This window comes from Cervus elaphus, chromosome 8 (assembly GCF_910594005.1).
Source record: "Cervus elaphus chromosome 8, mCerEla1.1, whole genome shotgun sequence".
NCBI lineage: Eukaryota > Metazoa > Chordata > Mammalia > Artiodactyla > Cervidae > Cervus > Cervus elaphus.
This window is the reverse complement of record NC_057822.1, coordinates 10,534,615-10,591,949: the sequence shown is the minus strand read 5'-3', so window position 1 is coordinate 10,591,949 and position 57,335 is coordinate 10,534,615. Positions and strand designations below refer to the sequence as shown.

Sequence of the window (57,335 nt, the reverse complement as noted above, 5' to 3'; positions counted from 1 at the left end):
TTCTTTCAGCACTTTACACTAGCTGATACACACTTGCTCTGTTTAGTGTGTCTCCACCAGATGAATGAATAAAGACTCTCCTGGGTCCCCTCCCAGTGGTGATGAACCTTTCCTTCTGTCTCCAGCGCCCTTTTCCTGCTCCTTGTTTCTCCAAACCACAGACCTCCCAGAATAGCAAAAAGTTCCACCTCCCCAACACTATAGCCCATATCCACATCCCCTGTCAACCACTACCATGCTCCCACTGAGCTCCCAGCAAAGAGGCCTGCCTTCATCTGTGCCTCCTGTATTCACTTCCTGGTACCAAGTATTGTGGCTACTCCCCCAGGCCCAGCAGCAGAGCTGGTTAAGAGCACACACTCGAGTCAGCCCAGATCTGGGTTCTGACGCTCACCTGAGTGGTCATCCCCACACTGGCTCACCAGCTCTTGATGCTCAGAAAACAAGGTGGAGAAGTCTTAGCTCAGCCAGCCCGCTTCTCTGGTCCCAGGGGCTTTGCCAGCTTTGAGAGGTGGATTATGTGTCCCTGACCCCTTTTTTTTCCAGGCAGCTTTGAACTTGGCAGTAGATTCAATGACACAATAAGGCTGGAAGATACCATGAGGTTTTAATAATAATCTAATAACACTGTTTAACAAAAACACCATGCATGTGTCTCACAGAGACATAGAAACACATACCTCTTCCTCCCGCACAGACCCTGAGGTAGAAAAGAACACCGCCTGAAGTATAAAAAAATACTCAACAGGCTGAGCCGTGGCCCAGACCGCAGGATCACAAGGCACTTGGCTGAAAGGTTGCCCCTTGAGAGCAGGGGCAGAGGCTGGGCCAGCTGCACCCCAGGCAACTGCGCACCCCTGGCTTCTAGCATGAAAGCCTGCTCTGGGGCAGCTGGAGAGGCTAAGAGCTGAAACTGGGATGGCAGCTGATCTGCCAAGAACAGAATGATGCTCCTGGCACATAGAAGGCCTTTGGTAAGCATCTGCTGAATGAACTGAATGACTGGAGGGGGACAATTCCAAAGAATACATCCTGGAGGTTCTGGGGCCTTTCAGCCCCGGGCAGGGCAACCAAGGGTGAAATAGCACCTCCACCAGTTATTTCAGAGGTAGCCGAGGAGGTAAAAGTGCCAACACTGGGATGCTTTGGCGCATGTGGGTGGAGGAAGGGTGCAGTGGAGGCTCTTCTTTCCTCCCAAAGTGTTTCATAGATAACTGGGGCCCTCGACCCAGCAGGGCCCAGCCCTTCTCATCTAGTTCTCCTCCCTGATGGCGGGCCTCTGTCTCAACTCAACTCTGGTCTCCAATACCTGGCACAGATCAGGCATCCAGGGCTCATTGAGTGAATCAAGGCCCATAGCAGCATTAGTAGCTTATCTTCATCCTACCAACCAATTCCATCTGGCCTCGAGTCCCCCTGGCTGGGTCTGACCCTGCCTCAAAGGACACCATTCACCTCTCCCTTCCATGGCAAAACAGCTTCATCCCTCGCCTTGGGGAAAAAGTTCTTAGCCAGCTGGGCCATGCGTCTGTTCTGCGGGAGCTGACGCTCCTCAAGGGAGCGGAGACCCCTGGTCCCGTCCACCTGGTCGGGCTCCCAGCGGCGGCTAGGGTGTAGCCAGCAGTAGTAGGCCAGCCGCAGAGCCAGCCCCAGGAGGAAGCAGACCCCGGCTGCGGGCAGCAGGCTCTGCAGCAGGTGCCCGCTGGGCAGCCAGGCGCTCTGAGTCACCCAGGCCACCACCAGGAGAAGGCTGTCGTGCAGCAGGAACACCAGGTGGATGGTGGCACGGCCTCGGGTGTGGCCCTCCGCCACATTGAACCAGGAGAAATACAGGATGGTGGCCACGGTCGCCCGGTACAGCCACTCAGAGTGGGGACCTGGCATGAAGTCCGTGCCCTGCAGCCAGACCCAGAAGAGGAACACCAGCCACAGACCCAAGAAGTGCAGGGCCACGTAGTGGGGGAAGAGGGCTGAGAAGAGGGCCACGACCAGCACCCGGGGCCACAGCAGCAGCAGGTTCCACAGGAAGTAGATCACGGAGGCGCCCAGTCCCAGGAGAGGCTTGGAGGGGAGGCAGGTGCGCAAGGCCCGGTGGTAATCGAGCAGTGCCCACGAGATACCCACAAAGGACGTACAGATGCTGACCCCTGTGAAGAAGAGTAGACGGGTGAGCCCTGCGGGCAGCCCGCAGGCGCTCCCCCGAGGCGGTGGTACTGCGGAGGCATTGTAGCCACGCTGCGGTGGGGATCAGAGCTCCCAGTTTGTTGAAAAGTACAGCTGGAGCACAGTTAGTTCACACAACCCTACCAGAGCTCCCATCCACATGGAGGCTGTCCTTCACCACAGACCTTTCAAGTGCTACCCCGTTACATTTTTCAAGGATGCGACTGTGTGACTTAACACTCTCACCAGCACCCATCGCCCAGCATTGGGTACCCCCTGGGCCTTGGCCCCACCCTGAGCACATTTTGAAATCCTTCCTTTCCTTGAAGAGTCCATGCCTTTCTTGAATTTGAACCCCAGCAGTCCAGTTCCCCTTTCCTTAACCTCAGAAAGGGAAGCGGGAAATCCCACAGGGTGATGACCAGCCTCTAGCTGAAGCCGCCTCCTGGGGGCCAGGAGGGATGTCCCTGCTATGCGGCTGGAACAGCTCCTACTCCCCTCCGTTCCACCCTCGGATTGGGCCCTGGTTTTGATTTTCCAAGACATCCGCCTCCCACCTCCTGGTTGCCCATCCTAGACTAGAAGCACCAGGCCCTCCAAGGAGGGCTGGAAGTATCTCTAGACAGCTTCCTTCCTGCCCCCTTCCTACCTCATTCGGTCAACAGATGTTTTCTGGGAACCTGCTGTGGGTCAGGAACCCACTCCCAGCCTGGAATGAGCTCTGTGGCCTAACTACCCCACACTCAGGGTCTCTGCAGGCCTGATGTTCCTCCAGCTGCCCCACGTGCTGCATTCTCTGACCTGGCAAGCTGTGCCCTTGGTTATTAGGGAGACCCACCCTGTTTCCTCTGGCCTACTCCTCCTTACCCTGCAACTTCTGGCTTGAATATCCCCTAGAGTCACCCATCCTGACGCCATCCCACCCCACTCCACCATGCAGGTCCTATAACACCTCCTCTCTGTCTGGAGTCTTATTTCCTTATCTCTGAGCTCCTTCAGAGTAGAAAACAGATTCTACCCCCCAGGGATCCCTCAGCAGCCTAGTAGCTGGCATATAGCAGCAGCTGAAGAAATGTTTGCTAAACAAAAGTTGGGAAAATCCATTTCTTCCCTCAGTTTCCCATCCCCACCGGTCCACACACACAGGGCAGATGGTCTCCACTTAGCCCCGGTCCTGGATACCCACTGGCCTCAAATAGACAAAAACACAGCCACCCCTCAGAATCCACAGGGGATTGGTTCCCAAAATCCACAGGTGCTCAAGTCCCTAATATAAAATGGGGTTATAGGGTCGGCTGTCTCAATCTGCGGGTGCAGAACCCACAGAGAGGGCTGACGGTATATGCCCAATGAATGCTGTGTGTCCCAGGGCGAATCACTTCACCTTTCGGCTCCTCTTTGCTCTCATGTAAAATGGAGATAGATGCAGCACCCACCTAGAGGGTGCTGTGGGCTGTAACAGCGATGACATAGCACTTTGCACGGTGCTACCACCAGCAGGGGCTCAATCGTGACAGCTGCCACTACGGTTTTGTTTTCCCCAATTAATACTCAGAACCAGATGAGCAAACGGAAAGGACCCTTGAAGATGGAGTCCAACTCCCCAACTTGTATGACCGTGGAAACTGAGGCCAGAGAGGGAAAGACTCTCCAATCCCGCAGCGAGGGGTGGCAGAGCTGGGACTGGTTCCCCGGGAGGCTGTGCCAGGTATAGCAGCAGGTGTGCCAGGGTGGAGACGGGAAAGCGGAGATCCTGAATCAGATGTGAGCTGGAGTCCTAACTTGGCTGCCAGCTGGCGTGTGACCTTGGGCAACTCACTTCCCTAAAGCCCGCTCAAAGTTGCTCATTGCACAAACCTCTCCTGTGGTTTATGAAGCCACCTGCCTTCCTCCTTTTCAGATCACTCCATTGGCTTTAATGTAACTGCATGCTTCACAGTCTGTGGTCCTGGCAGGCCAGGGGCTTTTTCTGTCTGCTTATTCACTGTGGTGTCCCTATCATAGGGACGGGCACAGAGGTGCTCCATAGAGACTTAAGTGTACAAAGGTGCTCAACAATTTCTCTGTTGATTAACAGATTCCTTATTAGACATTAGGCACCCAGCATACTTTATCTGTTATGTTCAAACTAGTAAAAATTATATTGTAGACTTATTAGGCACTAGGCCCTATATGCATCACTTCACTTAAAAACTTTTCATTCACTTTATGAGGAAGGATCATCGACTATGTCCATTTTACAGATGAGAACAACAGCTCAGAGAGGTGGAGTCCTCTTTGTCCAAACTCAAGGCTGGAGCATGACTTTGGATTGGACCCCAGACCTGCCTCGCTAAAGGACATTCCTCTGTTTTCTAAACAGCATTTATGAAAAAGAGAAAACCTTTCTGACATTCGTGGGCAACTTTCCCAAGTCGTGAAGGTGCGGCGCGGGGGTGGCTGGCCTTGGGCCCGACACTCACACTGGTAGTACTCGGCGCTGCCGCTCTGCAGTATGATGGCCAGCACCAGGGTGAGCTGCGGCGTCGTCTCCAGGAAGGTCTCGAAGAGTCGCAGCATGCTGATGTCCAGGGAGAGGAAGTCGGCGTAGGCCAGGTCGAACTCGGAGGGGACCTCCTGCCGCCACACCAGCAGCCCCTGCTGCAGCCCCTGCACGCATCTAGGCAGCACACGTGATGCCCCAAGGGGCCCGGTTAGCATCCAGTGGCATTCTTCCTTCCCTCCCCACTGAGCAGATGCAGACGGGCTCCAATCCTGGCTTCTCATATACACACAATGGGACCTTGGGCAAGTGACTTAACCTCACTGAACTTGTTTCTTCATCTGTGAAATGGGGATAGATTACTGCTCCTGCTCCTGCAGTAGGCACCATTCCAAGCTCATCACTAACCTTGTCCCACTTCCTCCTTTACAACATCCCCGTTTTACAGATGGGGAAACAGGACCAAAGAGCGAATGAGCAGTGGAAACAGGATTTGGACTCCAAGCTGTCTGAATTTGAAAGATGTACTATGAAAGTGCCTAAAATGATTCCTTCTCAAATTTCAGCAAGCCTAAGAATTTCTTAGGATCCTGTGGGGAAGGGGAGCCATGGAGAGTTTCTGAGCACAGACAAGACAGGTCCTACTGTGCTATAGAAAGAGCACCCAGGAATCCATGGGAGAGGCCTGCCCAGAGTGATGGATGCAGAGATGGGGTGGAGTTAAGAGGGTCCAGAGAGGTCTTCCCTGGTGGTCCAGGGGCTAAGAATCCGCCTGCCAATGCAGGGGATACAGGTTCGATACCTGGTCCCAGGGAAGATGCCACATGCCTTGGGGCAACTAAGCCCATGCCCTGCAATTACTGAAGCCTGTTTGCCTAGAGCCCATGCTCCACAAGAGAAGCCACTGCAATGAGAAGACTATGCACCGCAACAAAGATCAGTCCCTGCTTGCTGCAACTAGAGAAAACCCACACAGCAAAGAAGGCCCAGCACAGCCAAAAATAAATAAAAAATTGTTAAACGAGAGAGACGGTCCAGAGGTTGGACAGACAGACCTGAGTGACCCGTTGGCCTACGGAAAGAGTGGAGGATGCACCAGAATCTTGCCTGCCCAGAACCGATCTCAGTTGGCTCTTGGGAGGTGAACCCACTCACTCATTTCGAATTCATTCATTAGACATTTACCCTCGCTTCCCCTGGATGGTCTTGACAACATGCTAAGAGAACAGACAGGCACACCCAGGTTGGGGGTTGTGCCAGTGCCCTGGCAGAGGCCTAGTCACAGGCTGGCACAGAGACCCTGTTTTCTCAAGCAAAGCTCAATACAGTCTGTCCAACTCATGCTCAGCAAAAATAGAAGATACATGATGCAGTTATCGATTCAGGGCTCATTGCAGGCTGCCAGGACTATAATATCTGTGCCCCTTCGTGTTCATCCAGGGTGTTATTGATGCCTGGCCAGTCCCTCAGGCGAAACCGCAACATTCAAGGCTCCTCCCGCCCACTCCTGGAGACTCAAGGCAAGATCTGGAAAGAATCTGTAACCATGGATTCCAGAGTGGGTCCTGGCTCCGTCCAGCCCATCCCAACCCAGATCACATGGTGTCCTGACTTTGTCGCATGACTCTGACCCCTTCGTTTCACTTTCCCCATCTCCGGATGGTCCTGCCACTTCTGAAAAGAAGCACAGCCCACACAGATTTTGCAGGCTTCCCCCGCACCCCCCCCCCCAGCCCCCGCATCCAGCCCTGTCTGGCTCCAGGAACATGCATGAGTCAGACCCCATCTCTGCCCTCTTGCTGGGTCCTGGGGGTGAGGGGGTGGCGTGGGGAGCAGGTGCTCATGGAGAAGGCAGCTGGGGAAGGTAAGGCGAGGGACACTGGCCGCGAGGGACCAAGCGCTGCCCTGGGGTCAGGGCTGCTCAGACTGCAAGGTGACCCAGCTAGCTGGTCATGAGGTGATCTGACGCTGCTGCTCACCCCACACGGCGCAATTCACAGGTCTCGTTCCACTTGGTCCTTACACTGGGAGCCTCCGGTACACGGAGTAAACTGACACCTGGAGGGGAAACTAGGGGCTCCGCCCACAGCTAAAAAGAACTGCTGGGACCCGCTGCCAATAGAACAGAGTCCGCCCCGACCAGGAGCTGCGCCCTTCACAGCGGGGCTTGCCCGCCACACCCACCTCCGGATGACAACCTCCTTTTAAGAGAGGAGGGAACTGAGGCTCAGAAAAAGCCTGGAAGGAGGCCACAGGTGGTAAAGCCAGGAGTGGATCCCAAAGGGCCTGACTCCAGGTCATGTGCCTCAGTTTCCTCTCTGGGTCCCCGTTTCTTCACTTGTGCCAGGAAGCTCGAGTGATGAGCTCTGAGGGCCGTCAGCCGGACTGATCCTTCATCAGGGGCCAGGAGTTCACCTGGTGGGAGAGGCGCCCTCTAAACTAGGAGGGGCTTAGTTTCCTCTCCTGGGTCGCAGTCCTTTCCTCTCCTCCCCCCGTGTCCCAGAGTCAGCCCAGCAGCAGCAGGAGGTGACGTGACCTCTGTTCCCCCCTCTCTCTCCCCAGGGGCGGGGCGCTCACCTGTACAGGTAGCCCAGCTGGAGGAGATGCAACAGCGCCAGGTACCGGCCAGGGGGCTTCGGCGCGAGAGGGATGGAGACGTCGGAGCGCAGCCAGACCCAGCTGAAGAGCTGCAGCGCGACCGAGGCGAGGCCCAACAGCGCCAGCACCAGCGCGGCCCACAGGTAGCGACCGCTGAGCACATACTGGCTCGCGGCCCACACATCGGCGCCCAGGTCGATCAGGAAGGCGAGGGTGCCCAATATTCCAAGGACTAGGTCCCTTAAGAGCACGGCGCGGGGCGACCAGGGCATGACCCGCGAGCCTCTCCCCCCTCTATTCGTCTGGGCTCAGGCCCGCCCTCCCGGCCCAGAGTCGCACCCGGCCCAGAGGCGCAGTGGCAGGAAGGAGGCGTGAACAGCCCTCGGGGCCGCCCAGGACCGGACCGCTGGGCGGGACTTCCCCGTCCCGCCCCGTCCGGGGAGGAGCGAGGCCCGCAGACCCCGCGGCTCAGTGCTCTCTGGCCAGGCAGCCTGCCTAGGGATCCCCCCCCGCCCCCACCACCAAGCCCCGCTGAACCCAGAGGGCCCCAAGGACCGCTAGGCCCGAAGACGCACCGTCCGAGGTGCAATGTAGCAGCCTTGTTTTACCCTGGAGGCCCAAGGCGGAGAATATGGCCCGCAGATGAGCGCCCGGGTTAGAACTGCGCTGTCTCATGTCCGCACTGTTGCAAAACCAAACGCCAAAGCCCGATCCAGTCCCTGACTGTATACCTCGAGGCCGGGCCATGTGTCAGGGGAGACCGAGGGTCAACCAGGCGCACCTTCCTGGCATCTCATTTTACTCGGATTATCCGAAAAGGAGGAGGGGAGGATGTTCAATAACGGGGAAAGGGAGTTACTTTTATAAACATGATTTATAAATTAATAACACGCATGACGAGCAGAGTGTTTTGGATAAAACATGAAACGTGAAAGAAATGTGCTGCTGGTGGGACCCTCGGGGCTTCATTTCCTGATCGGCTGCCCAGTCCCAGTTCATTCTGCTGTCGCTGGGAGGGGAAAGGGTGGAGGAGTCCAGCTCTCAGGGCTGATGCTGCCTCCATTTTACCAAGCGCGTCGGCCGTTGGTTCCCCCAAGGTCAGGACACGAGCAGCGCGCGCAAGCCCAGCAGCGCCGCGGGCAGGAGCGCAAGGCAGGGCGCGGGCGCGACGCCGGGGGCGCGCAGGCAGGCCGCGTACCCGTCGAAGGCCACCTCGCGCAGCGCGCACACGTGCTCGGCGCGGCACGCTTCGTCGCAGGCCTGCGTGTCGTAACTGACCGAGTTGTAGACGTAGTAACGCTGCAACGCACCCTGGTCGCTGGCGATGCGGCCGAGCGCCGCGTGCATGGAGCGGGCACCTGCGTCCGGCACCCCATAGGCCTCGGTCACCCGGTACTCGAGCTCCCAGCTTGGCGCGCCCAGCGCGTTCGCCTGGCTCAGGTTCAAGAAGTAGGTCACCATGTCCTGCAGAGGGGGCGCGAGGCGGGCGGGCCGTGAGCAGCTGTCCGCTTCCGCCCCCAACCCTCCATCTTGCATTTGATCCCGGATTCTAACAGCCATAATCAGGACCACTCTTGGTCACCTTGGCTGACATCATCTGGTCCAGACTCCTGAGGTAACTGCATTATCATCCCCATTTCACAGATGAGGAAACTGAGTCCTAAAGAGGTTAATTCATTTGGCCAGGGTCTCACAGGTCCCTGAGCAGGATTGGAACCCAGGTTGTTTACTCCATGGCCTGTGTATTTTCTGTTCAAGCAAATTCCCGGGTGTACAGAAGATTCTCAGTAAGTATTTGCAGAAAGAACAGATAAAACGCAATCTAAAAGTAATGAAATGAAATGCCTGGCTGAGAGAGGTTGTAGAATTGTGTTTTGATGGGGGCTTGGGATGCACCCAAGACATCTAGAACTCAGGTGCCTTTTCTGGACTAGAATGTGGAAGGGTTATCTGTCCAATACTTTCCACCTAAGTTTGAGGATCTGCTTCAGGTCAGGAGAGGTAAGGTAAGAGGGGCTGCCATGTATGGATGGCAACTTTCTGCTAGGCATCTACATTATTTCATTTCACACCCACCTGCGGGCCAAGTGCCCATATGGGCAACAGACCATACTCTTAAAAATCCTCAGCCTGCTTCTCCTCTAGAGTGAAGGATCTAGTATCTCAGGCAGTCCCTGGTTTTAAATGGTCTTTCTCAACACCAAGGTTAAATCTTTGCACCCACCTCTTTCTGGAACTCCTATTTGAGCATTCAGCTGCCTCCTCCCTTGGCATTTTCACTTGGATGCCGTATAGACATCCCAAAGTTAACAGAAAAACCAAGTTTCTGATCTTCCCTCCAAAACCTGCTCCTCCCACAGTGATCCCGTTTCAGTAAGTGGCAACCTCATCCTTCTAGGTGCGCCAGCCAAAGCCTTGGAGCCCTTGTTGCCTCCTCACTTTCTCTTCCACCCCTCATCCAGTCCACCAGCAAATCCTGTCCACTCTGCCTTCAAAATACACCCAGGACTTCCTTGGTGGTCCAGCGGCTAAGACTCCGTGCTCCCAATTAAGGGTCCCTGGGTTTGATCCCTGGTCAGGGAACTAGATCCTACATGCTGCAGCTGAGAGTTTCTTCCATGGCCCAACTAGAGATCCTGCATGCCACAACTAAGACCTGACATAGCCAAATAATAAAATTAATACTTTTAAAAATAAATCCATCCAGGATCTAGCTCTCCTCATGACCTGCTGCAGCCACCGTGGCTCATACCACTGTTACCTCTCAGTGGTTGTAGTCACCTCCTCACTGATACCCCTGTTTCCACCCTTGCCCCCTACAGCCTGTTCTTCACCCAGAATAGTGATTTTTTTAAAAATTCCAGAGTCTTACTCACAGCCTAAGTGACATGACCTCCACTGTGACCCCACAGGCCTTCTTGCCCCTCCCTGCCCAACACACCCAGTACGTTCCTTCCTCCTCATTCCGCAGACACTCATGTGGCTCACTCCCTGATTTGACTCAGAGTTCAGATGTCACCCTATCAGTGACACTTCCTCACCCAATCTATCTGACACCACACATATGCACGTGCCCCGGAACTGTCACCCACTGCCTCCCCTCTCTTTTCTCCTTAGCACTGATTTCGCGCCGCACTTAACTTTACTGTGTTTGTTTATTGCCTGCCTCCCTCCGGTAAGGATGTCGGCTCCGAGAGAGCGGTGCCTTTTGTTCCCTTCTGTGTCCCCTGAGCTTAGCACAGGGCCTGGCACGTGGCAGGTGCTAACACATTTTGTTGACGACATTAAGGAATCGTGCTCCTTTGTCATTTCTGTAGTCACCAGCACATCCCAGGAGGTGTGCGATTGCTCGATGGGTAGGGGCCTGCTTGGCTGCAGCCCAGTCAGTGTAGGGAAGACATGGACAGTGGGCCTGCGGTCACACTGTGAGACTGTGACTGCCAGGCCAAAGAGATCCAACTTGTCTGGGGGGCGCTGGGGAGCCACTGAAGGTTTTTGAGCAGGAGAGAGACAAGAAGTGCATAAGAAAGATTAATCCCTTCTGCTCAGCTGTACCAGATGAGCTCCGGCGGGGCTGGCGGGAGGCAGGGAGACCAAGCAGGAGGCCCTGACCATGATTGGGGCAAAGGGAGATTTGGGGGGAGAATTGACCTCACCTGGTGGCAAGATTTGGCGATAGCTCCAGGGTTCTAATGCTGAGCTCTCAAAAGGTGGAAGTAACTTGACCTTCCTGAGGCTTGGGTGGATTAGCTGGGGAAGGTGGTGATTCATTCAGGTCCCTCCCCCTCCTCCTGTGGCCCAAGCAGACCCAAGGCTCCTGACCTGCAGGCTCAGCGTAGCTCGGTCATATTCAAACACCCGGATGCCCGGATTGTTGGCGCCGTTGACCACTCCAGGTAACGTGGTTTTCCACGGGGTGACCCCAGGTGTAAGGAACATGACACTGATGGGGGCACCTTCCAGGAGAGAGACAGCGGGACTGAGAGTTTGGTGACAGAGAGAGGGAAGTGGGCTGGCCATTGCCCTCCAGGGTGGGTACCTGCACTGTCATAGAACATCCGAAAGCTGTCGGTGTGGTGGTGCCCGAAGAACTGCCCGGCGATGACTCGATGATGCCTCCGGACCACCTTCAGGTACTCCTCATTGAAGCCCTCCCGAAACCACGCTTTGTTCCGTGTCTTCTCAAAGAACCCCGGGGGCACGTGGCCGATGATGTACACCTACGAAGAAGGGGTACCCAGCGGGGGTTCAGAGCTGCTTTCCCCAGCTCATCTCCACCTCTCACAGTCTACCCATCTCCCCAAAAGCAAACAACAGGCTCCAAGGTACCTCCTCCCCTTTCCCTCTCCCAGGTGATCCCAGCATCTCTCTGCACACAGCAGTGAAGGTGCTGCAGGCTTCCCACCTCTGTGCCTTTGTCCATACTATGCCTGCCACCCGGACCACCCTTCTCCTGTTCACTTCTGTAAATTCTGTTGTTACTGTTTAGTCGCTCAGTCGTGTCCGGCTCTTTGTGACCCCATAGACTGTGTAGTCCGCCAGGCCTCTCTGTCCGTGGGATTGCCCAGGCAAGAATACTGGAGTAGGTTGTTATTTCCTCCTCTAGGGGACCTTCCCGACCCAGGAATCCAACCTGTGTCTCCTGCATTGGCAGGCGGATTCTTTACCATTGAGCCATCTGGGAAAGTGAAAGTGAAAGTTGCGTACTCATGTCTGACTCTTTGCAATGCCATGGACTATACAGTCCATGGAATTCTTCAGGGCAGAATACTGGAGTGGGTTGCCATTTCCTTCTCCAGGAGCCGACTGGGAAGCCCTCTGTAAATCCTACCCATGCTTCAAAACCCTTCTCATGAAATCTTCCTGATCCTTCAGATGAGTCTCTCCTGTTGGAGAGCTCAGGCACTGTAACCAAAACTTCCTTACATGGTTTATAACCTCTGCTGTGTAGTGGAAACATGTGTTCACATCTTACATTCATTGAGTCACTCAGCTGTAATGACAGTGCCTGGGCCCTTGGCCCCATTGCGAGAGGCAGAATGGTGGGGTGGGGCCGTGGTGGCTGGTAAGGAGGGCAGTGAAGAGTGTGAGCTTTGGAGACAAACCACCGTTGGATACCAGATGTGTATCACCTCTCTGAGCTTCAGTTTTCTCATCAGGAGAGCTACCTAACTGGTGCGGTTTTGAGAGTTCATATATCCATATAAAGCACCTAGCAGCTTATCTGATGTTTAGTGAGGACTCAGAAGCACCAGCCATGAGATCCTGCCGGGATACACTGGCCAGAGTAGGGACTCAGGCAAATGAGACAGAAGGCCAGTCATCGGGGGCTGCCAGCCCAGCAGACTAGAGGGACACACCTCACAGCGGACGAGATGGACACACCTCAAGGGCAAGGCATATCTCTGAGGTCTAGCCCGCACTGTGGCTGCAGCTGGGCTGGACTTGGCTTCTGGAGCCTCGGGTTCCAGTCTCAGTGAGTGAGTTACAGTCTCTCAGGCGTGTCCAACTCTTTGCGACCCCATGGACTGTAGCCCACCAGGCTCCTCTGTCCATGGAATTCTCCAGGCAGGAATACTGGAGTGGGGAGCCATTTCCTACTCCAGGGGATCTCAGCCCCACCATTCACTGTGAGACTTGAGACCGTCACTGCCCCACCGGGAGCCTCACCGCACAATGGGTCCCAGCCTCACAGGCTGTTGTGAGGATGGAAGAAGCCCTCTCAGGTGCCAAGCTGATGAAGGACCCTCTGTGACATGAGCATCTTGAGTGAGTGGGTGTGAGTCTGTGCCGAAGTGGGGGACTCGTTCAGGAAGAGACCCCCGGGAGGGGGGAGAAGGAGCAGGGGGCCCTTACCATTTCCCCAGCCTGGGATGCACTGGTCAGCAGGTCGTCCAGCCACTGGAACTGCTGGCCGGGGTCAGCCATGCCGGCCGTCTGCTCATTGTTGCCGTAGTACAGGTTGGTGTTGAGGACCACGATTCGCCCAGCCCCGCTCAGCCCCGGCAGCTTCTCAGAATAGAAGGCACCTAGGACATCATAGCCATGGGGGGTCTGAAGGGGTCTCTTGCCTCCAAGCAGACACACCTCTGTCCCCTGTCTCTTCACTTGCCCATCTTCTCCTTCCTTGGCATCCCCCCTTCCCATCTCTCCCACAGGATGAGCATCATGGGTAGGACCAAAGGCTCTGGAGCCAGGCTGCCTGGGTTCAAGTCCTGGTTCTATCCCTTACTACCTGTGCCACTTGGGGAAAGTTCCTTAAGGTCTTGATGCCTCAGTTTCCTCCTCCATAGAATGGGAATAACATGGAGGTGTGTTTATCCCTCTGGATTCACTGTCAGCCCTTCTGCACTTAGCTCTCTGCCCCAGGAGCAGTGGATTAAATCGATGGGCTTCTGTGCTACTGAGGGAAAAAATGAGAGGAGGTCGGGTCCCCTTGGGATGCTGTGTCCCCCAAATCAGTGATTCTCAAACTGGTGATTTTGTCCCCAGGGGAACACTTGGCAATGTCTGGAGACATTTTTGGTTTTCACAATGGGAGATGTTATTTGCAACTAGTGGATAAAGGCCAGCAATTCTGCTGAACACCCTACAGTGTACAGGACACCCCCCCCCACACACACACACAAAGAATTACCCTGCCCCAAATGTCAACAGTGGCAAGGTTCAGAAACCTGGCTTGAACTGAAGGTCACTGCCCCTCCAAAGGTTGTTGTGAGGAATCTAGCAGTGGACTGAGGGCGGTGCCAGGCACACAGAAAATGCTCGAGGAATATTCACTTCTGATTCTGATTAGTGCTGTGTGGTTGAGAAGATGGGCGTTGGGATCAGCCCTGGATCCTGCTCCCGAGGTTGCCTCTTCTTGTTGCCCTAATGATCCGGGAGCGACAAGAATGAAGACAGAACACGAAATCTGGGGCAATGGGTCAGGAGACCTGCAGCCTCTATTGGACTGAGGTGCAGAGTCCACTCTGAGTCCAGCTTTTATTCCTAACTGCAGACTACAAGACTTTCTCAGATCTTATCTTTCTCGACACATGCCATATCAGTTGAAAGTGAAAGAAAGTGAAGTCACTCAGTTGTGTCTGATTCTTTGTGACCCCATGAACTGTAACCTACCAGGCTTCTCCATCCGTCCATGGGATTTTCCAGGCAAGAGTACTAGAGTGGGTTGCCATTTCCTTCTCCAATATCAGTTACATACTCCTAAATATCATGGACTACACTGACATAGTCCAGATCTCCTTGTGTTTACCCTGGGCCATTCATTCCCTTCTGGGCTAGTCTTGGGAACAATTAACAAGTACATAGGCAGCGTTCATGCCTGATGGTGACCCAGCATTCCAAGGTCCATGCTTTTATGATCCCAGTCACAGTCCCTTCTGGGTCTGGCCCTGGGGTTTTTAACAAGGCTATAATTCTAAGAAAGACATGAAAAATAATCATCAATATAGTTTCTTAATATATGCTATTTTTCCAGGTGCTATTTCTGTGAAATTTCTCAAGGCTGTGAGAGCACATTGTTAGGAATTCCCACTACATCCTCTCAGCTAGGTGACCTTGGCCAAGACTCTTGGTATATTCAAGCCTCAGTCTCCTAATCTATAAAATGGAGATAAAATCAGTTCCTATTTCATGGGGATGTTGTGAAAATGAAATTAGATCAGACTTTGGTATAAAGGGCTCCTTATAGTAGCAATGATGTTAGTACCTTCTTTGAAGGAAGTGATGGATTCGTTATTGAGCCAGGGTCGCCACAGCTCTGCTACCTGGTTGTAGATATTGTTGCTCCCTGCGGGTAATTGGTTTTTGGGGTGAAAGTCATGATTTCCCAAAGCAGCGTAGACTTTAGTATCTGGGAGGAAAAACAGAAATATAAAAATATATGGGGGACTTTCCTGGTGGTCCAGTGGCTAAGATTCCATGCTCCCAATGCAGAAGGCTGAGGTTCGATCTCTAGTCAGGGACCTAGATTTCACATACCGCAACTAAAAAAATCCTTCATGCTGCAACTTAAGTTCTCACATTCTGCGATGAAGATCAAAGATTCCACATGCTGCAACTAAGACCTAACACAGAAAAATAAAATCTGGGAACGCTGAGCTTTGCCAAAGGAGGAGGTCATAAAATTCCCATGAGGAATTGTGCACAAAGCCAGAAGTCATGACTATAACTGCCTGGGGAGAAAACCTCCTCTGTAATATAGATGCAAGCAGACATAAGAATTCATTGAAGAGAAAACAGATCCCTGTAATCCCAAAGACAGATGAGAAGGGAGAGACCCTCTCCCAGTTTATAATCAGATAAGGTGGGGGTCTCCAGAGAAACAGGACCGGACTTGGCTTTCTTGACCTAAGAGAAGCTATTTTTGCCCTAAGCCATTTTGGGATCTAAGCCTGGCCACAAGACTTGCCCTTGAAGAGATCTCAGTAATAAAGATCTTAAGGGAACAAAAGGACAGACACTGTTATCAGGGAAGAGAAGAAAAAAGTGAAAGTGAAGTCGCGTCTGACTCTTTGCGACCCTGTGGACTGTAGCCTACCAGGCTCCTCCCTCCATGGGATTCTCCAGGCAAGAGTACTGGAGTGGGTTGCCATTTCCTTCTCCAGGGGATCTTCCTGACTCAGGGATCGAACCCAGGTCTCCTGCTTTGCAGGCAGATGCTTTAACCTCTGAGCCACCAAGGAAGGCTTGACACCTACCAAGAGTCAAACCTAGTTTTGGGCTAATAGGTTTTTTGCTGTGTCTATGTGTTGGGCACTTCTAGAAGCTCCTTACAAGCATAAACTCCATGCGGGCACCACCTGGCATCATGTTCATGACCAAGTCCCTATCCCTAGAATGCTGTCTCACCCATAGTAGACACATTTGTTGACTGACTGAATGAATGAGTTACCTTATTTAATCCTCACAACAGCCCTCAGGGCAGGTAACATTATCTTCCTTATTTTGCACAGGGAGAACACTGACTGTCCAGGGGCTGGCCCACCTGGAGCGTGGCAGAGCCTGAATTGGGACCCGAATCAGTTTGCCTTGCACACCCATGTTCACTATCGGCCACAGTGGAGAGGCAGGGGCCAGTGTTCACAGCAACTCTGATGAGGAACCCAGGTGCGCGTGACAAGAAGAACTCATGACATGGAACCAAAATCTCAAATTTCAGCCTCTTCCTCCTCTCCTACTGTTTGCTTCAGCTTATTTATCTTTATAACAGGGAGTGTTCTGCTTGACCCATGTTGCTACCATTCTCAAATAAGATAAGGCCTTGTTTCACCTCTTCCAATTTGTTCTCATTTTAACATCTCTACAAGTGGGCCGTGTCTTACCATTGAGGCCAAGAGAGCGCTGTGTCATACTTTAGGACAGCGTTTTTTTTTCTTAGTGATACATAAAACCATGAAACATCTTACAGTCAATGAATTTAGGAAATTCAATACATGTGCAAGCATGTTATGAACTATAAAATCTTATCATTTACACTTGTATGTTAAATCATAATAATAAAGCATTTTCTTCTCCATTATTTCACTTTTATTCCTGAAGCCGCATGTGGAGCAGAGAAAAGAGCGCTCAGAGTAAGATCTGAATTTGAACCCCTCCCTAGGAACTGACTAGCGTTGACCCATAGATTTGTTATCTATACACCGGGAATAATACCTATAGTTACCATGGGGGAGAGTGCCCTGGTTTGAGCCTGTGTGCCGTGTGTTAGTTGCTCAATCATGTCCAACTCTTTGCAACCCCATGGACTGCAGCCTACCAGAATCCTCTGTCCATGGAATTCTCCAGGCAAGAATACTGCAGTGGGTTGCCGTTCTCTTCTCCAGGGGATCTTCCTGACCCAGGGATCAAACCTGGGTCTCCTGCATTGCACGCAGATTTTGTTTTTACCATCTGAGCCACCGAAGCCCCAGTGATTTCTGCGGGAAGATTAGCCCAAGCATGTCTGAGTTGGTTGGGTTGAGGTACATAGACTGGAAGTGTCCAGTCAGCTTCTCTGCACAAATTGATTTACATTGAGAGAAGGAGGTTGCCTCAAGGACAGATGTGGGAATTGGGGTGGGGGTGGGGGTCCCCTCCTGGAGTGGCAGTGGAAGTGGTAGGTATGAGGTGTCCTCAAACCAGGATTTGCATCCCAGAACTTGCCTGTTTCCTTGGCCACAAGGATCACATTTGTCTTCAGTAAAACTGAGGCAGTAATAATACCTCTCTCTAGGATTATCCTGACAGTGAAGAAGCTAAGGCATATATGCAATATTCTCAGAGGAGTGCCTGACATTCAGCACCTGATACATAGATACAGGGCTTCCCTTGTGGCTCAGCTGGTAAAGAATCCGCCTGCAATGCGGAGATCTGGGTTTGATCCCTGGGTCGGGAAGATCCCCTGGAGAAGGGAAAGGCTACCCACTCCAGTATTCTGGCCTGGAGAATTCTATGGACTGTATAGCCCATGGGGTCGCCAAGAGTCAGACACGACTGAGTGACTTTCACTTTCACTTTGGGCTTCCCTGGTGGCTCAGAGGTTAAAGCGCCTGCCTGCAATACGGGAGACCTGGGTATGATCCCTGGGTCAGGAAGATTCCCTGGAGAAGGAAATGGCAACCCACTCCAGTATTCTTGGCTGGAGAATCCCCATGGACAGAGGCGCCTGGGGGGCTGCAGTCCATGGGGTCGCAAAGAATCAGACGTGACTAAAGCGACTTAGCACACACACACATAGAAACATATAATCGTTCTTGCTACTATTACCTATTTTTGTTATCACTATTCTGTATCTGGGTCCTGAGAGACCCATGATGGAGACCTTCAGAGGAAACAGCTGTACCAAACCCCAGGGCGACGGGGAGGGGAGGGGCTGGGACCTAGGGATCTGCTTTCACAGGTCTCCCGCTGGCAGGCTGAGCGCCTGATTCCGACCCCAGGATCTTGTGTTTGGCACAGCCTGCTTAAAGCCATTTTTAAGGACCATTAGATGGGATCCCCCACCACCGTCTCCCCATCATGTCCTGTGGGGCTGCAGCCATAATCACTCACAGTCTTGGCTGCTCACCCAGACTCTGAAGGCCTTGGATGCACCACGAAACAGCACTTTGGCTAGAAATCTGCATCTCCCAGAAGTCCCAGCAGCCAAGATGGTTTGAGAAGAGTAGATGGCAATTCCAGGGCCATAGGAGGACGCAAAGGCGGTGTGCAAGCCCACGTGAGACTTACCCAGGGACGATGCTTAAAAGTAACTGTAGACGCCTTGAGAAGGGGTTATAAGTCTGGTGTTATACAGGCAGGACAGAAACCAGTGAAATGTCAGACATTTCCATTAATAAAAAAGAAACAGGTCCGAAATGGAGTTACTTGTGCTAAACCCTAGGTCAACGAACCAAGTGTTAACCAAGTTAATACCTAACCTAACTGATGTTTCAGCCTCTCCCTAGAATGTGACCTTTAAACAGTCAATATGGAATTAACATAGGGGGCATTAGTGAGGAAATCTGTTTGACAGATCCCACCTTTCTCCTAAAGGAAGGTAACCTTGCCCGAAACAATCCCTTTTTGCTAGAATCTTCCTTTTTCCACCCTCTTCTGTCTGTAAAAGCTTCCATTTGTACAGCTCCTTGGAGCCCCTTTCCTTTTTTTTTTTTTATCTTTTTCCTCTTTTTGGCTGTACCACACAACATGTGGGATCTTACTTCCCCAACCAGGGATCGAACCTGTGCCCCTGCATTGGAAGCACAGAGTCTTAACCACTGGATTGCCAGGGAAGTCCCTGGAGCTCCTTTCTGTTTTCTAAGTGGGATGCTGCCTGAGTCATGAATCCTTGAATAAAGTCAAATAGATCTTCAGATTTACTCAGTTGAATTTGGTTTTTAACACCATTAATAGGATTCTGTGTGTATTCACAAGTGGACAAGCTCTCATTCATGTTCCTTACAGCGTTGCTGGAAGGTAAGACCTGATTGCTGAGAAGTGCCTGGTGCGGGACCTAGCCGGCAGCCATCGTCATCGTGGGGAAAGGTCATTCCTTTGCACTTTGGTGCTGTTTTCTTCCCACTGTGCCAGGCACTGCCTGGATGTCAGGGAACTTTATGGGGACCCAGGGCACAGTCTTACCTGGAAAGGCCTCCCTGATGAGCTGAGTCAGCTGCTCCACAATTTGCAGCACGGCCACCTCACTCAGCCTCTCGTTGGGCACGTGTGGCGTGTCATCACTGCAAAACACCAGCAGCTCGGGAAGTGGCACGAGGAAAAGAAGGGACCGCTCCACCGTGAGCAAGCAGCTCTACCCGGACCCAGCTGCAGACTGGGCCTCAGACGGCTGCTGAGAGGGAGGCACTGGGCTGGTGTTGGGAGTCACACCGGGCCGAGTTCAAGCCCTCGCTCTGCCAGTAACCTGCTGTGGGTCCCTGGGCTAGTTGTTTAACCTCTCTGAGCTTCCATGAGCTCATCTGTAAAATAGGGACAATATGGAACTTCAAACAGAGTATCTGTGGGACTTCAGCAGAGGGTTCCAAAATCACTGCGCAGATTGGCTGCAGCCACGAAGTTAAAAGATGACAGCTCCTATGAAGAAAAGCTATGACAAACCTACACAGAATATTAAAAAGCAGAGACTTGACTTTACTGGCAAAGGTCTGTATACTCAGAGCTATGGTTTAGTCATGTACTGATGTAAGAGTTGGACCATAAAGAAGGCTGAGTGTCAAAGAGTTGATACTTTTGATCTGTGGTGTTGGAGAAGACTCTTCAGAGAGTCCCTTGGACAGCAAGATCAAACCAGTCCATCCTAAAGGAAATCAGTCCTAAATATTCATTGGAAGGACTGATGGTGCAGCTGAAGCTCCAGTACTTTGGTCACCTGATGCGAAGAGCCAACTCATTGGAAAAAATCCTGATGCTGGGAAAGATTGAAGGCCAAAGGAGAAGGAGGCAACAGAGGATGAGACGGTTGGATGGCATCATCGACTCAGTGGGGTGGAAAAGCCGATCTGAGTTCATTCCTTGACCCAAGGGTTCTAAGGAGTTTGGATCTGCCTTCATAATAAAGCATCCGGATGTACTCTAGCAGGTCCAGGGCCTGCCCCAGGACCATTTAGCCCCCACCCCACCCCCTATTTGACAGACCTAAATTCCTGGGTCAATCTTAGGTGCAGCAAGAAGGAGGAAGAAGAGGGAAGGGACACTTGGGGAAAGAAGGAGGAAGGGAGGTTTGGGGGGTGATAGGAGCCCCCACAATCTAAAGCCTGAGGACTCTGCTGGACTGCAGGGTGAAACAGCTGTGCCCCAAGACTCCCTGGGGAAGTTAACTAGCTGAATCACACGGAGACCACTACTGGCAGTCCACACTGGCTCACTTTCTGCCGGGTACTTGCCGTGTGTTGGACCCATATCCACTCATTTATTCTTCATAATAACCCTACAGTGGAGCTTCTGTTGTTACCCCATTTGACAGATAAAGAAACCAAGGCACCGAAAAGTGAAGAATCCTGCCTAAGAGTATACAGCCAGACAGTGGTGGAGCCAGGGTTTGAACCAGTCAGCCCGGCTCCAGCGTCTATGCTCATATCCATTACATCCTACAGTGTCTCTGATACCCTCATTAGGACAGCAAGAGGGGCCTTGGAGCCCTGTCCTCCCTGAGGACAGGCCAGGAATCCAAAGACATCGGAACAAAATTCCATTTTCCCCTAGTCTGGAGGATTTAATTCTGTGTGACAGAAAACATATCCAATTGCTGCAGGTTATTCCCCAAGGGATTGCGATTCTCCCAGGAGAGGCCAAATTTCTTAGAAACTGAAGAATTAAAAAGGGGCCCTAGAGGTCCTCTCATCCAATGTCATAACCTCTGCAAGTCCCAGAGATTTCCCAGAAAAATCATGCTTTTCTGTTAAAGGATGGTGAATTTCTCAGAGGGATCATGCCTTTTAGAATGTTACTCATTTCTCCAAGGGCCCCTTCTCAGGGAGCAGGGGCCAGAGTCATGGCCTAAAATTCACTTTCTCCTTGGATTGATTCCTGAGCCCCGGGAAACCAGGGCTGCCCAGGCTTCTCTGAGATACAGTCACATTTCTTAAGGGTCCAGCCTTACTCCACCCATTTCTGTCCATGTGAGGGTCATTCCGGTCACTCCCATGTCACAGTGAGAGACAGCTAGGGCCGTCGTGGGTTTGCTCCACCTTATGGAAGTGTCTATAGAGGCTAGAAGAGGGCGCAGGAAGCCAGAGCTCCAGCCAACCCTCCTCACCCGCTCTCTGGCTCACCACTTCCTACAGGAAGTCCTCCCAATTTCACCAGAGGAAGTCAGGGGCCCTGTGAAACTCCCCCACCCGCTCAGTGCCCCTCTCCCCTCGCTGGGATATCATGGTCAGTGACCTCGTCTGTATCACCCAGGAGACCTTGAGCTCCCTGAAGGAGGGTCGGGGTCCCTATTATCTCTGTTCCCCCATGTCTGCCCATGGGTAAGCACAGGGCAGGCTGATCTACCAAGAGAGGGAGAGAAGGATCGAGTGAGTGAAGGGGGGACCACGAGTGCTGAGGGAAGTTGGAGGACTTGCAGCAGTATCCTTGGAGGAGTAGCAGAAATGGCATCGCTATGGCTGAACTGAAATTGCCCCTCAAGCTCTCTCTATATGCAGGCCCAGCTCTGACCAGGGAGGACCCCCAAGGCCAGGCAGCCAGGGGTGGCCAACAGCTGGCCAGGACACTAGGTCCCAGTGCTGGCCCACATTCACCCCTTCTAACTGTCTCTTCTCCCTGCATTTGGATCTCTGGGGCTTGCAGCCCCTAAACTCTGGTGGGAGTGACACCAGAGTTCATCCCCCGACTTGAAATCCAGGGGTTCCCCACATGCCCAAACATGCCATGACCGTGTCCCCAGCCTCAGTGTGTGCCAAGTTCTGCTGAGGTGGGAGACACGAGGTCAAGGGCACAGACCCTGAAATCAGCCAGGCCCAGGCTCCCACGGACAAGCTTTGAGTTTCAGGTTCATCCTCTCTGCAACAGGGCTGGTGTGAGGACTAAGGGAGATGGTTGGGGCAGGTGCCAGGGGGCAGGGGGCACTCGCAGTGGCCAGGGAAGGGTAGCTGCGGTGAGGGCTCTCACCCGGTCCAGAGGATGAAGTCTGGCTCTGGCTCGATCTCCTTCATGGCGTAGATGGAGGAGTTGATGAGGATCCAGGGAGAATCGCAGAGGTAGTCGCCCCAGGGGCCTGCGTTGGGTACCGGCTGGGAGCCCGCAGACGGGCACACCTGGAGAGGGTCTTCAGACACCTTGTAGTTGGGGTCCAGGTGCAGGTCAGAGATGTGCCAGAACTTCCCTGCAGGGGCAAGGAGACCCCGCTAACATGGGCTCCTCCCTGAGCCTGGCTGGGGAGGGATCGGGGAACCCTGGGGTAGGAGAGGGGAGTTTACGCAGGTGAAAGGAAGTTTTCTCCGATCCAGGGCCAGGCTTTGCCCAGGGAGGCGCTGAGCAGAGCAGAAAATAGGCTTGGTTCTGTCCCTGACCTCTGACCTTTGACAAGACACTTTCTATCTCCCCACTTCAGTGTTCCCAGCAGCAGCAGCAGGGATTGGACTCTGTGACCTTCAGGAATCCTTTAGGAGTTATATGCAGAGTGCTTGTTTTAAAGCAAAGATGAGTTAAGCACCCAGGCTCTGGAACCACATACTAGCTGTGTGACTCTGGGTGAGATGCTTCACCTCTCTGAGCCAATAACTAGAGCTAAATGTTATGCTCTAGGGAAATATATACAAAAATCTGGGAGAAGGCTTACATACCAAAGGTATCATAAGATCTTGCTAATTAATACCAGCAAAAAGCTGGGGAATATGTGTGGAAATAAAAAAAGAAAGAAGGCTGAGCACCGAAGAATTGATGTGTTTGAACTGTGGTGTTGGAGAAGACTCTTGGACTGCAAGGATATTAAACCAGTCAATCCTAAAGGAAATCAACCCTGAATATTCATGGGAAGGACTAATGCCGAAGCTGAAGCTTCAATACTATGGCCACCTGATACAAAGAGCTGACTTATTAGAAAAGACCCTGATGCTGGGAAAGATTGAAGGCAGGAGGAGAAGGGAACAACAGAGGATGAGATGGTTGGATGGCATCACCAACTCAATGGACATGAGTTTGAGCAGGCTCCCAGAGATAGTGATAGACAGGGAAGCCTGGCGTGCTGCAGTCCATGGGGTCACAAAGAGTCGGACACGACTCAGCGACTGAACAACAAAAATGTGTGGAAATGGTGTTTATGAGTACTAGACCAGAAAAGGTGGAATGTCGTTTCAGACTGGCTTGAATTTCTCATTGTGGGCCTACTTGTTAGTGACTCTGGATGTGAGGTGAAATGCCAAAAATCTCTAGGTGTAACACAAAGAAGGGAATCTAAAGAAATGGGCTTTGGAGTGGCTTTCTCATCTGCACCTAGCACAGGGCTTGGTGTAAGTGGTTTCAATGATGCCTATTGAAGGAGAGGTTGAACAGGTTTGGCCTCTCCCCTAATTCCTGTTTCCAGAATTTCCTCACTTTCCACCATTGCTCTTACTTCCTCCTCCACTTCTTGTGTCACTCAGCGCCAATAGTCAACACCCACCCATCCCGGTAAAATGGGCCCGGGCCTGGGAGTCTGCCTTCTATTGCTTTCAGGGTTGGCTAGCCAGTCCTCGACTCTTTCCACCCTCCCTCCCCCCTCCCCCAGTGACTCTAAGGCCAAAGGTAAAGTCTGGACCCTGATCTCACTCCCGGATGCTTCTGAGCTTTGGCCCACCTCTCCTGATCTAAACCTGGTCTCCGGAAAGAATCAGAAACTTGTTCATACCAAAGTGCACACGACTGATTAAACAAACCGTGGTCCCTCCCACAGTCATTATATAATCATCCTCCTCACAGCCCTGAAGGGATTGATCATTATCCCCTTTCCATTTTGGTGGTAAGCAAACGAAGGTTCAGAGGTCAACATGCTTGAGATCACAAGGTAAATGCTGGGGATCAGGGGAAGTCCTCTGGCTCCCTAATCACTCCCAGGAAAATGTGATTGCTAAAGGGGTAAAACCAATGTCTTTTATTTTAACTCTTTTTGTAGATCATCTATGCCTGCATTTTAAGATTTTACTCTAACTGACAGTCTTTGTTTATAACGGGGGGAATTAAAATTTTTCACATGAATTGTGATCAGTAACATATTTGAAATTACTCCTATAGGGGCAACATCCTAAGGCAGAGAAAAGAAAGCAACCACCTCATTTCATCAAGAAAAATGGGCAGAGTTGGGGGGCTTTCCTGCCGGCGGTGGTAAGTGGGTCACACCTGCTTTCAGTCAGGCCGGCCAGGCTGGCTACGGAAGCTTGAGAAGCTTTTCCCTTCTTTCTGGCACGCGGGCCCCTTGCTTCCTCTGCAGACCACACAGAGGTCATCCCTTTGCCTCAAGCGGGCACTTTCTCAGCTAACCACAAACACGGAGCAGTTCTTCCCCTTTGATGTCAGCCCTCAAAGTTCTCAACGAGTGTTTCTTCACTTCAGAAACTCCTTGTCTGTGGCTCAAGAGTCAGCTGTTGGTTGGGCTCTTCCAGCAAGTTCCGGACTAGTCAGTGTAGAACTGGAACTCCTTCCAGGCTCCTTTGTGCTTCCTGTGACCTCTGTGTGCATACGTGAATGTGCGTGTGCATGTGCATGTGTGTGTGTGTGTGTGTGTGTAGATGCTTGCCTTTATGCCCACGGCCTCAAAGGCTTGACTTTGGGAGAGGTCAGGAGGGTGGAAAGAATGGCAGAGAGGGCCAGAGATTCAGACACGGGCTCCACCTTAGGCTCCAGTCTCCTCACTGTGGAGGCCAACCATAGACCCCTCCTCTTCTCCTTGGCCAACCCAGCCCACTCTCTCTCTTCACGGGCCCTCTTTCCTGACTCCTCTGCCACTTTCCCCAGTCCTCTCGGGTCATTGCACGCTGCCTTCTCTTCTTCATTCAGGTCTCAGCTGGAGAACCATCTCCTCAGATAAGACTTCTCTGACTGCCTTTGCTCAAGTTCCACTTCTTCCCACCCATCTGGTCTCCAGCTGGGTGACTCCAAATGACTCCCCCATTCTATTTTTTCAGAGCACTCTCACACATGAAATTATTTTGTTGACTTGCTTGTTGGACATCTAACCTGTCTACAGTGTCAGAGTGCTTGATTCCAGAATGCTTTCATAATATATCTATGCTACCCATAAGAGACAGGAGCCACAGGCTTCTATGGAATTAGTCACAGACTATAAGGAATTGAGGTCTAATTATCATGTCATGGAAAAGAAGGTGGGCACAAGGACCCTGAAGAGGGAGGCAGGTTACTGGGTTTCTCATCTGGGGCCCCTTGGACTGCAAGTAGATCAAACCAGTTAATCCTAAAGGAAATCAATCCTGAATATTCATTAGAAAGACTGATGTTGAAGCTGAAGCTCCCATACTTTGGCCACCTGATGCAAAGAGCTGGCTCATTAGAAAGACCCTGATTCTGGGAAAGACAGGAGGCAGGAGGAGAAGGGGATGGCAAAGGATGAGATGGTTGGATGGCATCACTGACTCAATGGACATGAGTTTGAGCAAGCTCCGAGACGTGGTGAAAGACAGGCAGACCTAGTGTGCTGCAGCCCATGGGGTTGCAAAGAGTTGGAGATGACTGAGTGACTAAACAACAATCCAGGCCGAGGACCCTGAGCAGGCCAGCTGGACTGAGGGTGTTTGACATCCAGCCTACTTCTCTGTAACCATCAAATAAGACAGTGAACAAGAAAGGGCCTGTCCAAAGCACATGAAAAGATGCTCAACATCACTAATTACTAGAGAAATGCAAATAAAAACTGGTCACACGAGTCAGAAGGGCCATCATTAAAAAGTCTACAAACAATAAATGCTGGAGGCGATGTGGAAAAAATGAAACGCTCATACATTGTTGGTGGGAATGCAAACTGGTACAGCCACTATGCAGTAGAGTATGGAAGTTCCTTAAAAAACTGAAAATAGAACTATTATATGATCCAGCAGTCCCACTCCTGGGCATATACCCAGAAAAGAAGATAATTTGAAAAGATGCATGCACTCCCATATTTATTGCAGCACTATTCACTATGGCCAGGACATAGAAGCAACCTAAATGTCCACCGACAGAGGACTGGATAAAGAAGATGTGGTATATATATACAATGGAATATTACTCAGCCATTAAAAAGAACAAAACAATGCCACTTGCAGCAACATGGATGGGCCTAGAGATTCTCATTGGAGAAGGAAATGGCAACCCACTCCAGTATTCTTGCCCGAAAAATCATATGGACGGAGGAGCCTGGTGGGCTAAGCCCCTTGGGGCTGCTAAGAGTGGGACACGACTGAGGGACTAACACACAGAGATTCTCATACTGAGTGAAGTCAGATAGAGAAAGACAGATATCATATGATATCACTTATATGTGGAATCTAAAAAAAAAGGGGGGGTACAAATGAATTTATCTACAAAACAGAAATAGATTTACAGAGGTAGAAAATAAACTTAACGGTTGGGGGGAGGTAATGAGGGGGGAGGGATAAACTGGAAGACTGGGAATTGACACACACACTACCGTATATAAAATAGATACTAATAAGGACCTACTGTGTAGCACAAGGAACTCTACTCAGCGCTCTGTGATGGCCTGTGTGGTAGGGAAATCTCAAAAGGAGTGGATTTATGTGTTTGCTTAGCAGTTTCACTTTTTCCCAGATTCACACCTGTGATTGGCACAACATTGTAGATCGATCATACTTCAATAAAAATTTTAAAAAAGGAAAATATGATGTTTAATTTCTGTACATATTTTATTCATATGAAAGTCAGTGGTGTTCACTCTTTGTAACCCCATGGACTATACAGTCCATGGAATTCTCCAGGCCAGAATACTGCAGTGGATAGCTTTTCCCTTCTCCAGGGGTTCTTCCCAACCCAGCAATCAAACCCAGGTCTCCCACATTGCAGGAGGATTCTTTACCAGCTGAACCACAAGGGAATCTCAAGAATATTGGATTGGGTAGCCTATCCTTCTCCAGCAGATCTTCCCAAACCAGGAATCTAACTGAAGTCTCCTGCATTGCAGGTGGATTCTTTACCAACTGAGCTATCAGGGAAGTCCACTGATGAATATATAGTAATTTAATCAATGCTACTGATGGACTGATGCTGAAGCCGAAACTCCAGTACTTTGGCCACCTAATTCGAAGAACTGACTCATTGGAAAAGGTCCTGATGCTGGGCAAGATTGAAGGCAGGAGGAGAAGGGGATGACAGAGGATGAGATCGTTGGATGGCCTTACCGACTCGATGGACATGAGTTTGAGCAAGCTCCAGGTGTTGGTGATGTACAGGGAAGCCTGGCGTGCTGCAGTCCTTGGGATTGCATAGAGTCGGACACGACTGAGTGACTGAATTCAACTGAATCAATGCTACATAATATTTATATTGCTTTCAGTTTTGGTTTTTTTTACCTATTGTAAATTACAATGCTTTTTTACTTCTTTACTTTTTAAAAACATTTTTTGGAGTATAAGTTGATTTACAGTGTTGTGTTTGTTTCTGCTAGACAACGAAGTGAATCAGTTGTGCATATACATGTGTCTACTTTGTTTGATTCTTATCCCATGTGGGTCATTGCGGAGGGCTGAAGGGAGTTCCCTGTCCTAGCCTGTAGGTTATAATGCTTTTTTCCTTAAGGATAAAAACTCCAGTAGAGAAATATGTGAATATCTCAAGGCTTTTATGCATGTACTAGATATCCCACTGAAGAAGTGGATATTATATAAAATGTTTGCCAATTTGGTTGGTGAAAAATGAGACCTCATTAGTTATTTTGCATTTCTTGAATTTCTAGTGAATTTGAATAGTTTAAATATTTATTTAAAATTGGCCACTTGTATTTTGTTGTTGTTTATTGGCCACTTGTATTTCTTTTTTGGTGACTTCTCTACTTGTGTGTTCTTTGCCCATTTCTATTGAAAGAAAGAAAGTGAATGTCATCCAGTCACGTTTGACTCTTTGTGAACTTATTGGGCTATCCATGGAATTCTCCAGGCCAGAATACTGGAGTGAGTAGCCTTTCCCTTCTCCAGGGGATCTTCCCAACCCAGGGATTGAACCCAGGGTCTCCTGCATTGCCGGTGGATTCTTTATTTCTATTGAGGTGTTCCATTATTTTTCTTCATTTGTAAGAGCCTGTGTCTATATAATATTAACCCTTTATCTATCATATATGCTGTAACGTTGGAAGCGGGGATAAAGACTTCCTTTTCTGCTTCTCCTGCTAAGTAAAATTAAGTCAAAGTAGCAGAATACAAAACTATATATGTAGTGTGGCAGTCATTTTATTTTTAAAAGCACATAAAAATGAAGAGAAATATTTATAAGGAACTCGATGAAAAAGTTAATGATTTTCTTTTTTATACTTTTTTCTATTTTTCCTTTTTTTTTAAAATCAGTGAAGATATTTAAATTACACTTGGTGTGTGCTTTTCCTCCCAGTTAGATTATAAGTTCCTAGGGGACAGAGATAACGATGCTTCGCTTGTCCCCTGCAGTGACTTACAGTTGTCTGACAAATAAATACAACGGTGAATTAACATTTTAATTTATGTGACTGTAAGAGCTTTACTCTCAGAGGTATTTTCTTGTTACTCTCACTGTGGTCTTGGTTGGTTGCCCTGGGAAGCAGAGGAATTAAATAGCTGTTTAAGAGACTAATTTTAGAAGAGGCAGTGTGTGGTGCTCAGGATATAGCTATAGGAAGCAACCTTGGAAGCTGTCAATTAACATCTTCAGTTAACCTCCTGGCCTGGTCCCTCAAGCTCTCTCCGAGTCTTGCTCATGAAATATAGAAACCCACTGACACCAGCCAGATACAGGTGCACCTGTGCCATTGTCATTCAGACCCCATTGTTAGACAAAATCCTACTAAAATAAAAACTTCCTTCTCTACGTATTTTTTTTTCCAGGAGATCTTTTTTAAAATATTTATTTGACCGCATCAGGTCTTAGTTGTGGCACATGGGTTTAGTTGCTCTGAGGTATGTGGGATCCTAGTTCCCCGACCAGGGATCAAACCCATGTTCTCTGCATAGCAAGGCGGATTCTTAACCACTGGACTACCAGGGAAGTCTCTTTACTTTTTAATAATTAAAAAAAAAAAAATCAGTCTCAGAGCCATCCCTGTAGTCACTAGTGATCTAATGATGAAAAAACACAGGACTTCAGATTTGTGGTCTCAGCAGCTGGAGAAATTGGCACTTGACACCACACTCATGGCTTCCCATTGTTACATGGTGTTTCCAATACAGGGTAAAAAGGGCATTTCTGGGATTATTTTGTACCTAGGCTTGGTCCAAGTGCAGCAAAAGCATCCCATCATTGTCTGAGAGGACACTGAGCTATTGCAGGGGGTGGTCAGGGATGGTTTCAGTTGAGTTTCCCGCAAATGGGCAAAGGCAACAGTTAAGTAACATGGCAAAGTAGCTGAGAAATGATATTTCATTTCATAAAGTTGGGGTTCACAGTTGCTAGCATATTAGGATCAACTCTCCTAATGTTTTTGCCTCAAATTAAAATGGGTTAGAAGTCAAGCTCTTTGAGGATAAGCTCCAAGTGAGGACAGTGAGCTATTGGATGTTCAGCACCCTTCATGCTTTAGGCAGCAAAGCCAGTCATCGGAAGACTAGTGTATGGCTTTGCCTGGAAGGGCCATCTCTCCTGAATAACAGATTATGGCCCTGGTAGAAAAGTGCTCCTTGGGACTCCCCTGGTGGTCCAGTGGATGAGACTCCATGCGGAGGGGGCCCGAGTTCAATCCCTGGCCGGGGAACTAAGATCCCACATACCATAATTAAGCCCACGTGCCGCAACTACTGAGCCCATGTGTGCCAACAAAGACCCAGAACAGCCAAAATAGATAAAAACTAAGTATTTTTTTAAAAAGAAGAAAGTAAATTGCTTCTTGACATTATTATTGGTCAGCTCTCAAAAAAAGAATAGCGTGGTGAGAAAGAAAGGTGGAGTCAGTCAAGGCCTAGACACCTTCAGAGGCAGTTGGGGACTTCTCCAAGTGCTCCATTCACCAAGGAGAGGCCCTGTTTATCTACTTTCAGTTTTGTTTTTTTTTTAATTTTCGGCCACATTCCATAGCATGTGAGACCTTAGTTCCCTGACTAGGGATTGAACCCACGCCTTCTGCATTAGAAGGCAGAGTTTTAACCACTGGACAACTGGGGAAGTCCCTGCATGCTGCTAAGTTGCTTCAGAACGTGTCTGACTCTTTGCACCTCTATGAACTGTAGCCTGCCAGGTTCCTCTGACCATGGGATTCTCCAGGCAAGAATACTGGAGTGGGTTGCCATTTCCTCCTCCAGCACATCTTCCCAACCCAGGTATCCAACCGGTCTCTTATGTCCCCTGCATAGGCAGGTGGGTTCTTTTACCACTAGCGCCCCCTGGGGAAAGCCCCTATCCACCTTCAATTCTGACGACACACAATATGGTTTCCTGATATTTTCTGGTGGGCTTCCCATAATGTTTTTCCTCCTTCTCCTCCTACACTCTCCCCTCAACATCTCTCTCCATACGACTTGCTTGAATCCCCTCTATTACTGTATTTGAAAAAAATGTATAATATTTTCAAATAAATCACTGTGTTCCACCAGAAAAAAAAAGGGGGGGGGGGGTGGTTTGTCCAGAAGGCTCTCCACACACCACTGTCCCTGGCAATTACCCCCATGAACCGAAGTGAGACTGGTAGGGTGTGGGGAGGTGGGCACTTTGACACTTTATCCTTTGGACCAGAGATTTTCAAACATTACCTACCATTCAGACACCCCACCTGGGGAAATCGCATGAAAATTAAGAAACTTTCTATATCCATACTGCTTGAATCTTTTACAGTAAGAAAGTATTCTCAAAATCCTTGAGTTTTAAGAAAAGGCACCAATCTTAGCTATCACTATTATTCATTAATCATTGAGATTATAAATAAATTTGGCCTCAAGTACAATGAGTGATTGAGGGCACAGACCTGGTTGGAATTCCAGCTCCAGTGCTCACAAACTGGGTGAACACTGTGCCAATTTCTTCATCTGTAAAATGGGGGCAACAGCGCCCCCTACCTTTTACAGTTATTGTAAGGTTTAAAACGAGAGAATATGGGAGAATGCATAAGCCCTCAGCAATGCAAAGCAGCAATTACTCCGAACTTGACCACTGGGGATCCTGCAGTTCTGCTTTCACCACAGAAGGGAGACGGGATCAGAGGGGTGGCTGTGTCCTTCTCCTGCCTGCTCCAGCATCCCCTCAGCTGCTGTCCTCTGCAGGTAAAGGTCCGGGGCCAGGAACAATGAGAAGACAAATCCTGTGCTCTCCTGGCTGGTTCTACTTGAGGAGAAGGCTGGTGGGCACAGCATACCCTCTAGCTTTAATTCTGAGAGTTCAACTCTGCTCCCTGTGCCTGAGCAGGCAAAACAGTCTCTTGGCCCTCCTTCTTCACCAAGGTGTCACCAGGCTAACTTTGTACACTGGGGACAACAGATACAGAACCCAGAGCCTAATCCCTTGGTAAGGCCCAGGGAAACGTCTGAGAACTGGCGGGGGTTGGGGGGGGGGTGGTTGTTGTGGGAAGCATTGGTTCCAAAATTCAGGGGAAAAAATCTGTGCCATCAAAACCAACAATCTATTTCAAATGCAATATTTTAAAATGTCATTAAAAATTTCCTAAGACTCTGAGCTCCCAATGCAGGCGGTCAAGGTTCAATCCTTGGTCAAGGAATGAGACCCCACGTGCCAAGCCAAGAGTTCACCTGCCACAACTAAAGATCCTGCATGCTATGACAAAGATCGCAGATCCCTTGTGCTGCAACTAAGACATTGGGTAGCCAAATAAATAAACAATATTAATATATTTAATATATTTTAAAAAATTATTTTTAGAAGTCATTAAAAATTATATATAATGTGAGATCCTTTTACTGATTCATGATGGGGTGGAGGAGATGAAAAAAATCATTCCTAGAGTCTAAGATAGTCTTAAAATGTCTGAAAGATGAGTTTGTTTATGGTCAGAGACAAGAAGAGGAAGGCAGGAAAACATCTGCCATTTATTTAGCACCTACTGAAGGTCAGATGCTGTGCCAAGCCCTCTGCTTATGTAGCCTCACAGCAAAATTATGAAATACGTTCTATTATCATACCCATTTTACAGATGAGGAAACTGAGCTAGTTAGTGGCAGACCTATGATTCATACTGTACTTGAAAAGAAATGATCACAGTGCACTTTGCCACTAGCTAGCCATGTGACCTTAGATATTTTTTTAAAAAAAGGTCTCAAACTTTTATAGCACATTGCAGTGTAAGTGCATGATCTCACCTTATTTAATCTCTCCTCCTATAGTATTATCCTTATTTTACAGGTAGTGAAATAGAGACTCAAGGTCACATAGATATTAAAAGGTGGTACCTAGGTTTTCTGGCTTAAGGCAGTGGATTGTTTTTGAAAGGACATGCATGAAATTTGAAATCAGAGAAATCTTGTTTTGAATCCTGGCTACACAGGCAATGGCAACTTAAACAAGAGATTTCCTCAGCTGAGCCTCTGTGTCCTCATTTCTGTAAAATGGGGATAACGATACTAGTAGAAAAGGGGTGGATGGCCATGCAGTGGACAAACCAGGCTGTGTGCCTAATCCCTGGACTGCTCTGCTCCTTGGGCCTCAGGTTTTCTTCTCTTCTGGAGCCTCTTTTTTCTGAAGTGTAAGATTTGTGTATTACACAAAGGTTATCTGAGGGCCGTTCCAGGTTTAACTGCCTGTGATTCCATGACTTGCCTGTTATGCGTGCAACCTACCATAAAGCAATATTGGTCCCAATTTCAGTCCTTTGTGGGGATTTTTTTTTTTCTGCTTTGGTTTTACAGTAGGTCCTTGCTGGTTATCTATTTTATTTCTTATTTTTATTTTATTATATATTATATTACATTATATATTTATTATATATATAATAAAATAAAAATAAGAAATAAAAAATATATATATATATTTTGACTACACCATGCAAGACGTTCGTTCTCTGACCACGGATCGAATTCATGACCCCTGCATTGGAAGCACAGAGTCTTAACCACTGGGCTGCCAAGGAAGTTCCCTGGTTATCTGTTTTAAAAACAGCAGTGTGTACATGTCAATCCCAACCTCCCAATTTATCCCCCCACCCTTTCCCCTGGTAACCATAAATCCATTCTCTAAGTCTGTGAGTTTGTTCTTGTTTTGTAAATAAGTTCATTTGGACTTTTTTTTTTTTTTTTAGATTTGCATATAAGCTATTGGAGAAGGAAATGGCAACCCACTCCAGTATTCTCACCTGGAGAATCCCATGGACAGAGAGGAGCCTGGCAGGCCCCAGTCCATGGGGGTCATAAAGAGTTGGACATGACTGAGCGACTAAATAACAATAAAAATAATAAGCTATCAGTTTTGATGCTAAGCAATGATCCCAAACACTTCAATTATAACTCCTCTGTAAACCACTGCCCTCCAAAACACAAAGGGTTAACTTGTTAAAACCCGACCCCTTGTGTTAGCTGGTACACCCGCTGAAGAAAGGATAGGCTACCCACTCCAGTATTCTTGGGCTTCCCTTGTGGCTCAGCTGGTAAAGAATCCACCTGCAATGCGGGAGACCTGGATTTGATCCCTGGGTTGGGAAGAGCCCCTGGAGAAGGGAAAGGCTACCCACTCCAGTATTCTGGCCTGGAGAATTCCATGGAGTATACAGTCCATGGGGTTGCAAAGAGTCAGACACGACTGAGGGACTTTCATTTCACTTCACTTCACTTGTGATAGCTCTGTGGATTGTCATCTCCTCGCAGCAGCTCCAAGAGGCAGGCTCATCATTCTTCAGGGAAATGTTTGCCTCCCACGGATAGAACCTGTGGGCTTGTCTGCAGTTAGAGGCTGAGGGATAAATGCTGTGTAGCCTCCGGTTTGTGTGGGAGGAGATGAAACCAGCAAGTTGGCACCCCACCCAAGTTCTTGGCTAAGGATGGTACAGGTAGAAATCCCACGGCTTTATGCAAAGCAAGGGTGATGGCTATCTGACTGGGTGTCTCAAAGGTTTACACTTCAGGAAGACTCAGATTCTGAAAAAAAAAACTGACAGGTGCTGAGGAATTCTTTTTAAATTTAACTCCAGTTTTAGATTATAGATGTATACAGTCCAGAGCTTCCCTGGTGGCTCAGACCTTAAAGCGTCTGCCTGCAATGCAGGAGACCCAGGTTTGATCCCTGGGTTGGGAAGATCCCCTGGAGAAGGAAATGGCAACCCACTCCAGTACTCTTGCCTGGAAAATTCCATGGACAGAGGAGCCTTGTAGGCTACAATCCATGGGGTCACAAAGAGTCAGACATGACTGAGCGACTTCACTTCACTTCACAGTCCAGAAAAGTTTGAAGAAAAGAAGGGGGAAAAAGTAGTACCCACCATCCCAAGAGGACCCATCAAAGGGTGTGGTGGGTAAGGTGGCTGGGTGCAAACTTGGTCTTGTCACTTCCCAGCTCTGAGATCTTGGGGGGTTTTGTGTCCCCTCTGAGTCTCATTTTCCTCATCCGCAAAATGGATATAACGGTAATAGTACCAATTTTACAGGGACTATGGGTTCCCCTCATAGCTCAGTTGGTAAAGAATCTGCCTGCAATGCAGCAGACCCAGGTTCAATTCCTGGGTTGGGAAGATCCCCTGGAGAAGGAAGTGGCAACCCACTCCAGTATTCTTGCCTGGAGAATACCATGGACAGAGGAGCCTGGCAGGCTACAGTCCATGGGGTCGCAAGAGTCGGACACGACTTAGCGACTAAACCACCACTACATGAACTATTAAAATCAGAGGAGGTGTTTTCATTTCATTTTTCAAATGGGTTTTAAAAGGACAACATATGTCAAGCACAAAGCATAAGCACAGTATATTGTAAGTACTCAGAAAACTAACGTTAGCTCTTCTTGACTATTTTCCTTTGTTTGCACGTTTTTATATACTTTTTTTTTTTTTTTTTGGCTGCACCTCACAGCTTGTGGGATCCTAGTTCCCTGACCAGGGATTGAACCCGTGCAGTGAAAGCGTGGAGTTCTAACCACCAAACAGCCCGTGAATTCCCTCACTTGGCATTCTTAAAATTGTCTACAAGTTTACACATGCGCTGGCACCAGCCCCTGGCCCCACCCCCGTGATCTCCCAACATCCATATCCCTCTACCCCGCCGTCCCCCCATCCTCTCGGCTCCAGCCATGCTGGCCTGATGCTTTTGCTCGCACACATGGCCTGTGCATCCAGCTCAGGGCCTGTGAACTTCCTGTCCTCTGCTGCTGGAATGTTCTTCTGGACATCCACATAGCTCTCTCCCATGCTGCCTTAGGTCTCTAGTCAAATGTCACTTTACAGTTCTTCTCTGCCACCCTTAAGTATCTCCCTCCCCCATCCTCTCTACTCCTTTATTCTGCTTTGTTATTCTCCATAACCCCTGTTATTTCCTGGAATATGTATTTCTTTGTTCATGTGTCTTTTAGTCTGTTTCTCCTGAGGTGAAGGGATGCTTCACCAGCACTGGGATTTTGTTTCTTTTCTGCCACACCCCTGGTTCCTAGAATAGTGCATGATGCATTTTTTGGTTTAAAATAATTTTTTATTGCCCTGGACATTTTAGCTCTTATGTCTTGTTTTTGTTTTGAAGAACTATAAATTCAAGCTTAGGAAAGCTTGCCTCTGTCTTAAACAAAACAACAAAGCTTTTGTATCATTTGCTTATCTAATGTCCTTTTAAGAGAGAGATGGGAGTAATCTAGCAGGGTAAAATTTATACCACGAGTGATGCGGCTCCAAGTAGTGCATGTGTGCATATTGTTCACAAAAATATAATCTGCTGGTGGCATTTGCAGAAAAGAAACCCTTGCAGATTTCTGTGGTTGTGGTTTAGTCTCAAAGTCGTGTCCAACTCTTTGCGACAGCCATCAAGCTCCTCTGTTCATGGGATTCTCCAGACAAGAATACTGGAGTGGGTTGCCATTCCCTTCTCCAGCTGCAGATTTCTGAACAACAGTAAACTCTGTTAAGAAATTCTAAAATGTGTTACAGATCAAAAAGGGAATGATGCCTCAACAGAGTTCCAATAAAATACTGGATTTGAGAGCTACTCGACCAATATTTGTTGAATGAATTCATGAATCTGCCTATCACCTTCTACCTCTGCCAGCTGGCTGGCTCTTAGATACCCACAGTTCTGAACAATGTGCATGTTCCTCCCGTGGCCAGCCGTCACCTCCACTTAACAATCCCAGGCTCAGACAGCACACCCTCCACCCACTAACTCTCTCACCCAGCCTCCCCAGCTGAGCGCCCTGTCTTGCTATGTTTAGCAACATTTTCAGCTCTCCCGGAGCAGCTTCCAGCCGCCCTCAACTCTGAGTTCACAGTACAGAACAGAGCCATCTCAGGTGTCCTCACTGCCTACCTGGTGGAGCCCTGGCGACTCCCCAGGAGGCCAGGAAAATCAGCACCTCCGGCAGCCTCATCCTGGGGTTTCGCCTGATGGAGCCGTTGGGTTCTCCCCGAGCTTTTGTTGGAGCCACAGACTTCCCAGCTAGGCGCTGGTGGCCGCGTGTCAGAGCAGCACTTCCCGTCCAGTCACCGGCTATTCCCAGACACTGGGGGCATCTGGCTCCTCAGGCTTTTATGGTGTGAGCGGGGTTTGCCCCAGGAGTTGCACTTGCCAGGCCTTTGGACTCTCACGTGAGAAGCAGCACCAGTCCTGCCAGTTCCTCAGAGCCTGTCAGTCGGTCCAGTCAGCACCTGGATTCCCTTGAAACTCACTCAGCTGAGGTCACTGACCGGCAAATAACCACTTCGGAGTTTTCACGCTGCCCCACCCCAGGAGAACAAACAGACCATAGAAAATGTCCGGCCTTTGCCATCAAAGGAACTTAAGTGCTTGTTGGAGATTGAGCTGCTTGACCACAAATGAACCCAGACCAAGAGTCATCTGCTCATTCATGCCAGAAACCCTGACCTGGGGAGATAGAGGGACGCAAGGCCACCACTCTGCCCTCAAGAGGAAGAAGCAAGCCACTGGACCGCAGTGCTGCGTGACAGGTGGCTTGACAAGCCCAGAGGAGGGAGCTCACCCTCTGAGGAAAGTGACAGGGCTCCTGGGAGGAGGTGACACGGCTTCGTCTCTTCTTGGATTGTGAAAATTTGCCAACATAAACAGAAGTAGAGAGAACAATGTAAGGAGCCCCGTACCCATCCTCCCACAAGAGCAATTATGAACTCACAGCCAATCTTACTTCATCTGTACCCACACCCCAACCCCAAAGGATTCTTTTTAAATTCCAGACAGCATATCATTTTGCCCATAAACACTTTAGTATATATCTCTAAAAGATAAGAACTTTTTTTTTAAAGAATTTTTTTAAAAACAACATAGAGGATCTAAAAACAATTAAAAGTGTTACTGACCCTCCTCCTTGGACTCATTTTTCTTTTTTTTTAAATTATTTATTTTATTTGCAGGATAATTGCTTTACAATATTGTGATGGTTTTTGCCATACATCAGTATGAATCGGACATAGACAAACATGTGTCCCCTCCTTCCTGAATCCCGCTCCCACCTTTGTTGTTCATTGTTCAATCATTAAGCCGTGTCCGACTCTTTGCGACACCATGGAGTAAAAGCACGCCAGGCTTCCCTGTCCTTCACTATCTCTCTGAGTTTGCTCAAACTCATGTCCATTGAGTTGATGATGCCATCCAACCATGTTATCCTCTGTAGTCCCCTTCTCCTCCCACCCTCAATCTTTCCCAGCATCAGAGTCTTTTTCATTGAGTCGGTTCTTCACATCAGGTGGCCAAAGCATTGGAGCTTCAGCTTTAGCATCAGTCCTTCCAATGAATATTCAGTGTTGATTTCCTTTAGGATTGACTGGTTTGATCTCCTTGCAGTCCAAGGGACTCTCAAGAGTCTTCTTCAGCACCACAATTTGAAAGAGTCAATTCTTCAGCACTCAGCCTTTATGGTTCAACTCTCACATTCGTACATGACCACTGGAAATACTATAGCTTTGACTATATGGACCTTTGTCAGTAAAGTGATGTCTCTGCTTTTTAATACGCTGTCTAGGTCTGTCATAACTTTTCCTCCAAGGAGCAAGTGTCTTTTAATTTAATAGAAATTGATAAGAGACCTGACGAGATTCAAGCAAGGCTTTACTGGGACTTGTGCTGCATCACGACAGAATGAAAACAAGAAACCGGTGCCCTGGCTCACTCTCCCAGGAGGGCACGCTGGTTCTTTAAGTGGGATGAGGATAAAGCAGATGGTTGGATGGGAGGGGTAGCTTAGACGGTCTCCCCACCCCTCGGTGGTGCTGCCTGCAGGGGTCATGCACAGTACCCAGCTTTTGCTCCCAGCACCTCAGAAGTTTGTGGCCTGTTTGTATCTTATTGTTCATAATTGGCCCAACTGCTCATGCTTGCAGTTATTTTTAGTCGCTTATAGTTTCTTTGTATTCTGTTACTCAAGGAGGCATTTACCCAGGTGAAAGTGCAAGTACTCCAGTAGACGGTCCCAGGACCCAGCCTATCTCAATAGTAATTCCTAGTAACTATACCCCCAGGGAGATACTTGGTCAGTGTTTATACTTTCCTGATCTTCTCAAAGTACTTTTTTGTAATTTAATTTAAATATTTTTAATCTTATGGAAAAACTGGAACGAACTTTTTGGCTAACCAAATACAATTGGTTTTCCTCCAAGCCCACACGTTGCATGTAGTTTATGTGTCTTTACATCTCTCTTAATTTTAGACTTTCCCCTCTCCTCACCTTTTTGTCTTTCCTTGTTAAGGAACTAGGTCATTTGTCTTGCGAAATTTCCCACATTCTGGAGTATTTGGCTGATTGCTTCTTGGTGGTGTCATTTAAGTTGCTCTTCCATTCTCCATATTTCTTATAAACTGGTAGTTAGATCTAAAGTTTTCATGACATTTAGATTTTATTTTTTTGGCAAGATGACATCTCATGTGGTCTTGTGTCCTACCCATCGCATTGCAGAGAAAAGGCACATAACTGTATAGTTGTCCCATCAGCTTAATCTTAATGTGCAGGCATGCCTGCATGCTCAGTTGCTCAGACAGTCTGACTCTTTGGGCTTCCCGGGTGGCGCTAGTGGTAAAGAACCCACCTGCCAGGAATATCCCCTGGAGGAGGGCACTGCAACCCTCTTCAGTATTCTTGCTGGGCTAATCGCATGGACAGAGGACCTGGCATGCCTCAGTCCATAAGGTCGCAAAGAGTCGGACATGACTGAAGCGACTTAGCACACATGCACATCTGACTCTTTGAGACCCCGTGGACCTTGACACGCCAGGCTCCTCTGTTCATGGGATTATCCAGCAAGAAAATTGGAGTGGGTTGCCATTTCCTCCTCCAGGAGATATTCCTGACCTATGGATCAGACTTGGGTCTTCTACAGCTCCTGCATTGACAGGCAGAGTCTTTAACCACTGAGACATCTAGGAAGGCCAACCTACAGGCATACCTCAGGAATATTGAGGGTTATGTTTCAGACCACCACAATAAAGTGAATATCAAAACAAAGCAGTCACATGAAATTTTTAGTTTCCCAGTGCATGTAAAAGTTACATTTACACTATACTGTGGTCTATTTAGTGTGCAATAGAATTATGTTTTCAAAATGTACAGACCTTAAATTTTTGTGGCCTTGGGATCTTAGTTCCCGTTGAACCCATGCCCTCTGGATAGGGAGCTCAGAGTCTTTTTTTTTTTTTTTTTGACTGCACTGGGTCTTTATTGCTCTGCTTGGGCTTTCTTTAGTTGCGGCAAGCAGGGGCTACCCTTCATTGTGGTGCTCCGGCTTCTCACTACGGTGGCTTCTCTTGTTGCATGGGCTCAGTAGTTATGGCACACGGGCTTAGTTGCTCCGAGGCATGAAGAATCTTCCTGGATGGGGATTGAACCCACGTGTCCTGCACTGGCAGTCAGATTCTTATCCTCTGTGCCGCCAGGGAAGTCTGGGAGCTCAGAGTCTTAACCACGGGACCACAAGGGAACTCCCTTAAAAATGTACATATCTTATTGCTAAAAATTAAAAAACATAAAAAAATAACCATCATTTGAGCCTTCAGTGAGTTGTAATCTTTTTTGCTGGCAGAGGATCTTGCCTCCATGTTGATGACTGCTGACTGACCAGGGTAGCCATTCCTGAAGTTTGGATGGCTGTGGCAATTTCTTAAAATAAGATAACAATGAACTTTGCCTCATCAATTGACTCTTCACTTGAACACTTAGAGGCCATGGTAGGGTTATTATTGTTGTCCAGTCACTGTCGTGTCCAACTCTTTGCGACCCCATGGATTACAGCTCACCAGACTTCCCTATCCTTCACTATCTCCCAGAGTTTGCTCAAACTCAGGTCCATTGAGTCAGTGATGCTATGTGGGGTTACTAATTGGCCCCATATCAATATTATGTCTCAGAGAACAGGGAAGCCTGAGGAAAGGGAAAGAGTTGGGGAAACAGCTGGTCAGTGGAGCAGTCAGAACACACACAACATTTATGGAGTAAGTTCTCTGTCTTACATCAGCATGGCTCATGCCACCCCAAAACAGTTGCAGTAGTAACGTTATCAAAGATCACCTATTATCACAGATCACTATAACAAATATAATGATAATGAAAATTCTTGAAGTATTGTGAAAATTATCAAAATATAACACAGAGACATGAAGTGACAAATGCTGTTGGACAAATGGCACCAGTAGACTTGCTTGACACAGTGCTGCCAAAGACCAATTTGTGAAAAACTCAGTATCTGCAAAGTGCAATAAAGTGAAGTGCAATAAAATGAGGTCTGGTTGCATTTCTCTAAAGAAGACATACAGATGGCCAGGAGGCACATAAAAAGATGCTCAGCATTGCTAAGCTTTAGCCAAGTGCCCATCAATGGATGACTGGCTTAAGAAAACATGGTGTATATATGGAATATTACAAGAGTATTATTCAGCCATAAAAATAATGAAATATTGCCATTTGCAGCAACATGTGTAGACCTAGAAAATATTATGCTGTGAAGTAAGTCAGACAGAAAAAGACAAATACTTTATGATATCACTTATATGTGGGGTCTAAAAAACTGTACACTTTTGGATAGCAGCCATCCTGACTGGCATGTAATGGTACCTCATTGTGGTTTTGATCTGCATTTCTCTGATAATGAGTGATGTTGAGCATCTTTTCATGTGTTTGTTAGCCATCTATATGTCTTCTTTGGAGAAATGTCTGTTTAGTTCTTTGGCCCATTTTTTGATTGGGTCATTTATTTTTCTGGAATTGAGCTGCAGGAGTTGCTTGTATATTTTTGAGATTAATCCTTTGTCTGTTGCTTCGTTTGCTATTATTTTCTCCCAATCTGAGGGCTGTCTTTTCACCTTGCTTATAGTTTCCTTTGTTGTGCAAAAGCTTTTAATTTTCATTAGGTCCCATTTGTTTATTTTCACTTTTATTTCCAATATTCTGGGAGGTGGGTCATAGAGGATCCTGCTGTGATTTATGTCAGAGAGCGTTTTGCCTATGTTCTCCTCTAAGAGTTTTATAGTTTCTGGTCTTACATTTAGATCTTTAATCCATTTTGAGTTTATTTTTGTGTATGGTGTTAGAAAGTGTTCTAGTTTCATTCTTTTACAAGTGGTTGACCAGTTTTCCCAGCACCACTTGTTAAAGAGATTGTCTTTTTTCCATTGTATATCTTTGCCTCCTTTGTCAAAGATAAGGTGTCCATAGGTTCGTGGATTTATCTCTGGGCTTTCTATTCTGTTCCATTGATCTATATTTCTGTCTTTGTGCCAGTACCATACTGTCTTGATGACTGTGGCTTTGTAGTAGAGCCTGAAGTCAGGCAGGTTGATTCCTCCAGTTCCATTCTTCTTTCTCAAGATTGCTTTGGCTATTGGAGGTTTTTTGTATTTCCATACAAATTGTGAAATTATTTGTTCTAGTTCTGTGAAGAATACCATTGGTAGCTTGATAGGGATTGCTGGAGAGGGTGTGGAGAAAAGGGAACCCTCTTACACTCTTGGTGGGAATGCAAACTAGTACAGCCACTATGGAGAACAGTGTGGAGATTTCTTAAAAAACTGGAAATAGAACTGCCATATGACCCAGCAATCCCACTTCTGGGCATACACACTGAGGAAACCAGATCTGAAAGAGACACGTGCACCCCAATGTTCACCGCAGCACTACTTATAATAGCCAGGACATGGAAGCAACCTAGGTGCCCATCAGCAGACGAATGGATAAGGAAGCTGTGGTACATATACACCATGGAATATTACTAAGCCATTAAAAAGAATTCATTTGAATCAGTTCTAATGAGGTGGATGAAATTGGAGCCCATTATACAGAGTCAAGTAAGCCAGAAAGATAAAGACCAATACAGTACACTAACGCATATATATGGAATTTAGAAAGATGGTAATGATAACTCTATATGCAAAACAGAAAAAGAGACACAGATGTATAGAACAGACTATTGGACTCTGTGGGAGAAGGCGAGGGTGGGATGTTTTGAGAGAACAGCATCGAAACATGTATATTATCAAGGGTGAAACAGATCACCAGCCCAGGTTGGATGCATGAGACAAGTGCTCGGGGCTGGTGCACTGGGAAGACCCAGAGGGATGGGGTGGGGAGGGAGGTGGGAGGGGGTATCGGGATGGGGAATACATGTAAATCCATGGCTGATTCATGTCAATGTATGGCAAAAACCACTACAATATTGTAAAGTAATTAGCCTCCAACTAATAAAAATAAATGGGTAAAAATAAAATTTAAAAAACAATAAATAAATAAATAATAAATAAATAAATAAATTAAAAACAGTACAAATGAATCTATATGCAAAACAGAAACAGACTCACAGACATAGAAAACAAATTTATGGTTACCAAAGGGGAGCGGGAAGGGGGAGGACAAATTAGAAATATGGGATTAACAGATACAAACTATTATGCACAAAATAGATAAGCAACAAGGATTTACTGTTTGGCGCAGAGAACTATACCCAATATCTTACAATAACATATAATGGAATATAATCTGCAAATGAATAAATAAAATAGTTGTGTTGTACTCCTGAAACTAACACAATGTTGTAAATCAACTGTACTTTAATTAAAAAATAAAAAGACTAAAGCCCCATTTGTGTTCAGGCTTTGGGTGGCCCTAGGGAAGAGGAGGGCATCAAAATAACCACCAAGGTGAATTTTCTGCCAGTGCAGAGAGAAGAAGGCTCAGGGACCAACTACTTTTGATTTAACACAAATAAGGCAGAATGACTTTTCTTACACCTGAGCCTATGGCCTAATTCATAACCACTGGACAGTATCTGGGCTTCCTAGATGACTCAGTGGTAAAGAACCTGTCTGCCAATTCAGGAGACCAGGAGACATGGGTTCAATCCCCGGGTTGAGAAAATCCCCTGGAGAAGGGAATGAGAAGGGTTACTCACTCCAGTATTCTTGTCTGGAGAATCCCACGGACAGAGGAGCCTGGCGAACTACGGGCCAGAGGGTCACAGAGTCGGACACGCCTGAGTGGCTGAGCACACGCACATGGACAGTATCTAGGGCACATCCAGATACACTGGGAAGGTAACCCGTGAGACTAGTGAGGAGGAACGTCATGGAAGGAGGAGTCTAGGGCAGGCAGCTCACTGCGGGCTGAGCACGGAGTTGGCAACAACTAGGCTTGAAATTGGGCTTCTCTGGTGGCTCAGACGGTAAAGAATCTGCCTGCAATTCAGGAGACCTGGGTTGGATCCCTGGGTCAGGAAGGTCCCCTGGAGAAGCAAACGGCTACCCACTCCAATATTCTTGCCTGGAGAATTCCATGGAGAGAGGAGCCTGGCGGGCTACAGTCCATGGGGTCGCAGGGATGGACACAACTGAATGACTATTACTTTCATTTTGCTTTCACAGGCTTGACATTGGAACAACGGGGAGATCTCTGAGAGAGCCTAGCTGCTCCTTGTAAACCCCTCTGAGGGCTACTAGAATCTTACTCAGCTTTTGGCTGGAGGCAGGGGCTTTTTTTTGTTGTTTATCTATTTATTTATTTACTTTTGGCTGTGCTGGGCATTTGTTGCTGTGCATGGGCTTTTCTCTAGTTGCAGCGAGCTGGGGCTACTCTCCAGTTTCAGCGCACAGGCTTCTCAATGTGGTGGCTTCTCTTCTTTCCAAACACAGGCTCTAGGCACTCAGGCTTCAGTAGTTGCTGCTTGTGGACTCGAGTTGTTGCGGCTCCTGGGCTCTAGAGCACAGGCTCAGTAGTTGTGGCAAACAGGCTTAGATGCTCAGCAACATGTGGATCTTCCTGGATCAGAGATCGAACCCGTGTCCCCTGCACTGGCAGGAGGAGTCTCAACCAGTGGACCACCAGGGAAGTCCACAGGGGCTTCTTTTAAGTATCTCAACTTTTTGGCCACTATTACCACCACTAACCCATAAGGTCTCTTTTCGCAAATAGAGAAAGGTACCTGAGGATTTCCCGGTGGTCCAGTTATGAGGGCTCCTTGCTTCCACTGCAGGGGCCTGGGCTCGATCCCTGGTCGGGGAACTGAGATCCCGCAAGCCACGTGGCATGGCCAGGAAAATAAAAGGAAAAGATATCCCAATAGGGCTCAGAACGAAGCCAAGAGGGTTTCAGGCCCCACTCAGCCCTCTGCCAAGAGCCGGTTACCTAAATAATAATGGTGTCTCCCTGGGCTCAGTCTGGCCCACTGGACTTGGGTTTGCTGGAATAGGTAAGTGAGGCAGAGAAATTTGAAGCATTTGGACCTTGCCTTCTTAAGTACAAAACAGCCACTCTACTTCAAATTGCCCAAAGTGCTTATTTGATTCTCGGTAACTGTCATCTTCAGAAAATCCCTATCACTCTTAAGAGAAAACCGTGTGCTATGAAAACTGAAAAGGGCAGGCATTCTTCATACGTTTGCGGTTGCCTTTTAGTTCTATCACTTCAGTGATGCATATAAAACAAATACCCTGATAGGAATGAGGGGGTCAGCCCTTCAGTGACCAGGATGTTTGTCCATTCTTGGCCTCAGGGCACCTAGAAACCCAGGCTGCAGCTGTGGTTGGCCTGGGGTTCAAGTCCACAGAGGCTTAGTCCAAGAAGTTCAAGAAAGGAACCAGTAGAATCCATGAATGCAGATGTCTAGCCCAGTCACTCTAAAGCAGAGACATGAACAATAACAAGATTCATACATATAAGCATAAAATTATAACTCTGATGGTGCCCAGTTTGGATGCCATTCTAAGGACCTTGAACTTTGTCCTATAGGTCATGGGGAACCACTGAGGATTTTGGAGCAGGGGAGTGAAAAGATCATAAAATAATTAACTGACTTTTCCCTTTGCAGCTGCAGTGAATTATCCAAAAGAATGAATATCTAATGGTGAAACCTGAGAGGCCTTAAGTTATACTATGATTTGTGTCCTCTCAAAGTGGGTTTTTCATGATGGTTGATGCTTAAAGATCCCAGAGGCAAATCCTGAAGTTAGCCACAACTGACAAACTCACAAAGCCAAACACGAACTGAAGAAACCTGCTCTGGCTGTTGAGTTCCTCATTTATTTCTCCTTGTGACCCAGCCTCAAAACTACCATCAGTTCAGGAGTAGTATACCTCTTGGCACTTAATAGACACTAAATATATATTTGTTGAATAAACTGTGGAGTAAATAAGACTGATTGGATGAATAAAATTTAATAAATTAAAGACATTTTAAACCTTCACCTTTCCTATAACTTCTGTTTTCTCTGTCTCTCTTTCTCACTCCCTCTGCCATGATTCAGGCCCACATCACTGCTACCTTGGTTGTTTTCTCCAGCCTCCTAACCGATCACCCTTTTTCTAGTCCTGGGTAGTTCCCAGCCTATCCATACTTCCCCAGTCTGCCAGCAAGATCATGTAATTCCTCTGTTCCAAAACCTTCAGTGGCTCCCCGTGGCTCCAGAGAAAAATTCAAAGTTCTTACAAGGCATGCAGACTGGGCACTGTTTGCTCTTTGTAGGTCTCTCTCTCCCATCTGTCCATGTGTCCTCTTTCAGGGAACTCTTTTTTTTTTAACCTTATTGAGAATATTTATTAGAACAGCATAAAATCTATAGGCCAATTCTTCTCAACTTGATATTTTTATGATATTGAATATTCCTGCCCATGAGTGCAATCTATTTCTTTATGTATCTAGATCCTCTTCGATGCTTTCCTTCTTTTAATTGAAGTAGTGTTGGTTTACCATGTTGTGTTAGTTTTAGGTATATGGCACAGTGATTAAGTTATACATACATATATTCCTTTTCAGATTCTCTTCCCTTATAGCTTATCATAAAATACTGAGCGTAGTTCCCTGCACTATGCAGGAGGTCCTTGTTGATTATCCATTTTATATATAGTAGTGTGTTTATGTTAATCGGAACTCTTAATTTAGCCCTTCCCTGCCCTTTCCTCTTTGGTAACCATAAGTTTTCTAGATATGTCAGTCTGTTTCTGTTTTGTAAATTAGTTCATTTGTATCTTTTTTTTAAGGGTCCATATATAAGCTATGTCATGATACTTGTCTGTCTCTGTCTGACTTACTTCACTTAGTATGATAACGTCTAGGCCATCCATGTTGCTGCAAATGGCATTATTTCATTCTTTTTAAGGCTGAGTAGTATTCCACTGTGGTGTGTGTGTGTGTGTGTGTGTGTGTCTGTGTGTGTGTGACATCTTTCTCCACCTATCTGTCAGTGAATATGTAGGTTGCTTCCATTTCTTGTCTATTGTAAATAGCTTTGCAATGAACCCAGGGTACTCTTTAAAATTGCAACTATGTTTGAGAAAAACCAGAATAAGCTCCTTTACCCTCTGTTTGTTCAATGTGACTAGACCATCAAAGTACTAAGCATCTTAGGGTAAAGAAAAGCTGAAAGGGTGAGGGAATGGGCAATAAGGACAAAGCTTCATGATTAGAGTTGGGCTCAGGAGTCACATAGAGCTGGGTTCAATCCAGTTTCTTTTTTTACTAGCTCTGCAGCCTCAGGCTGACTACTGAGCCTCACATGAAATATCCAGGCACGTCAGTACATCACTAACAGGTCACAGGAGCAAGGAGATATTCACACATAGGTCAGTCAGACAGGCTGGGTTTGGTATAGACAGAGAAGCTGATCAGAGACCTCTGAAGCGTGATTAAGCATCTTGGTTTCACTGAGACCGGAGGGCTTTCCAAGACAAGAGACCTTTAGTTTTAAAAATGGGAAATTCTTGTGACATCCCTGGCAGTCCAGTGGTTAAGACTCCATGCTCCTGCTGTGGTACATATACACCATGGAATATTACTCAGCCATTAAAAAGAATACATTTGAATCAGTTCTAATGAGATGGATGAAACTGGACCCCATTATACAGAGTCAAGTAAGCCAGAAAGATAAACATCAATACAGTATACTAATGCATATATATGGAATTTAGAAAGATGGTAACAATAACCCTATATGCAAGACAGAAAAAGAGACACAGATGTATAGAACAGAATTTTGGACTCTATGGGAGAAGGCGAGGGTGGGATGATCTGAGAGAACAGCATCAAAACATGTATATTATCAAGTGTGAAACAGATCGCCAGTCCAGGTTGGATGCATGAGACAAGTGCTCAGGGCTGGTGCACTGGGATGACCCAGAGGGTTGGGATGGGGAGGGAGGTGGGAGGGGGGTTCAGGATGGGGAACACATGTAAATCCATGGCTGATTCTTGTCAAAGTATGGCAAAACCCACTACAATATTGTAATTAGCCTCCAACTAATAAAAATAAATGAAAAAAAAAAAAGACTCCATGCTCCCAATGTAGGGGACACGGGTTTCATCCCTGGTTGGGGAATTAAGATCCCACATGCTGTGCAGTCAAAAAAACAGAAAGTCCTGGGCAAACTGGGATGAGTGCCCCTTTAGCTCCTGCACCTCTGGTGCCTGCCAGACCCATGTGTTTAGCTCAGCATGCCACACAAGCCCTATTTTCTTCATATGTCTACAACATAAAAGCAGGTGGGGAAGCTGTTTCCTCATCTGTAAAACGGGGATGACAACAGCGCTTACCTCACTTGGTTGTTGATGAAGTGACTAAAGCAGGATATTTGATCCTGCCTTCCCAATCCAGAGGCACACCCAGGTCCTATGTCTTTCCCAATCTAATGCCTTTTGGGGCGCCAAGGCATTTAAAAAAACTATCCACAATGTATTTGTCAGCATAATAAATGTAAGGTACAGCAACATGCTCTGTTATACTGGAAAAATAAATGTTAACTCCTAACTTGAAGAGAGAAATGTTTCCATTCATGAGTGACTACTAAGAAGGCTCTAACAGCAGGGTCCTTCTGTATCCTTCTCCACGCAAAGGAGGAGAACTGCGTCTGTGTCTTGGGAAAAGAAAAAAGTCAGACTGGATGAGGTGGAATGTCCTCCTGCTGCCAGAACACCAGAAGGTTTTAAGGAGCATCAGCAGCGCTGGTATGTCTAAGGCACCAACCTCTAATTGGCCAAGGTGTGACAACTGCAGCATTAATAATAACATGATAATTATTTTCCTATTGTTATTGTCACAATTATTGGAGCAAGTTGCATCTGTGAAAGGCCATGAGTTCATGTTGTTGTTGTTTAATTGTTAAGTCGTGTACAACTTTACAACCCCATGGACTGGAGCATGCTAAGCTTCCCTTCACTGTCTTCCGGAGTTTGTTCAAAATCATGTCCATTGAGTCACTGATGCCATCCAACCATCTCATCCTCTGTTGCCCCCTTCCCCTCCTGCCCTTAGTCTTTCCCATCATCAGGGTCTTTCCCAGTGAGTCAGCTCTTCCCATCAGGTGGCCAAAGTATTGGAGCGCCAGCTTCAGCATCAGTCCTTCTAAAGAATACTCAGGGTTGATTTTCTTTTAAGATTGACTGGTTTGATCTCCTTGCAGTTGAAGGGACTCTCAGAAGTCTTCTCAAACACCACAATTTGAAAGCATCAATTCTTCAGCGTTCAGCCTTCTTTATGGTCCAACACTCACATCCATACATGACTAATGGAAAAACCATACCTTTGATTATATGGATCTTTGTAGGCAAAGTGATGTTTCCGCTTTTTAATATAGCTGTCTAGATTTGTTACAGCTTTTCTTCCAAGGAGTAAGTATTTTTAATTTCATGGCTGCAGTCACTGCAGTGATTTTGGAGCCGAAGAAAAGAAAATCTACCACTGTTTCCACGTTCCCTCCTTCTATTTGCCATGAAGTGATGGAATTAGATGCCATAATCTTAGTTTTTTGAATGTTGAATTTTTAAGCCAGCTTTTTTCACTCTCGTCTTTCATCCTCATCAAGAGGCTCTTTAGTTCCTCTTTCCAAGTAGAAAAAGAGCACAAAAAGTTAGTTAAAACACACAAGAATGGTGACTGTACAGGAAATGTTTAATTTTTTTCTTTCATAAGAAAAATTAACACATGGATACTTTGCTTAAAAGAAGCATTAACTAAATGCCTATTTATAAAATATACATAAGTACTGTTCCCACTTGGGTATAGAAGAAATTCACTGACCTGTGAGGAGTCAAATAGTCCCAAACAATGGGAATTGTGTGAAGAACAAGATAGGCTGACAGGCTGGATTGCTCACACACAATAATCAAGAAGGGACTCCAAGAGCTAATTAGTCAACCATCTTAGAGTCCTGCTGACCCCAAAGACTCTATTCCTCCTCCTCTCAGAAGTGAAGACTTCAGGTGGCCCTACTAATGTCACAAAATAATATATCAGTAGGAATACATGACTTGCAAAAATACCCATCAATGTATCAAACAGAAAATGTGTGCATGCATGTTCGCTCAACGTTGTCCAACTCTTTGCAATCCTATGGACTGTAGCCTGCCAGACTCCTCTATCCATGGGATTTTCCAGGCAAAAATACTGGAGTGGGTTGCCATTTCCTCCTGCAGGGGATCTTCCCAACCCAGGGATTGAACCCATGTCCCCTGCATCTCTTGCTTTGGCAGGCAGATTCTTTACCACTGAGCCACATGGGAAGCCCATGAGACAGGACAGCAGTTTATATAAGGCCACTCAAGTGAGACTGAAAGCTCATGACTTTGAGGGACAATATCACATTACAAACAATGAAAACCTAAGAGAAAGGTATGATTTTAAAACTCTTATGGACATTATAAAAAGGGAGCTCAGCTTGATTATCAGTGCCCTGGTGACAATCCCCTTGGACCACACAAGCAAATCTTAAGACTGACCAAGAATCAGTTGATTGAAGACCCAGATCTAATTACCTCAACTGGACTAAGATGATATTTCTTTTTCTTTCCAGTCTGATTGGATTTTTGAAAGCCCAGAAAGGAATACAAATAATATTACAGAAACCATAGGATGATAACAAAAGAAAGCAATGGTCCAAGAAAGCGGGGGGCAAGAAGCTCCAGATTTTGTGTGGCCCGCAGCTGAAATAATTTGTGTGGCCCTACTTAAGAAAAAAAATGCATAATAAGTTATTAAAAAGGCATACAGGCAAAAGAATGGCCTTGGAAGAGGCCATGCAAGCAAAGAGCACTGAAATTTAAACTTCATTACTTTCAGTTATAATTTTTGTTTCTGATCCGCTCTTCAAGATATTTGAAGAATTCATAAGCATCAGCCAAACCAGCACTTTAATTGCAGTTTAAAATTTTAAGGAGGATTTCCCTGGTGGCAGAGTACATAGGAATTTGCCTGCCAAGGCAGGTGACACAGGTTCCCTGGTCCAGGAAGATTCCTCATGCCTTGGACTACTGAGCCCACTCTCTAGAGCCCGAGAGCCGCACTACTGAAGCCTGCATGCCCTAGAGCTTGTGCTCTTAACAAGAGAAGCCATTGCAATCAGAAGCCCATGCACCCTGATGAAGAGTAGCCCCTGGCTCACCACAGCTAGAGGAAGCCCATGTGCAGCAATGAAGACCCAGTGCCACCAAAAATAATCAATAAATAAATTCTTAAAAAGTATCCTGCAAGCTGAGTGGCACAGCCCACCAAAAAAACTACTTTAAAAATTTAAGAATAGTTAACTAAGTCTGTAAAAGATGATGCTGTGAAAGTGCTGCACTTAATATGCCAGCAAATTTGGAAAACTCAGCAGTGGCCACAGGATTGGAAAAGGTCAGTTTTCATTCCAATCCCAAAGAAAGGCAATGCCAAAGAATGCTCATATTACCTCACAATTGTACTCATCTCACACGCTGGTAAAGTAATGCTCAAAATTCTCCAAGCCAGGCTTAGGCAATATGTGAACCGTGAACTACCAGATGTTCAAGCTGGTTTTAGAAAAGGCAGAGGAACCAGAGATCAAATTGCCAACATCCGCTGGATCATTGAAAAAGCCAGAGAATTCCAGAAAAATATCTATTTCTGCTTTATTGACTATGCCAAAGCCTTTGACTGTGTGGATCACAACAAACTGTGGAAAATTCTGAAAGAGATGGGAATACCAGACCACCTGACCTGCCTCTTGAGAAACCTGTATGCAAGTCAGGAAGCAACAGTTAGAACTGGACATGGAACAACAGACTGGTTCCAAACAGGGAAAGGAGTACATCAAGGCTGTATATTGTCACCCTGCTTATTTAACTTATATGCAGGGGATGTGTGTGTGTTAGTCGCTCAGTCATGTCCGACTCTTTGCGACCCCACGGACTATAACCTGCCAGGCTTCTCTGTCCATAGAATTCTCTAGGCAAGAATACTGGAGTGGATTGCCATTCCCTTCTCCATATATGCAGGGTGAAAAGAAAGTGAAGGCGCTCAGTCGTGTCCGACTCTTTGTGACCCCATGGACTGTAGCCTACCAGGCTCCTCCGTCCATGGGATTTTCCAGGCAAGAGTACTGGAGTGGTTTGCCATTTCCTTCTCCAGGGGATCTTCCCGACCCAGGGATTAAACCCAGGTCTCCCATATTGCAGACAGACGCTTTACCCTGTAAGCCATGCTAGGTTCAACGAAGCACAAACTGGAACCAAGATTGCCAGGAGAAATATCAATAACCTCAGATATGCAGATGACACCACCCTTGTGGCAGAAAGTGAAGAACTAAAGAGCCTCTTGATGAAATTGAAAGAGGAGAATGAAAAAGTTGGCTTAAAGCTCAACATTCAGAAAACTAAGATCATGGCATCTGGTCCCATCACTTCATGGAAAATAGATGGGGAAACAGTAGAAATAGTGGCTGACTTTATTTTTGGGGGCTCCAAAATCACTGCAGATGGTGACTGAAGCCACAAAATTAAAAGACGTTTACTCCTTGGAAGGAAAGTTATGACTAACCTAGACAGCATATTAAAAAGCAGAGACATTACTTTGCCAACAAAGGTCCATCTAGTCAAGTCTATGGCTTTTCCAGTAGTCATGTATGGATGTGAGAGTTGGAGTATAAAGAAAGCTGAGTGCAGAAGAATTGATGCTTTTGAACTGTGGTGTCGGAGAAGACTCTTGAGAATACCTTGGACTGCAAGGAAATCCAACCAGTCCACCCTAGAGGAAATAAGCCCTGAATATTCATTGGAAGGACTGATGCTGAAGCTGAAGCTCCAGTACTTTGGTCACCTGATGCGACAAGCTGACTCATTTGAAAAGACCCTGATGCTGGGAAAGATTGAAGGCAGGAGGAGGAGACAATGGAGGATGAGATGGTTGGATGGCATCACTGACTCAATGGACATGAGTTTGAGCAAACTCCAGAGTTGGTGATGGACAGGGAGGCCTGGCATGCTGCAGTCCATGGGGTCGCAAAGAGTCAGACATGACTGAGCGATTGAACTGAACTGAAACAATGTTTAAATACCAAAAAAGTTGACTTCAAGGTTTATGACCTATAAGACTTTAATAAATTGAGCATTAAACAAATGATTCCAAGTGTTCTGCTTCACTTATAAAAAGCCTCTTTAATATGAAAGTGAAACTGTTAGTGTCATTTCCAGGGCTCCGAAGAGCTCTGGTACCACAGTCCTCTATGTCTCAACACAGAAAGGAATTCTTCAAGAGGCAAAGCGACAGACAAGAAGTGATTTGTTAGACTAGGATGCTTGTAAGTTTCACAAGGACTTCCCTGGTGACTTAGACAGTAAAGAATCCGCCTGCAATGTGGGGACCTGGGTTCGATCTCTGGGGTGGGAAGATCCCCTGGAGAAGGGAAAGGCTACCCACTCTAGCATTCTTGCCTGGAGAATCCCCATGAACAGAGGAGCAGGCAGACAAGTGTTGCACTGCCCGGAGTACTCAGTGGGTTACATTTTTATAATCAAAGGAAGAGAGGGAAAGGGGAGATCTTTGTCTTTCTTAAGTAGACGTCAGGTTTCCTTCATCAGTTCCTCCCCAAGTAAGGCCGGAAGTTATCTTGTCACTATATGGTCAGCCCAAGACTGTCATAACATTTTGGAAAAATGTTTTCAGGTCTCATTACAATGAAGGTCTTTCATTTTGAAAATTCACCTTTCCATAAATGCTTGTTTTTTGTGGGCACAGGGCATATTTTGGGAGTCATTAACTTGATGACACCACTGGGCAGGTTGTAGGCCTTATTCTCTACTATAGTTTTATTGTTTGGGGGGCATTGTGCAAAGAACGCTTCTTTGGGCCAAAGGGCATGTTTTGGAGCTTATTAACTTACTGAACTTACTGGGCAGGATGTAGGTCTCATGCTACCATTGTATTGTTTGGGGACATGTCTCGTGCTTCTGTTGCGTGGTTTTGTCGCTAAGCAAAGTTAGCTTGATTTTATTGTTAAGCCAGCCAATCTGGCTTTGATGCTAAACTGACTTGTTTTGTTTCATCAGTCAAGCAAGCCCACATTGTTTCAGAATATTCTCATTACCTTCTTGAGTGATCGTTAGTCTTATTGTGGTCTCCCAACCCCCCAAAGTTCCCTGTCTATCTACAATTCCCTAATGGGGTTTCTAGGCTAACTATTTGATTATCCTATGCTATTCCCACTTATTTATGCAGAGTACATCATGCAAAATGCTGGACTGGATGAGGCACTAGCTGGAATCAAGACTGCCAGGAGAAATATCATAAACCTCAGATATGCAGATGACACCACCTTTATGGCAGAAAGCAAAGAGTAACTAAAGAGACTCTTGATGAAGGTGAAAGAGGAGAGTGAAAAAGCTGGCTTAAAACTCAACATTCAAAAATCAAAGATCATGGCATCCAGTCTCATCACTTCATGGCAAATAGATGGGGAAACAACGGAAACTTTTTATTTCCTTGGGCTCCAAAATCACTGCAGATGGTGACTGGAGTCATGAAATTAAAAGACACTCGCTCCTTGGAAGGAAAGCTGTAACAAATCTAGACAGCATTTTAAAAATCTAAACATCGCTTTGCTAACAAAAAGGTCCATATAGTCAAAGCTATGGTTTTTCCAGTAGTCATGTATGGATGTGAGAGTTGGACCATAAAGAACACTGAGTGCCAAAGAATTGATGCTTTCAAATTGTGGTGCTGGAGAAGACTCTTGAGAGTCCCTTGAACTGCAAGGAGATAAAACCAGTCAATCCTAAAGGAAATCAACTCTGAATATTCATTAGAAGGACTGATGCTGAAGCTGAAGCTCCAATACTTTGACCACCTAATGTGAAGAGTTGACTCTTTAGAAAAGACCCTGATGCTGGGAAAAACTGAAGGCAGGAGGAGAAGGGGACAACAGGGGACAAGATGGTTGATGGCATCACTGACTCAATGGACATGAGTTTGAGCAAACTGCAGGAGATGCTTGAAGGACAGGTAAACCTGGTGTGCTGCAGTCCATGGGGTCTCAAAGAGTCAGACATGACTGAGTGACTGAATGACAACAATCCCTATCAAAAAGAATTCTACCAGTATCAACCAATTCATAATGACAATTACTAGTAGAAATGATCAATACAATATAAAACTGAAAATGACTACTCCATCCAGTAAAATTATCTTAGAAAAAAAGAATCATATTTTGCATATAACGTTGAAAATTACCAGGAATCCACTTAATCAAATTGTATTCGATAGAAATGAGCACCCAAGAAACTACAGCGGCAGATGTGAAAAAAAATTAAAATTTGGTATGGATCAAATTTGAAAGATGAATTTAACCCTCATTGTAAAGTTTACCCAGGAAAGAACTGATTCACAGTGATTTCTGCGAAATTGAAAATGGAAAAAAATTAGAAATGGCTAAAACTCACTGTATAAAAAATTGAACAGGAAATCAAGTCTAACTGAAAGTTCATTGATGTTGAGACAGTTCTGATCAAAACATGTTTATTTATGATGTGGAGGGAAAATGAACTTACAGGTTAAAATGGCAGGTCAAAAACTTTGGGAGATAATGCATATGAAGCATTTAGTAGAGATAATGCACATATCTGGCATGTGATAAATACTCAAGAAATAGTAGGGTTGATTAAATTTTTTTAATTGTGGTAAAATAGAAACAACATAAAATTTACCATTTTCAAGTATAGTTCAGTGGCATTAGCTATATTCCTGTTATTGTGCAACCATCACCACTATCCATCTCCAGAACTTTTTAATCTTCCCAAATGGCAACCATATCCATTAAATGATAACTTCCCATTTCTCTCTCTCTCCAGCCCCTGATAACCACTATTTACTTAGCAGTTCATGTCCCTGTGAATTTGATTACTCTATGTACCTCATATAAGTGGAATCATACAATATTTGTCCTTTGTGACTGGCTTATTTCATGTCTTTTATGAAAGACATAATGCCATTTTTGTCATTAGCATAGTCTCCTACATTCATTCATACTGTAGCATGCGTGTATCAGAATTTTCTTCAAGACTAAATAATATTCAATTGTATATTCATACCACATTTTGTTTATCAATTCATCTGTCAATAGAGACTTGGTTTGCTTCCACTTTTGACTTTTGTGAATAATTGTTGGCTATGAACACTGGTGTAGAATTATCTGTTTGAGTCCCTAATTTCAATTCTTTCAGGTATACACCCAGAAATGGAACTGCCAGATCAACCAGGGATTGAACCTGTGCCCTCTGCATTGGAAGGGTGGAGTCTTAACCCCTGCACAATCTGGTGGGGAAGTCCCACCAGATTTTTAAAGTGTAGCTTTTCCTTTTCAGGGCTTCCCTGGTAGTTCAGGTGGTAAAGCGTTGCCTGCAATGCAGGAGACCTGGATTCGATTCCTGGGTCGGAAAGATCCCCTGGAGAAGGAAATGGCAACCCACTCCAGTATTCTTGCTTGGAGAATTCCATGGACAGAGGAGCCTGGTAGGATACAATCCATGGGATCGCAAAAAGTCGGACACGACTGAGTGACTTCACTTTGCTTCGCTTCGCTTTCCTTTTCTCAACCTTGCTGTGAATTTCCCTGATAGCAGTCTACCTGGAGAGGGAAAGGAAAGACTTCTCAGAAATCCCTTCTATGTGACAGGAAGTCTTCAACTTGATAAAACAAAACCTTGACAGATGAATTCACTGCCCCCCATGCACAAACAGAAAGTAAATACTAATCATTTTATCAATAATTGAGAACTGAGCCCTCTGCTCAATTTATCAGATCATCAAGCTCTTGAAAAGAGGTGCAAAAATCTTAGTTTGACATTTTGCATTCTTATATTTAAAATAGTAATATTTCATTTTATTTATTTAATTATTTTGACTGCTCTGGGTTTTTGTTGCTGCACATGGGCTTTCTCTAGTTGTCACAAACAAGGACCCTTTGCTGTGGTGCATGGGCTTCTTGTTGCGGGGATTTCTCATTGCTGAGCACAGGCTCTAGGCTCCTGGGCTTCAGTAGTTGCAGTACACAGGCTCGGGAGTTGTGGTGCACGACTCAGCTGCTCCGCAGCATGTGGAATCTTCATGGGCCAGTGATCAAACTCACATTCCCCGGCATTGGCAGGTGGATTCTTATCCACTGTACCACCAGGGAAGTC

The 57,335-nt window shown here is 47.0% G+C and overlaps 2 protein-coding genes and 2 long non-coding RNA genes across 6 annotated transcripts; 2 read left to right on the top strand and 2 right to left on the bottom strand.

Annotated features, from left to right (window-relative positions):
- Positions 1-588: 588 nt before the first annotated feature.
- On the bottom strand, positions 589-7,969 carry XKR8 (XK related 8). The gene is made up of 3 exons (XM_043909436.1): positions 7,223-7,969; positions 4,626-4,822; positions 589-2,147 (listed from the first exon to the last, which is right to left on the bottom strand). The coding sequence occupies exons 1-3, from the start codon at positions 7,513-7,515 to the stop codon at positions 1,438-1,440; spliced, it is 1,200 nt and encodes a 399-aa protein (XP_043765371.1). The 5' UTR covers positions 7,516-7,969; the 3' UTR covers positions 589-1,437.
- Positions 6,775-16,931, top strand: LOC122698437. Its single transcript, XR_006342334.1, has 3 exons — positions 6,775-6,900; positions 7,208-7,386; positions 16,201-16,931. It is a non-coding gene; the product is annotated as an uncharacterized LOC122698437 (long non-coding RNA).
- SMPDL3B (sphingomyelin phosphodiesterase acid like 3B) lies at positions 8,099-37,092 on the bottom strand. 3 transcript variants are annotated; one of them, XM_043909434.1, is made up of 8 exons: positions 36,763-37,081; positions 22,337-22,550; positions 19,349-19,446; positions 14,955-15,098; positions 13,100-13,272; positions 11,283-11,463; positions 11,066-11,199; positions 8,099-8,707 (listed from the first exon to the last, which is right to left on the bottom strand). In XM_043909434.1, exons 1-8 carry the CDS (start codon positions 36,821-36,823, stop codon positions 8,342-8,344), a joined length of 1,371 nt encoding a protein of 456 aa, XP_043765369.1. In that variant the 5' UTR covers positions 36,824-37,081; the 3' UTR covers positions 8,099-8,341. The 3 variants fall into 3 exon arrangements, with proteins under 3 accessions (XP_043765369.1, XP_043765368.1, XP_043765370.1); XM_043909433.1 differs by lacking the exon at positions 11,066-11,199 and having other exon boundaries at positions 36,763-37,089; XM_043909435.1 differs by lacking the exons at positions 11,066-11,199; positions 19,349-19,446; positions 22,337-22,550 and having other exon boundaries at positions 36,763-37,092.
- On the top strand, positions 24,129-27,532 carry LOC122698436. The gene is made up of 3 exons (XR_006342333.1): positions 24,129-24,209; positions 24,437-24,526; positions 27,336-27,532. It is a non-coding gene; the product is annotated as an uncharacterized LOC122698436 (long non-coding RNA).
- Positions 37,093-57,335: the final 20,243 nt, after the last annotated feature.

What these genes read in the sequence shown, in the direction of transcription:
- SMPDL3B (XM_043909433.1), bottom strand. Translation starts at nt 36,823, where the DNA reads ATGAGGCTGCCGGAGGTGCTGATTTTCCTGGCCTCCTGGGGAGTCGCC. An exon ending in GACTTCATCCTCTGGACCGG is followed by an intron (nt 19,447 to 22,336) that starts GTGAGAGCCCTC and finishes GGTGTTTTGCAG; the next exon opens with TGATGACACGCCACACGTGC. An exon ending in CATCAGGGAGGCCTTTCCAG is followed by an intron (nt 15,099 to 19,348) that starts GTAAGACTGTGC and finishes TTTTCCTCCCAG; the next exon opens with ATACTAAAGTCTACGCTGCT.
- XKR8 (XM_043909436.1), bottom strand. Translation starts at nt 7,515, where the DNA reads ATGCCCTGGTCGCCCCGCGCCGTGCTCTTAAGGGACCTAGTCCTTGGA. An exon ending in CAGCTGGGCTACCTGTACAG is followed by an intron (nt 4,823 to 7,222) that starts GTGAGCGCCCCG and finishes TGTGCTGCCTAG; the next exon opens with ATGCGTGCAGGGGCTGCAGC. An exon ending in CAGCGCCGAGTACTACCAGT is followed by an intron (nt 2,148 to 4,625) that starts GTGAGTGTCGGG and finishes TCTTCTTCACAG; the next exon opens with GGGTCAGCATCTGTACGTCC.